This window comes from Papio anubis, chromosome 16 (genome assembly GCF_008728515.1).
Source record: "Papio anubis isolate 15944 chromosome 16, Panubis1.0, whole genome shotgun sequence".
In the NCBI taxonomy this organism is placed as follows: domain Eukaryota; kingdom Metazoa; phylum Chordata; class Mammalia; order Primates; family Cercopithecidae; genus Papio; species Papio anubis.
The window spans coordinates 85283334-85344281 of NC_044991.1; the positions used below are offsets into that span (position 1 = coordinate 85283334).

Consider the following 60948-nt stretch of genomic DNA (forward strand, 5'->3'; position numbering starts at 1 on the left):
CTCCCTTGCAAAGTCCTGAGGGCTGCTCTTTCCAAGACGGTGTGGACCTGGATAGATGTTGGCTAAGGGCTGGCTTGAATGCTCTATGCTGAGGGGATCCAGCTGTCTTCCTCTGGGCCTCCATATCCTGCTTGTCGCAGTGGAAACGAGATCATTGTCCCTAAGACAAAACAATAGTAAGTAGCATTCATATTGCATCTTATATTTTTAAAAACACTTTCATTTCCTTTGCTTCACTTCTGAGTCAGGTACTGTTCGATCCCCATTTTACAGAGGAGGAAACCCAGGCCCACAGAGCTGATGGATCTCAGAGCATCATCTGGAAAGTACTGAAGTATTGCTATCCAGCCCTTGAAGAACATGTGCATGTTGTAATTGCACAAATTCATTGGAAAACAATAGTAATAATAAAGGTAAAATTAAGCACTCGCCACCAATGGTGCAAATCCCATAACTGCTATTTTCTCTGTTTCAGTGGTCATTTCCTTTTAAGGCTGTGTAGTTATTCATTTAACTAATCCTCTGTTGTTGGCTATCGAGGTTGTTTTCACCTTTCCAATTCAGGCTTTCTGAGGCAGATCCTCAGTCCTTTCCAATGTACTAGGTGGCTCTGCCATACAGGAAGGGACGGTTTAAAAGTCAGATTGACTTAGAAATCCTTTGCAACTAAGTGGAAAATCATAATTAAAATGACCACCTGCCTGACACGTTTACTGCACTGTCGCACCCCCAAAAGCACAAGAGAAAATGGATGGGATGATACAGTGATGACTCTGAAGACATGGCTGCCCACATTCCCACAGCCTCTTCATTTTCCTGCAGCCAGTGCTGCCCTGCCAGGGCACGGGTAGGCCAGGGATTCCCAGTGGCACGCTGGGAACACTTAACAACAGGGTATCTACAGGGAGGGGAGTCCTGATTTTAGCATTTGCCAGTTTCCATGGTGTAAATACTCCCACCATATCAAGCTCCCAGTGTGCGTCACTGGACACAGGTTGCTGAGTGTAATGGGATCCCATGAGCTAACAGGAGCTGGAAGTACCCATGGGTTGGAATGATACCTTACACACCGAGAGCTCCCCAGCCAAGCTAAGTTCCAGTTCCCACAGCGATGAGATTGCTTGGTAACACTTTGCTTCCTTCCCGCGCCTGTCTTACGTCCTGCCTTGCTTACACCCCTGCTGGAGTTGCCTGGGATCAGCTTCAAAATAAACTCTACACTCAGAGCTTGCATCTGGGGGAGACTCACCCTAAGGTGCTCTATAATACAAACTTCACAGCAATGGCAATTTTGAACTTCAAGTCCCAATAAGAAGGCAGGAGTTCAAGGTACGCGTGGGAGTTGTTTCCCACAAACATTCAGCGTCAAGAAAACGCCACTGGAGTAGGCTGCTGCAAGGAGGCGCCTGTGACATTTGGGGTTGGCTGCAGGCTGAGCAAAGAAGCGAATACATCTCAGCTGAAGCATAGAGGAGCACTTCCCATGGTTTAGAACCCAGGGAAGAAGAAAGGATTGCCCGGCCCTGTCCCTTCCTCTGCATCTGCCCAGCTCAAGCCTCCACTGCCTCTCACTTGGACCAGCAGCAGGGCCACAGTGGGTTGGCCCCCTCCACCTTCCACCCTTGTCACCCCATCTCCCACCCTGAGCCCGGGTGTCTCCTACTGAAACATATGGCCATGCTCACCTCTTTCTTTCTCTGCTTACAACCCTTCAAAAGCCCCTAAAGATCTCGTCTTCCACACCATGGCCTGTGGAACCTCCCACGATCTGGCCCTGCCTTCCCTCCAGACCAGCCCCAACCCACCCCTGCATTGCTCCCACCTGCTTACCTCTCTTTGTGCTGTGTCCATTGCCTGGAATTCTCTTCCTTCTCCTCTTTGTCCAAATCCTGCTCATCGTCTTAAACTCAGCAAGGACAGTCTCGTCCTCCAGGAAGCCCTCCCTGACTTCCCCTATCCTGGATTAACTAACATTCACTCCCAGGAGTCCCCGGCATAGCGCTGTCACTTCACTCATCCACTGTATTGTGATGACATGTTCATGCCTGTTTCCCCTAGGAGACTGTGACTTCCCTAAAGAATCCTTGTCTGAATCATCTCTGCATTCCTGTAGCTTTGGCATCTTGTTTGGGAAATGGTGGGTGCTTTGTAAGAATGTTAAGGCAATTCATTCATGCATTCATTCATTCGTACACTGCTTCTGGCTGCAGAAATGCCTGCATTCTCTCTGCTATTGATGGCTAAGTTGTGAGGAGTGGTTGGGGGGCAGCAGTTAACCAAATTGATTAGGTATGTATACTAAATAAAGTACTGGTAGGGCTCTGGGTCTTAAGAAGTGGGGTCCCTGACCTCAAGGCACCTACCAGGAGGCAGGAGTGCACATCTAATGCGCTGGACCAGGGCACTTCAAATGTTAACCGGCCCACAAACCACCTAGGGACCATGTTAAAGTGCAGGTTCCGACTCTGCTGGGCTGGGCTGGGGCCCCAGGGTCTTTATTCGCTTAGTTAGTTAGTTATTTTTGAGACAAAGTCTCACTCTGTCGCCCAGGCTGGAGTGCAGTGGTGCGTTCTCAGTTCACTGCAATCTCTGTCTCCCAGGTTCAAGTAATGTTCCTGCCTCAGCCTCCTGAGTAGCTGGGATTACAGGCATGTACCACCACGCCTGGCTAATTTTTGTATTTTTAGTGGAGACAGGGTTTCATCATGTTGGTCAGGCTGGTCTTGAACTCCTGACCTCGTGATCTGCCCGCCTTGGCCTCCCAAGATGCTGGGATTACAGGCGTGAGCCGCCGTGCCTGGCCCAGAGGATCTTCATTTCTAACCAGCTCCCAGGTGACGGTGCCCTGCTGGTCCTGCACCACAATGGGTGCTTACCGGTGACGTGTCGCACTCTGCAACCAAAGGCAAGGCTGCATGGTGCACATCCTTCCTTCTCACCCCACACACTAGCATGTTCCTTCAATCAACTCTCACTTTGTTTCCTAAATGTATTTAAAGGTAAATTTTAAATTCTTATCTTAAATGAAAAAGAAATATCACTTTTGATACACAGAAAATACCCATGAGGTAGAGTAAAATGTTCTACACACGGTGGCACATCCTCACCTGAAGGTTCTGAGCCACGTCCAACTCCCTCTTTGTTAAAATCAACTTCAAAATAAACTCCATACTCAGAACTTTCATAGTGAATGGTCAATGTTAGCGGGGGTTAAAGGCATATTAGCACTAAGCTGGGACTTTCTCTTTGAGATCACTAGAGAGATTCAGAAGAATGGAAAAAGGGACCAGGCATTGTGGCTCACACCTGTAATCTCAGCACTTTGGGAGGTCAAGGCTGGCGGATCACCTGAGGCCAGGAGTTCAAGACCAGCCTGGCCAATATGGTGAAACCCCATCTCTACTGAAAATACAAAAATTAGCCAGGCATGGTGGTGGGTGCCTGTAGTCCCAGCTACTCGGGAGGCTGAGGCAGGAGAGTCGCTGGAACCCAGGAGGCAGAGGTTGCAGGAGCCAAGATCGCACCACTGCTCTCCAGACTGGGCGACAGAGCAAGGCTCCATCTCAAAAAAAAAAAGAAGAAGAAGAAGATGACGACGAATGGAGAAAGGGATGAGCTTCTCAGTTTGTGGTTCTCTGTTACTTGGCACCACACTGTGTGCTGCAGGCAGTGTTTTGGGAGAGCCTGGATTGAGAACTCCAGAGGCCACTCTGTCCAGCCCAGGCATGCTCCAAGTGCCTGAGGTCACTGGCAAATGACCACAGCTGGGCTCTCTTTGGCTCAAGAATCTCAAGATTCCATGCATTTTCAAGGCCTGGAAAATGCCTCCAGTATTTGAACCCCTTGACAGCTGGCCTCACTATGGCACCATTCCATGGGAGAAGAATCTCACCGCCCTCCACCCCATTATAATCACTTTAGATAAACCCTGCTCACAGGCGGCAAGAAATTTAAAAAAAAAAAAAAATGTGGGAATAGATGTTATTTCACAGGCAGCAGAGATTTAGCTGTGTGGCTTTCTCTTCCTAATTGTGGTTCTGTACAGGGAGCCCACAGCAGTGGATAAATCACGGTGATGGTTGGCAAGCCACTGTTTCCACACAGCTACCCGAAGAGTTACAATATTATCTGATACTGAAAGGTGGGGACCGGGGAAAAGGGTGAATGGATGACTCAATCACAGATGGAGACGCAGAGATGAAGCCATTCATTCCCACCCACCACCACCACCACAAAAAAGAACATCTGAGCCCCCACCATGAGTCAGGGATGAGCTGGTGCACCTGCCCTCAGGGGCTCAGCCAATAGAAGTTGCACCCCCTACTGATCTGAAGAAACTTGAAATCACAGAGTCATCCTACCCAAAATGCAAACTCAATGGTTTCCTCGCCTACTCAAAACCCTTTAAGGATGCAAAGGACATCTGGTTTTGCTTGCTCCATTCCCATTTTCCCGCTGGTAACAACTTCCTGGGCTTCTTAGGGGAGACCCTCTCCTCCCCATCTTTGGTCTACATGGTCTGGCTGACGTGTGCTCCTCTGTCCCTCCACCTCACTCAGTGGTGGGCAAGCTCCCAGAACCCTGACTACCTAGGGGTGGCATGTGACCAAGAGAGAGTCCAGGACAATCCTGGTCTTCAGTTGACACATCCTGAAAAGCAAATCTGCTTCTGCCCTGGGCTTGCCAGGAGTGTCAGTGGGGACTCTGGACCTGCCTGCAGAAAGGAAACAGGATTCGTGATGGTTCACTGGATGGGTCCACCCAAGTGCGCAGGGCTGCCCCAATCAAATGTTGTTCTGGGTGTGTCTGTGAGAGTGTTTCCGGATAAGCTGAGCGTTTCAATTGGCAGACTCGGTAAAGTAGATGGCTCGTCCCCTTGCGGCTGAGCATCTTTCAAACCACTGAGGGGCTGAATAGAACAAAAAATGCAGGAATGAGAAAGTCACCCTGTTTTCTTCCTGCCCTCCTGTTTGAGCTGGGACATTGGGCTCCTTCTGCCCTGGGGCTGAGGTTTACACCACCGCCTCCCTTGCTGGTCAGGCCTTCGGACTCAGGCTGGAGTCACTCACGGCAGATGGCCGGACTTCTCAGCCTTTATCATCGCATGATCCAAACCCTCCTAATAGATCTTCCTTTACGTAAATATATATAGCGACGATGAAGGTGGTGATGTTGGTAAGAGGATGAAGCTTCCCACCTCCCAGAGCAGAGGAGGAGGCTCTTCGGTGACCAGGCACTCAGAGAGACTCAGTACCTCTGTTCGTTTCTGGCACTTCCGGAATGAGCTTTTAGGATTCATGATGAATCAGACCTCAGCTGGTCATGGGACAAAGCCTTATAAAATGTCCTCAGCGGCTCCTTCCAACCTTCCAGTTCAATCTCACGACGCGTGAGATTCCCACCACTTGCAGATGCGTCACCTGTGGGGAGCCGTTCTGAGAGGCCACATGGCACGGTGGTTGGGAACACACGCACCGGAGCCAGACCGCCAGGTTTGAATCCTGGTTCAAATCCCAGTTCTGGCACTTCTCTTTCCAGGTCTCTGTTCAGCTCTGATTCCCATCTATGAAAAAGGATACTGATAACCCCTCTGTCATAGGGCATCTCTAAGGGCTAATGAGGTAATACACGCAAAGTGTGTAAAACGTGAGAAGCTGCTATCATGACTTTCACGTGTGCATTTCTTATGGCGTTCAGCTCATCCACTCCTCACAACCAAAGAGTAGAAGTAAAGGAGCACGTGTCTTTGGGGAGAGCAAAGCCAGAAATTCGAGGCTTTAAACAGTGATTCCTCTTAACTGGAGACACACACAAGATGTTGATCCAGTGCTAATATTTATGATAGCAAAAATTGAAAACATCTTAAGAGTCCAACAATAAAGGCTTATCTTTATATACTTGGGTACATCCACATAACAGAATTTCAGAAATCATGTTATAAAATCATGTTACTAACGTTTATGTATAGAGAAAGGTATTTATAACTGGATGTTAAATGAAAGAAAATATAGGCCTGAGCTGCAGGCAGAGTATGATGCGAACTTTACAAAATACATAGGAAAAAAATGTAAAATACAGCAAAATGTTTACAGAGGTTGTCTTTAGGAGGTGAGATTAATTTGCTTTTCTCTATTTTTCTAGCGGACCTATATTACTCTTAGAATAATAGAAAACCCATGATAAATGTTATCAAAATGTTGAGTGTCAGTTGGAGGAGAACCGTGTTTAAAAGAGAGAGGGAAAGATGAGTTTCCTCAGCCAATGCCCTTGAAAAAATTAAAAACAGCACTTTCTTCATCCGATTACTTCCAATAATTTATTTTAACAAATCAAATTGCCCCCAAATTCAACTTTATTACTCATTTTTTTGTTGTTGTAAAAGGAAATCCTCAAGAAGCAACAATCTTCCGCCCTCTGCCTGACTAAGCCATTTGAATCCTGCCCTCCTTGCTCCTTTTATGCCTGCCATGTTAGTTTGAGGAGGTGGGAGCCCCAGCACCACTGCATGGCTTCTCTGAAACATGTAGTTCAGGGATTTGTGCAAGCCACCATTATGCTCCAAGTTCAAGCAGTTAGAAGATTCTTCTCTGCACATGCTCTTCCTGAGACCTTCCCTCTTCTTGGTAATTTCAAATGAGAGAGTAGCCAAGACCATAATGTGAGATGGAGAGCAAAGGATAGCACAAGTTGGCAAGGTGGCACTCTCACCCCAAGTGAGGCTGTCATTCTTTGATATCATGCAAACATATTTACAGGACCATCAAGGAGGGTAACATTTTAACAAAGTTGACTTAAGCCTCAAAGACTTTGGGGATATTTGTTACTGCAATATACCCCAACCTCTCTGACTGACACACTACTGGCTCCCCTTCTGCTTCACCTCACCTTGCCCCTGCCAACAAAACCCACTCCTTTAAAAGCAGCATGTTATTTAAATTCATATGTGACACTGAATCAGGACACATTTCTTACAATAGTGAGGTGAAAGAAATAGAGAGATTAGGATTAGGAACATGGACAGAAAATCACAGTTTGAGATCTCACTTATCAAAACATTCAAGAAAATAAGAATGAAGCCAAATACACATGGGTAAAGCTAATCAAGCTAGAGGCAACACAGGAGACTGAGACAAGCCAAGAGAAATGGAGAGCTGGGGGAAAACCACAGAATCCCTGTAGATTTATATGCAATGTGATTAGGCGTCATTTGCTGCCAGGCACAGAGCCTGGAGTCCACAGGGCAAAGGAAAGAAGTGCCCCTCTGGAGGGCTTCTCTGCCACTCAGATTATTCCCTCACTTGGCAGATGTGCTAACTTGTTAGGGCTGCCACAACCAAGTACCAAACTGGGTGGCTTAAACTCTGGAAATGGATTGTCTCGTGGTTCTAGAGGCCAGAAGTCTGAAATTAAGGTGTCAGCAGGGCCGCTTCCTGCTGTTCCCAGCCTCTCTCCATGGTTTGTCGACTGCCATCTTCATATTCACATGGCTTTCTCCCTGTGTACCTGTCTGTGTTCAAGCTTCCCCTTTTAATCGGGACAGCAATCATCCTGAATTGCGACCCACCCTAGTAACCTCATCTTAACTAGTTACATCTGTACAACTTTATTTCCAAATAAGGGCACATCCCGAGGTAGTGGGGGTTAGGACTTCAACATACGAATTTAGAAAGACATAATTCAACCCATAATGGAGGGTCTCACTCTCTGGGTACTGAAGATACGCAAGGGTCCCAGGAGCTGCCAGGGGCATGATTAAGAGGCCAAGGAAGGAAAACAGAAGAGCACAAAACGTGAGTGATGGTGTACACAGGCAACAGACGCCAGGGCCAAACAGAAGCCATGCACATCCTAAACAGGAAGCTTCTTAAAATTTGGGGCTCTGCAAAATGCCAAAGTAGAAGCTAAAAAACTAACATCAAGCTCATTTGTGGTCCTCCGATTGCTAATTATGATGGTAGCAATCCCAGTTGTGGGAGCCACCAGGGCTGCTCATGAGTGTCCTGCCTCACTCTCCTTCCAGGTACAGGCTTTCAGCTAGGTGTGGACACATGACTTGCCTTCCCAAGGTGAACAGAAGTGACAGATGTCTCCTCTGGGTGGAAGCTATAAAAGCCAGTCCTATTTTCTGTCTTCTTCTGCCACGGTGAGAGGCTGCTCTGTTCATCTGGGCCACAGAGAGAGGAGGACCATGGCATGAGTTAAAGTCCCTGCCAGTGGATGGTCCCTTTTGAGGAACAAATCAATCACCATTGTCTTAAGCTTCGGAGACTTCAGAGCCATTTGTTACTGCAGCATACCCCAGCCTCCCTGACTGATACACTTCCATCTCTCCCACTGTTCCCACCCCACCTTGTCCCTACCAACAGTACCTGAATTTATCTCAGAAGGGTGGACCCAGAGATGAATTAAAACCATTTCTTCCTTTATGTGTAAGTGGGTTTTCTCCCTTGGTTTTCTGACAATCATGTCACTTTCCCCAAACCAGAAACTTCCCCTCTTCTTGTCAGCTTGGTCCTGGCTGTGAAGAGGCCCCTCATCCCTTCTCCAGTCCCTTCCAATTCAATCTCCCCAGAACCATCTCTGAAAATGGCCTTGGAGTCCCTCCATTTGGAATCATCCAGTGGCTTCCCTAATACAGCCCGAGAGCCTGGCCTGCCTGGCCACTGCTGATCCCTTAGCCTCCTGGCCTGGTCTCCCTGCCCAGCTCCATGCACACAGCCTCTGGTGAGCTTCAACTGAGCCCCCTCCCTCCACACGGTGGTAGCACACACTCTTCCCTGCATCTGGGAGGTTCTTTACCCTGCCGTCTCTTCTCAAGTCCTTAACTCAACTCTTGCTCAATTTTCTGTCTCTGGTAAACTCCACTCTCCTCAAAAAATAGCTTTCCTATCCCTCTGTCCTCTACAGAGCATCTACCTGCCCCTGCTACCTGGCAAGTCTGATCAGGCAAGGGCTGCAATGGATGGAATGCTTGTGTCCCTTCCAATTTATCCTGTCCCCTAATGTGATGGTTTTAGGAGGCAAGAGGTGATTAGGTCATGAAGGTAGAACCCTTATGAATGGAATTATGTTCTTATTAAAGGAACCCCAGAGAGCTGCTTTGTGCTTTCTTCCACCATGTTAGAGTACAGTGAGAATATGGTCAACAGGAAGAGGGCCCTCACCAGATACTGAATCTGCTGACACCTCGGTTTCAGACTTCCCAGCCTCCTGAACTATGAGAAATAAATTTATGTTGCTTAAGCCACCCAGTTATAGCAGCCCAAACTCATTAGAACAGAAAAATACCAAAAAACAATGTGTTACTGTAACAAATATCTGAAAATACAGACAGCTTTGCAACTGGGTAATGGGTAGAGGCTGGAAGAGTTTTGAGGTGCATGCTAGAAAAAGCCTAGAATTCCATGAAGGGAATTTTGAAGGTGATTCTGATGGGAGCTCAGAAAGATAAGAGGAGTGTCCATCTTCTTCGAGAATACCTAAGTAATCATGAGTAAAACTTTGAGAGAAACATGGATGGCAAAGGCTATTCTGGTGAAGTCTCAGATGGAAATGAGAACCATGTTATTGGAAACTGGAGGAGAGACCATTCTTGTTATAAAACAGGAAAGAATGTGGCTGAATTTTGTTCATGTTCTAGCGTTTTATGGAAGGTAGAACTTGTGAACAATGAAATTGGATATTTAGCTAAGAAAACTTCTAAGCAAATTGTTAAAGAAGTGTCTTGATTCCTCCTGACTGCTTATAATAAAATGTGTGAAGGAAGAAATAATTTGAAGATGGAATTATTAGGCAAAAAGGAACCAGAATTTAAAGCGTTGGGAAATTGTCAACCTATCCCTACTGCAAAAAAAATGAGAAAGCTTGTTTGGAGGAGAATGTTAAGGATGTGGCTCAGTGACTACTTGATAAGAAGATTAGTATGGATATGAACCATGGGCTTGATCAACCATCTCAGTAAAAGCCAGGAGCAAAGATGGAATTGTACCAGCAGAAGCACTGCTATCTAGGACTAAAGGAAAAGAGGTAACAGGACAAAATGAAGATTATAGGACTTCTTAGACCCTACAGGACCAGATCATAGAATTCTTCAGATGTGAACATGCAGCTTTCTTCAACATAAGGAAAGAAGGACCCCAAAGGTGATTCAGCGGTCACCAGAGCGGCCACTCCCACTACAGCCCCAGAGTGCATGGCCTCCACCTCGACTGCAAAGGTGGAGAGGGCTGCCTTCATCTTGATTGCAAAGGATAGAACCAACACCCATTGAAGCCATAGTGGCCCAGCAGGATCCCCCAATCCCAACAGACAGCTGAATCAGGAGGGGGCCCCTCCTGAGAGCCACAGCATGGGAAGCACCCTGCTAAGCTGGTAGGGACAGTGCTGTTACCACCCCAGTGGGTCTAGAAGGCAAAGCATTGAGCTAAAGAAGATTATTCTTGATCTTAAGATCTCATGGAGCTTGCCTTACTAGATTTTGAACTTGCTGAGGACCCATCTGACCCCTTCCTTCTTTGCTATTTCTTTCTCTCTTTTTTTGAATGTGAATGTCTGTCCTATGCCTCACTCACCATTGTATTTTGGAAGTACATAACTTGTTTGGCTTCACAGGCTCACATCTGGTGAGGAATTTTGTCTCGCCATGAGTCATACCTTGAGTCTCACACATATGTGGTTTAGATGCTATTTAGGGAAGACTTTGGACTTTAGACTTGAGTTGATATTGGGACTCTTGGGGCTACTGAGATGTGGTAAATGTATTTTGCATGTGAGAAGGACATGAATTTGGGGGATCCAGGGTGGAATGCTATATATAGACTGAATGTGTGTGTCCCCCTAAAATTCATTATGTTGGGATCTTAACCCCCAGTGTGATGCTATTAGGAGGTGGGCTTTGGGGAGGTGATTAGGCCTCATCAGTGGGATTAGTGCCCTTATAAAGAGACCCTGGAGTGTTCTCTCTCTCTCACTCTTTTCTGTCATGGGAGAAGACAGCCAACTGGAAGGAGGACGTGGGCCCTCATCAGCCATAAAATCTGCCACCTCCCTTATCTCAGACTTCCCAGCCTCCTGCACTGTGGGGAATATGTGTCTGTTGTTTCAGCTGCCCCATCTGTTATTGCAACAGAAGTGACTAGGACAGGGGCCATGGCTGTTTTCACTTGTACTTGCTGGGGATGCACGGGTACCCCCACGCAGTCACCTCCAGATCTCTTTCTCACCTCTGTGTGCCCACCCCTCACATCCCGAGCTTTGCCAAGGAGACCCAAACTTCAGAGGAGTACCCTGTGGGCAACCTGCATGCTGCCCCACCATGCCCACGGTCAGTGACTGACTTGTGAGGTGAGACCAGCAGCACCCACGCTGATTAGGCCAACTCTGGAGGGGGGTAATTTATATGCCAGGGCTCTCCCCAGGATCAGGCAGGAGAATGGGAGTCACTGAAGTCACCCCCTGCTTGGCTTCCTCTCCATCCCTGTTCTGGTTCCCCTCCCTGAGTGGCATCTCCTGGGACATGTCCTAATCCTCACCTCAGAGTCTGTTGGGACAGCACCTGCCCCAAATGCCACTGTAACCCTGGGCCTTGCATGGTGCCAGCACCTGGAAGATGCTGAGCAAACATCTGTTCAGTCAGTAAACATTTCCCAATACCACTTTATTTTTATTTATTTATTTATTTATTTATTTTTTGAGATGGAGTCTCGCTCTGTTGTCCAGGCTGGAGTGCAATGGCACCATCTTAGCTCACTCCAACCTCCGCCTCCCTGGTTCAAGCAGTTCTCCTGCCTCTGCCTCCTGAGTAGCTGGGATTACAGGCGTGCACCACCACACCCAGCTAATTTTTTTATTTTTAGTACATACAAGGTTTCACCATGTTGGCCAGGCTGATCTTGAACTTCTGACCTCATGTGATCTGCCTGCCTTGGCCTCCCAAAGTGCTGGGATTACAGGCGTGAGCCACCACGCCCCAACCCCAAAACCACTTTTGTCCCTACTGGCTGAGAGCCCCTGTTGCTACACACTCTGCCCTTCCCTATGTGAAATAGTACTATGTCAAAGCTGTGCTTGGGGCCCTCCCTGGACTGTCAGTGTCCCCTGAGGGTTAACTGGAGTCAGGGAAACTTACAGCCTCTTTTTGAGCACTACCAGAAAGGCACATCCTTTAGAAATAAACTAGGACAATATTTTCTCAGTGTTTCTCCAGTTTGTTTTTTTTTAACCACAATCTTCCCTTTTTCCCTCTTGCTTTTGATTTGGGGTGAAAGGCGTGCATACTGTGGGGCCTAGAACAAAATCCAAACCCCAGTCCCCGGCTGCAAAGCATCAACCCTTCAGCCTTGGTTGGCTGATAAATAGAAACTTCTGCCTCTCAAGACAAGCTCGAAATGAAGCGGAACCCTTGTTGCTAAGAAAAATGACACGTGAACGGCTCCCGTTTGAGCTTCCAGAAATGCCCTGGCTTCCCAGGGCTGGCTGCACCTCACGATGCTGGCGGAAGGAGACCGTGGTCTTGGTTGACCCCACAGCGCTAGCGGGAAATGGTTTCTAAACTTCTGCCCAGCTAGCGGCCTCTTTCCTGACCTCTTTCTCCCCTTGAAAGCAAAATAGATCCTAGGAACTGAGATGGAGCTGAAGTTTATGAGTTAGTGTTTCTAGAGAGACAATCAAGACTGGGATTCCTCCTTCCAAGGTTGATTGGGTCACAGTTAAGAAAACTCCATCCATTGCAAACTCAATGGCTTCAGCGGTCAGGTTGGTGACGTCACGGTCAGTGGGCTAGACATGAGAGAAAACAGCAAATGGTGGTAAGCGGTGCAGCGGGGAAGCTCAGGCCCCATCTAAAGTGGAAACTTCTGCCCAGCTCCAGATAACTGTTGCCACATGGAAATACAGCCCAGCACTGTCAGCTCTCTTGATTTTTCAATAGAAGTTAGATGGTTGTCTTCTGGGTTGAAATTGCTCAATGAGGAGACCTATTCGCATTTTTTAAAAAGCACTAGGCAGGTGCCTGGCCCAGTGAGTCTCAGACTCTTCTAAACAAAAGAGTTTGACCAGTGAGATTTGGAAAGCAGGCATTTGTCATCAGAATAGCAGGTGTGGTTGTGCCTAGAGCTCCTTCTGCTTCCCCTTAATTCCAGGGTGGTGAATCAGAGTTATCTCAGTTATTGAAAATATGTATTTCAACAAACAGTGGCTTGACCAACTCATCCTGGCTTGCCTGGGACTGTCCCAATTTTAAAACTTAAAATTCTGCCTCTTGGAGTCCTCCTCAGTCTCAGGAAAACCAGAATAGCTGGTCACCCTCAAGAAGGGATATTTGGTGAGTCATTTAGTTGTGCCCCCTTGGGAGCTCATTAGCTGGAAGAGGAAATGAGCCCTTTGTGAAATAACTGAAAGTAGCAATGGGGACTGTGCCCCTCAGAGTCAAGATCAAACATCCGTTCTCAAGACCTTATCTTGTGAAATCCAAGCTGAGCACAGCCGTGCTTTCAGACAAAGCCTGTCCAAATTCCCAGTTTACTACAGACAGTTGCTCTGAGGGCCTGGATCCCTGAATGGCTGCGTGAAGCAGCACCCCTGCCACCACATACTGGGCTGTGATTGTGTTCAGCTCTGAGATTTGGGGGTTGTCTGTCACAGCATTTGGACTCCCCTGACTGGCACACTATTGGACCCTTAACTTTTTGGCCAGCATTGTCTAGCATGAGGCTGGTCTCCTTGTCCTCTCCTAGGAATATGGATGTGGTGTTCAGGGCCTAGATGGTCTCTGTTGGCTGCTTGAAGGTATGTACAAAAGGCACCAGGTTCTCAGAGGAGAGGACAGAACTAGTGTGAGGGGTCAAATTGTGCCCCCCAAATTCTTATGTTGGAGCCCTAACCCCCACTACCCTAGAATGTGACTGTATTAAGGGATAGGGTTTTACAGAGGTAATTAAGTTAAAATGAGTGCATATGTGTGGGCCCAAATTCAATACGACTGGTGGTCCACACAAGAAGAGGAAATCTGGACACAGACACACACACAGAGGGGCAACTATGACAGGCACAGCGAGAAGACAGCCACCTACAAGCCAAGGAAAGAAGCCTCAGAAGAAGGCAATCCTGCCGACAGCAAAAAGCAAGGTAATGAATTCTCCCCTGGAGCCCCCAGAAGGAGCACAGCCCTGCTGACACCAGAACTGTAAGACAATACATTTATGTTGTTTTCAGCCACTCAGTTTGTCGTCATTCATCATAACAGAAATAGGAAACTTAACACAACTTTGAATAGTGTATTCTTCATGAACCCCAGCCCTAAATTTGTTTAAATGTCTGCTTTCTTTTCCTCTCAACTATTAATACTGAAGCTGGGTCAGTGAAGGAATGCACCTGAGTTCTGAACTCTGGTTGAGTTCCAAACAATAAGCAATTGATGGAAAGAGCAATTGCACATAGAGCCAAAGTAGTTAAAACCCTCGTGGACGTGTGAATTTTCAAAAGCAAATTGCCAGCCCTCCCTCTGCTGCTTCGTGGTTTATTTGATGGAGTGTGTATTTAGCCAGGCAGGGGTAGTGGGGAAAAGCAAGGCTCCGTCCTGATGCTCCCACCTGAGTCATGGACTGCTTAGGGACACCCACTTCAGCAGGGGTAGGGCACGTGCAAGGGACTCCAACCCCAATGCCGGTGAAACAGCGAGAAAACTGTCAGCTTTGCCAATTGCCTATCCTCTGGGGTGTTTCTCATTTCTCGTCTCGCAGCAGGTCTCATACCCTCCTTCCTTTAAGTGACATGGTGGGTTAGGAGTGTGGTGCTGCAGGAGAGACGCTGTGCTGGAGAGACAAGTGCTGCCGACACGGTGCTATGGTTGCAGTCACACGCCCCTCAGGCTGGAGAAAGCAGACAGCTGCACCCACGGGCTCACATGTGCCGGCTCCATCTGCGAGATCATTAAAACCGAGCCTTGGCAGAGTCTGCAGAAAAACACATTTGTTTTCTTCGTAAAGAGGAAGAGTAAACTTTCCTGTCGTCCTCATAAGTTTCTGAAATTACTTTAATGTGCAAAGCGCCTTGTACAAAAGCAGGAAGCTGTTACCCAGACGAAGGCGCCAGGATGCATGCTTCCCTTAAATTATACGTGAAACTACACGTTCTCCAGCACTGGTGGCTTACTCGCCATTTAACAGTAATAAGACACACGATTCCAATGCTCACAATGGTGTTCAGGGGCTCGGCAATTTGCTTCTCATGCTGTCACGCATCTAACCAAACCAGGTAGGCTCCAAGATGATCATTCAGAGAAAACAGACTGTCTTGAAGATGAGGAGAGGTGTGGTCCTCACAATCCTGGAGTCACCACGGAGAGACTGAGCCCAGGAAATCTGCAAAACAGGAGTGCCCCAGCTTCCGAGTTCAGAGAAGAGCTTTTATGTTCATCCTTTTCATATATGATAGAGATGCTGTCCTAGATTCACACCCCATTACATTCCCAACCCACCTGCACCCACTCCGCAAAATGAAACCCACTGGAGCCATTCAGACAGCCTGAATCTCTGCTCTGTCACTTCATATGTGACTCGCTGAGCCTCAGATTTCTCATCTGTTAAATGGGCATTTGATTACATCTTCTTCTAAAGACCATGCAGATAATTGAGACAGATAATATCTATAAAGTACTTGGCACAGTGTTTGTCTTATAATTGTTTATTACTGCCAATCATTATTTCTCTGCAACTATTCTATTAAATACTTTCAAAGATTTAGTCACCCCTCCAGTGCAGCCCTTAGCCCTCATCCTAAACCTAGCACTGAGTTCTGTGAGGTTTTGAGCAAGGGATGGCCCAGCTGCAGCTTGCGGACCAAATTCTGCAAGCCACCTGTGCTTGTGCACTTTTTAAGCTAATACCAGTTTAATGATCAAGGAAAAATCAAAAGAAGCATCAGACGCAGTGGCTCATGCCTGTAATCCCAGCACTTTGGGAGGCCAAGGAGGGCAGATTACTTGAGGCCAGGAGTTCGAGACCAGCCTGGCCAACATGGTGAAACTGCATCTCTACTAAAAATACAAAAATTAATCAGGCATGGTGGTGGGTTCCTATAATCTCAGCTACTCAGAAGGCTGAGGGAGGAGGTTCACTTGAATGGGGGAGGCGGAGGTTGCAGTGAGCAGAGATCGCACCAAGGCACTCCAGCCTGGACAACAGAGCAAGACTCTGTCTCAAAAAAAAAGAAAGAAAGAAATCAAAAGAAGCATATTATTTTGTGATGTGTGGAAATTAAAAGAAATATAAATGTCAGTGTCCATAAATGGTTTTATTGAGTCATAGTCATGCCTATTCATTTACATATTGTCTATGCTTTTGTACCCAACTATGGAGATCAGTTGCCACAGAGACCATGTGACCCACAACACTGAGGATATTTACTATATATCCTTTACAGAAGTTTGCAGATCTCCACGCCAGGGAATAAAACCAATATCTTTGGAAGCCTTGGCCCAGTCTCACAGTTGATATTGAAAAACCCCAAGATATGACCTGCTAGGCTGGATGTGAGGAGCACCTAGAAAGGTGGTCATTTTTATTCGTTCAGTGGCATCTCAACCAAAGACAATAGTGAGAGCAGCTAGTGGCTTAGATTCATTGGGATGGCCGTGACATTTGAGCCAAGAAAGCCATGTTTAAATCCCAGATTTGTCACTCACGGGCGGTGTGATTTTGGATTTTGAGCTGATGACCCAACCTCGCTGAGCCTCACTGGTCTCTACTATTGGCTGGGGACATCAGTTTCTCTGGCAGAGAATTGTTAGGACAAATGAAATAAATGTCAGCCCCACCACAGAGGATCAGACACTCCACTGCTGAATAATGTTTGTTCCCTCCCTGAAAATTTGTCTTTGTGGTCTGTAAAAAAAAGAGAGAGAGAGAACACATCAAAAGAGAAAAATCATTCTATGATATGAAAAATACATAAACTTCCAGTTTCAGTTCTGTCACGTAAACAGCTTGGAAGTTGTCACTCCCGTCCATACAACAACAACAAAAAGCTGGACAAACTGAAAATCAATGACTTTTCATGGACCCATCAGAGAACTGAGTTTTCAAGGTAAATTACCACCCCAAATCTGGAGAGACAGATGAACCCAGAGAGTAACAGCCAAGCTCCACTTACCCAGAGCAGAAGCTGCTGGAGCCATAACTAGTAGAACAGTTACACGGCAATTTTGACAAATTGCTAACTGGTGAATATAGACCAGCTCTCAGTGAGAAACTCCCAGGGCTGCAATCTTAGGGGGACTCCACAATTTCATGGGCTTTGCCTCCAGGAATCCCCAAGTTCTCATTGAGAAGATTCTAGAAAGAGCCTCTCCTGGCTCTAACAAGGAGAGGAAGAGTAATTCTTATAACAACAACAACAACAACAACAAAAAACCACCAGAGCCTTCTCCATAATGAAGGCCCATTCCCCAGGGGAAAGACTGCCCAGCCTTATCCCAGCTTGGGGAAGGGCATTCTCTCACTGCAGCCCCCTCTAGCTTTCCTGTCTCACCTACAGGTCAGAGAAACAGTTGTGAAGGTCACAGGCCAGACACAGGACCCCCTGGAAGACTGAGATTTAATCTGAAGACTACATAGAACACTCCCCTTTTCCCACAATTTACCACCTCACCAACAGGGCTCCAGCATAACAGCAGTGAATTCTTAGAATTCTATATCCAGCTAAAGTATCCTTCAAAAGTGAAGGAAAAATAAAGATTCTAATAAACAAAAACTGACGGAATGTGCTGCTCTTGGACCTGCTCTGTGAGAAATTTTCTTCAGTCAGAAGAAAAATGACAGATGTCAGAAAGCTGGATCTATATTTTTTAAAAAATCATCAGAGAAGACAAATGAAAATAAAATATTTTATTTTTCTTATTCTTCATTAATCTAAATGATAACAGATTGTTTAAAGTAATAATAACATCTTAGTCTGCCTAGGCTACCATGATAAAATACCACAAACTGGGTGTCTTAAACAACAGAAATTTATTTTCCTGTAGTTCTGGAGACTTGAAAGCCCAGCATCAAGGTTCCAGCTGACTCATTTTCTGGTAAGGACTCTTCTTGTTCTTACCAGGAAATGCCAGAGGCAGGAAGTTTCTTGTCCTCACATGACTGGACCTTGGTGCATTCATGTGGGGAAAGAGAAAGGAGAGGAGCTTTCTGGAATTTCTTCTTGTAAGGACACCAGTCCCATCAGATCACAGACCCATCTTTATGACCTTATTTAAGCTGAATCGCCTCCTTCTAGGCCCTACCTACAAACACAATCACAATGGCGGTTAGGGTTCCAACATATGAATTTGAGGAGACACAATTTAATAGCAAATAATAACATTGTGTTGGGGGATCATAAGTGAAATGAATGAAAACAATGTCACAAGAGATAGGGGGGAGGACTTAGGAATATTCTGCTGTGAAATAGCTGCATTACACATGAAGTGTAAAGGTATTATTTTAAGGTGAACTTAAATTAGTTAAAAGTGTATATAGCAAACTCTAGGGCAACCACTGAAAACTTTTTTTAAAGAAGCATAATTAATACACTAAGTGAGGAGATAAAATGGAATCATATGAAATGCTAAATTAAAACCAGAGAGGCAGAAAAAATTGTTTCTGGCAACAAATAGAAAGCAGTTACAAACATGGTTGATATTAATCAATGTATATATCAATAAGCACTTTAAATGTGAATGGTCTAATAATACCAATTAAAAGGCAGAGATTATCAGAATGAATAAAAAACAAGACTCAACTACACACTGTCTATTGGAAACAAAGTTTAAATGTAAAGACTCTGATAGGTTAAGAGTAAGGAAGTAGAGAAAAATACACCATGCAAACCAAGAAAGCTGGAGTAGCTGTAATAATTTTAGACAAAGTAGACTTCAGAAGATGGAAAATTATCAGGGATTAAAAATGGATATTGTATAATCATAAAGGGGTCAATTCCTCAAGAAGATATGACAATCCTGAATATGTAGCTAGCAACAGAGCTTCAAAATACATGAGTCAAAAACAGATAGAAGTGAAAGTAATCACAGACAAATCCAATATTATACCTAGAGATTTCAACACTGTCATGTCAGTCATTGATAGCTCAAGCAGGAGGAAAATCAATAATGATGTAGTTGACAAAAATAGCACTATCAGTCAACTTGATCTGATTGACATATACATATACAGAATACTCCATCCAATAAAAGCCAAATACAGATTCTTCTCAAGCTTACATGGAACATGTACCAAGATAAAAAATATTCTTGCCCATAACACACCTTAAAAAACTTAAAAGAACATAAATCATACAAAATATGCTTCCACAATGGATTTAAACTGAAAATCCATACTAGAAAGATAGCTTGAAATTTCCACAAATGTTTGGAACACATGTTGAAGAAGTCTCAAGATAAATTAAGAAATATTTTGAGCTAAGTGAAAATGAAAAGTACAACCTATCTAAATTTGTGAGATGCAGCAAAGGTAGTGCTTAAAGGAAAATTTATAGCATTACATGTATATTTTAGAAAAGAAAAAGGATTTGAAATTGATAGCCCAAACTTACACTATAGGAAATTATAGGAAGAATTTAAGCAATTTAGGCCTAAAGCAAGCAGAAGAAAAGAAGTAACATAAATTAGGATCAAAGTCAACGAAAATTTAAATGGAAAAGCAATAGAGAAAAGCAGTGAAACCAAAAGCTGGTTCTTTGAAAAGATGAACAAAATTGATAAATTTCTAACCTAGCTAATCAAGAAAAAAGAGAGAGACATGCACACATAAATTGCCAACATTAGAAATGAAACAAGGGTCATCCCTACTGACCCCACAGACATTGAAAAGATATTAAAGGAATACTACAAACAACTCTATGTCAATGCAACTCATTTTAATCATTTAGATGAAATAAGCAATTTATGGAAAGACATGGGCTACCAAAATTCCCACAAGTAGAAGTAGACAAGCTAAAAGCCCAATATCTATACAATTAATTGAATCAACAGTTAATAACCTTCTTAAAATGTAATCACCAGGAGCAGATGACTTTACTGATGAATCTTACTAAACATTTAAGGAAGAAAAAATACAAATTGTCTCTGCTGTCATTTAGAAAACAGAATCATCATGCCCATAATCACAGTGCTTTGGAAAGCCAAGGTGAGGACTGCTTGAGGCCAGGAGTTTAAGACAGCCTGAGTAACAGAGGGAGACCCCATCTCTACAAAAAAAAAAAAAAAAAAAAAAAAATTCAATTTAAAAAAATAGAGTAGAAATCAGAGAAAACACTTCTTAACTCATTCTATGAGTCCAGAATTACCCTGACACCAAAACCATAGAAAGATATTAATAAAAGGAAAGATGCAGACCAATCTGTCTGATGAATACAGATTAAAATCTTCAATAAAAGCATCTTTGCTCACAAATGACATAATTATCGATGTATAAAAATTCCAAAAATTGTCCACAAACATTAGAAAATTGAATCCAACAATGTATTTTTAAAATTATGCACCAGGTCCAAGTGGAATTTATTCCAGATATTCAAGGCTGGTTCAACCCTCAAATATCAATTAATGATAATTGATAAAAAATCCACCACCATGACTGGCAAAAGGGGAACAACTATGTAATAATATCAAATGACCCAGAAAAGCATTTGACAATATCCAATGTCCATGATAAAGTTTCTCAGCAACCTAAGAATAGAGGAAAACTTTGTCAACTTAATAAAAAACAGGTGGGCATGGTGGCTCATGCCTGTAGTCCCACCGCTTTGGGAGGCTGAGGCAAGAGGATCCCTTGAGGCAAGGAGTTCAAGACCACCTTCAGCAACATAGCAAGACCCCATCCCTACAAAAAGTAAAAAAACAATTAGCAGGGTGTGGTAGCACAGGCCTATAGTCCTAGCTACTCAGAAGGCTGAGGCAGGAGGGTCACTTTGAGCCCAGAAGCTTGAGGTTACAGTGAGCTATGATCTTGCCACTATACTCCAGGCTGGGCAATAGAGTCAGACCCTAGCTCAGAAAAGAAGAAGAAAGAATAGGAAGAAGAAGGAGAAGGAGAAGAAAAAAGAAGAGCATTTACAAAAACCTACACCTAATATTATACTTAATGATGAGAAGCAGATGCTTTTCCCTTTAGATTGGCAATATGACTGAGATGTCCCTTCTCACCACTCTTATTCACCTCTGTGCCAGAAGTCCTAGGTAGTGCAATAAGACAAGAAAGGGGAATAAAAGATATACCAATTGGGAAGGAAGAAATAAAACTGACTTTGTTCATGGATGACATGATTGTCTATGTAGAAAATACAAAAACATGGTTGGGTACTGTGGCTCACGCCTGTAATCCTAGCACTTTGGGAGGCTGATGCACGTGGATCACGAGGTCAGGAGATTGAGACCATCCTGGCCAACATGGTGAAACCCCGTCTCTTCTAAAAATACAAAAATTAGCTGGGTGTGGTGGCATGTGCCTGCAATCCCAGTACACTCAGAAGGCTGAGGCAGGAGAATCGCTTGAACCAGGGAGTCAGAGGTTGCAGTGAGCTGAAATCATGCCACTGCACTCCAGCCTGGTGACAGAGCAAGATTCCGTCTCAAAAAAAAAAAAAAAAAAAAGATGTTTACCAAAAAATGTATAGAATTAATTAGTGATATCAGGTTTGCATGATACAACATAAATATATAAAAGTTGTTTTCCTATATGCCAATCATAAAGAGTTGGACTTTGGTAATTAAAAGCACACTACCATCTACAATAGCATCAAAAAAATCTTTAAAAAATTAAAACTCATGGAGAGTGGAATGATGGCTACCAGAGTCTGGGAGGTGAGGAGGGAGGGAATGGGGAGTTATTAATCAAAGGGTACAAAGTTTTGACTAGACAGAAGGAATAAGTTTTGAGATCTACTGCATAGCAGAATGACTATAGTCAATAATAATGTATATCTTATAATAACTTAGGGAGTAAACTTCAAATGTCTTACCTTAAAAGTGATAGGTAAGTGAGGTGATGAATATGTTAATTAGCTTGATTTAATCATTCCACATTGTATTGTATAAATGTATACAATTATAATTTGTCAATTAAAAATAAAATATATAAATAAAAATGAAAAGATCAGAAGAATTTTTTTAAATAGCACCAAAAAAGTGGGATACTTAGGTATAAGTCAAATAAAATATATACAGGTCCCGTATGTGGAACTAAAAATCAAACTCCTAAGTAAATGGACAGATAGTCCATACTCATGCATTGAAAGACTCAATATTGTTAAGATGTCAATTCTTCTGAATTTTTTCCTACAGATTCATTGTAACACTAATATAAAAAGCAGGAAGCTATTTTCTGAATATCAACAAACTGACTCTAAAGTTTATGTAGAAGCACAAAAGATCCAAAATAGCCAACATGACACTAAAGAAGAAGAGCAGACTTCAAACTTAAAGCTACAGTAATCAAGACAGCATGATATTGGCAAAAGAATAGGGACACAACTCATTCGAACAGAATAGAGAGACCAGAAATAGAGTCACACAAATATAGTCAACTGATCTTCAGCAAAGAAACAAAAGGCAATTTTAAGGAGAAAGTATAGTCTCTTCAGCAAATGGTGCTGGAACAATTGGACATCCATATGCAAAAAAAAAAAAAATCTAGACACAAACCTTACATCCTTCACAAAAATTAACTCAAAATGAATCACAGACCTAAGTATAAAATGCAGCACTATAAAACTTCTAGAAGATAACATGGAAGAAAATCTAAGTGACCTTGGGTTTAGCAAAGAGTTTTTAGATACACCAAAAACATAATTCATGAAAGAAAAAAATAATAAATTAGACTCTTTGGTCTAATAATAAATTAACCTCATGCCTGTAATGCCAGCACTTTGGGAGACCGAGGTGGGCGAATCACAAGGTCAGGAGTTCAAGACCAGCCTGACCAACATGGTGAAACCCTGTCTCTACTAAAAATACAAAAATTAGCTGGGCATGGTGGCACACACCAGTTACTCAGGAGGCTGAGGCAGGAGAATCGTTTGAACCCAGGAGGCAGAGGTTGCAGTGAGCTGAGATCGTACCACTGCACTCCAGCCTGGGCGACAGAGTGAGACTCAGTCCCAAAAAGAAAAGAAAAGAAAATTAAAAACCTCTGCTCGGTGAAAGACATTGTTAAAAGAATCAAAGGCAAGCCACAGACAGGGGGAAATATTATAAAACACTTAGCTGATAAAGGACTTGTATCCAAAACATAGAGTTCTTAAAACAATAAGGAGACAAACCAAATGGACGAAAGATCTGAAAAGACATCTCATTAACAAAGATATACAGATGGCAAATAAGTATATGAAAAAATGCTCAACATCATATGTCAACAAAGAATTACAAATTAAAACAACGAGATACCACTATGCACTATTAGAACAACTAACATCCAAAACATACTGATAATATTAAATGTTGCTGAGGACGTGGGACAACAGGACTCTCATACATTGCTGATGAGCATGCATAATGGTGCAACCATTTTGGAAAATAATTTAGCAGTTTCTCATAAAGGTAAACATAGTCTTGCCATATTATTCAGCAGTCATGCTCCTAGGTATTCACCCATTTGATTTTAAAACATCCACAAATAAAAAAAAACCTGCACACAAATGTTTACAGCATTCAAATGTTTATATCATTTATATTTATAACTGCCAAAAATCAGAAGTAACCAAGATGTCCTTTGATTGGTGAATGAATAAACAAACTATGAACATTTGTAAAATGGAATATTATTCACTGATTTAAAACATGAACTATTAAGCCATAAAAAGACATAGAGGAACCATTGGTGTATTTAATAAACAAAAAAAGCAAGTCTTTAAAGGCTACATACTGTTTTATTCCAATTATATGACATTCTGGAAAATGCAAAAGTGTGAGACAGTAAAATGATTAGTGGTTGCCCAAGAGTTTGGCACTGAAGAGAGGAATGAACAGGTAAAGCACAGGGAATTTGGGGGTGAGTAAAATTATCCTGTATGATAATATAATGAAGGGTAAATAGTATACATTTGTCAAAACCACAGAGCTTTTCAGCACAAAGAGTAAACCTTAATGTGTAGGAATTTTTAAAAATAACTCATTTAGGATTTCAGAAGATTTTTGGAATGAATGTAGGTTGTGACAAGGGAAACTACCTGTATTACAAATGAAACTACCTCACTGAAGGGAGTAGGGAAATAAGGTGCTGACCTATGTAACGCTGGAAGTAAGTGGAATCTGTAAGACTAAATGAAACTGTACATAATCAGTGTATTCTACTTGATAAAGTTGTTTCCCACTGAGGTACAGGTTAGCAATTCTGATGCTGATATACATGTATTTGTAATTGAACAATTAAGTAAATGAAGGGTGAATAGTGAGATCTTGGTTTCCCATTGTTGGTGTGAGAGGTTACAATTAAACAAGAAGAGTAAACTAGAATCATCAATGTGGAAACAACAAGAGTAAATTAGAATGATCAATGCAGTAATGGATTAAATGTGGAGGCATCAACGTGAACTCGTGTTTAGTTTAGTATGGATACAGATGGTTACACACAGAAATATTTATAGATAAGTGTATACACACACATATATCTCCTTGCTCCATCAGCTGAGATGGCCTAGAAGCAATGACAACTCAGTAACAATAAGCAGTAATAAGGGAAGGGTGGAGAGAAAATAAACAAGTAAATACACAAAAAGCAATTAATGACATAATTTTTGCATAGACGTGTGGTAAGGTAATAAAGTGCTGTGCTAAAAGCAACCAGGGATGAAAGAAGTAGGCTGCACTGACAAGGTGGTCGAGGAAGGCCTCCTTAGGGAGATGATATTTGAACAGAGCTCTGCATAAGACGTAGCCAGATGTGGGAAAATCTGGGCAAGGGGAGGGTAGAACATTCTAGGAAGAGAGAATAAGACATGCAAAGGCCCTGAAGCAAGTTCCAGTGCTTTCAGTTGAGGATTCAGGGTCAAGTGATTTATTGAAGCTGTGTTGTCAGGAGTTACCAGGAGCAATGGCAGCAACAGAGAAAAGAGGGAGAGCCATCCTGAGGAGTGATTCCAAGTGAAATCCCAGCATAGCCTGGACCCTCAGGGAGCTCTGGGACATAAATTACAACCTAGAGTTTGTTCTGTCTCGAGGTAAAGGAGTTGGATGTTTGTAGTCATACATCAGTCAGTCATTGGCTATGGGACAGAGTTGAAAACAGAGTTCGAGGCAAGTGAAGCAACTACAACCTATGGATCTGGGCATCAGATATATGACAGCTGTGCAGATAGAGGCCCCAGTGCATGCAGTGATGTCTCCTTAGTTGAGGGATAGGCAGTAGGCCATCTGAGGTCTGCCAGGTAGTAGATGTTATGTGGTTGAGAGTGGAGATCTGTAAGAGGTTGAACAGTACTGGAGATGTAGTTCTGGGCCTCACCAAAGTGGAGAAATCTTATTAACATCTCGTTAACACACTTGGCATCCAGTTGAGAGATGTTACTTTTTTTTTTTTTTAAATGGAAGGGCTCACGTATTTATTACTGAACCCAGCCAACCAACGCATTCACAATAGATTCAGAGAGGAAAACACGTCGAACTCTCCAGAGAGTGGTGACATTTTCAGTTTGATATGGTAATGTGATCGTGACCTTCATACAGCACAAATATGTGTGCCATCTCATGTGCAATTCGTTATAGACCCAGCTTGGTTCTTCTCCAATGTCTCCTTTTGGAGTTGTACCTGATTTTATTTCCAGTTTTCATCTGAATCCACTGGGGAATGGGACAATTTTGCTTTTGTTTCTTGGCCAGGAATCGCTTAATCCTGAAAGTCTTGTGAGAGGACATGGTGAGAAGCGGAGGCAAGAACACACCACGATGGCGGAGAAACGAAAAGAGGGTGGAGGTGGAGAGGAAGGGGGAGGGGAAAGGGGGAAGGGGGTAGGGGAGGGAGGAGGGGAGGGGAGAGCGGGGCTCGGACATGGCAGGCTGCAGGTCCCGAGCCCTGCCCCCCCGGGAGGCAGCTGAGGCCTGGCGAGAACTCGAGCGCAGTGCCATCCCGCCAACACCCTCTGCAGCTGCTGGCCTGGGTGCTAAGCCCCTCACTGCCCTGGGCCGGTGGTGCTGGCCGGCTGCTCTGTGCGCAGGGCCCACCGAGCCCACTACCGCGCCCGCCGGAACTCCCGCCGGCCCGCAGAGCGCCCGCACACAGCCCCGGTTGTCCCCCACGCCTCTCCCTTCACATCTCCCCGTGAGCAGAGGGAGGCGGCTCCGGCCTTGGCCAGCCCAGAGAGGGGCTCCCACAGTGTCGTGGCGGGCTGAAGGGCTCCTCAAGCACTGCCAGAGTGGATGCCAAGGCCCAGGAGGTGCCGAGAGTGAGGGCTGCTAGCACATTGTAACCTCTCAGTAAGGTGAGTCAAAATGTTCATGGAATCTATGGCAGGGCTAGCTGAAATTATAGGAGAAGCAGGGTTGGGACTACTATCAGCCCTACTTTGCAAAGGTGAAAATGAATACAAAGAGTGGTTAAGTCATACGCCAAGACCCCACAGCTGATAAATGCTAGAGCTGAGTTTAAACTCAATCTGTCTGGCATTTAAGCTCTCAGACATACCCCCACACTGCCTCCTAAGATGCACCGTACACAGTCATTGTCTCACAGGTATACATGGCATGCTCAGAGCTCTGCATATACATCCAAGGCCACTGTGTTCACACACACACAGATGTTTCACTGCATGTGCACTGCCATTTTTTTTTTTTTTTTTTTTTGAGACAGAGTCTTGCTCTGTCTCACAGGCTGGAGTGTACTGGTGCAATCTCAGGTCACTGCAACCTCCACCTCCCAGGTTCAAGAGATTCTCCTGCCTCAGCCTCCTGAGTAGCTGGGATTACAGGTGCCTGCCACAACGTCCAGCTAATTTTTGTATTTTTAGTAGAGATAGGGTTTTGCCATATTGGCCAGGCTGGTCTTTAGCTCCTGACCTCAGGTGATCTGCCCACCTTGGCCTCCCAAAGTGCTGGGATTATAGGTGTGCGCCACCGCACCGGCCTGCCACACTGTTTCTACAGACACACATTCGTGTACACACACACAAAGCCAGGGACATGTGCATGTCCATATTCAAGTCATGCATTAAAATAACAAAAGCATATTCATTAGGGAACCATTCCAGCTTTTTTCTGGCTCTGAAGACAATGTAATTGGGCTTGCCACAGGTGGAAGATGGGAGCTACTCTGCCCGCAGGCAGAAGGCCTCCCCACTCCCTCTTCCTCCCAGCTTGATGTGGTTAGCTAATCACTGCCAAGGATGTTATTCACTTCCCTCGGGGCGGCCCTTCACACAGACCTCTTCTTTGTCTCGCTTACCCCTGGAAATCTGCCCACCTCCACTCTCAGCCTCACATGTGCTTTCCTGAGATCTCCAGCTCTGTCTGTCACCAGCACAATGGGGATGAAATTCATTATTCTAAACTCTCGAGTCTCAGCCACGCTCTGGCAGCTGGACGGGTGGGGAGGGAAATGCCTTATTGCTGGCTTCATTGTTCACAGAGCTTGGTCATGGCCTCAGAGGTGTGGCCTCTTTTTTCCTGTTGGTTCCACCAAAGAAGGAGCTTCCGCGGGCAGTCTATGTGAGATGGACAAGTGATTGCTCCCAAAATTCCAAAACCCTCCTTTTTCCAATTCTTTGTGAGCTATAGCATGAAGATGGGGATTTTGTCATGCATTTATTCAATGAACACATGTGAGCATCTACTGTGTAGCAGGCACTGGGGTTCTAGCAGGGTCCATTTATGTTCTTTCATTCCCAGTACCAAGCCCAGTGCTTGGCATATGGTAGGTGCTTAATTTACATTTGTTGGATGGATGGATGGATTGATGACAGACAGATGAATGTATGAATGTGCAGATGGATGGATGGATGGGTAGGTGGGGAGGTGGGTGGATGGATGTGTGGAATAAGCTCTACACAGAAGGGTGTAGGCTTATAAAGAAGATATAGTTGCCATCTCAAAGGTGTTCATTCTCTAGGAAGACTTTGCTTATGCCACCCTAGTTACACAAGCGGTAGAAGCAAGGGATGGGGGTAGGAAGAGAGAGTCAGGGAGGCGGGTGTCACATCTGGCTGGGGCATTTCAGGCAGAACATTGGGGGAAACCCTTCCCAACCACTTCAAGCCCAGTAGGAGGAGGAGTGCCCATCCCGACACTTCATGAAAATAACCAGCCCAAGCGGCCTTATTAGGGGTGACCACAGGGCCTCAGGGGTCCCTGGGGTGGGAATTGTCATCATCTGGTTAGGCCAAGGTGCCCTCAGAACAGCAGTCCTTCAAGGTGTCCACCGAGGCTGTGGGTCCACTGTGCTTTAGCAAGTCACGGCAGGTGGACACACTTTAGAGTGCCCACTTCATCAGGCCACCCCACTGCAGCATCCTCAGCCCACTGGGCTTCAGCCTCCACACGCCGCCTTTCAGCTCATGCACCCTTCTTCCATGTGTTCCCCTCCTTCCCCACCCGCACCCATCCTCAGCAGGGGCACACCAAATCAGGTGCTGTCAGTGCCTAGACCTGCCCAAACCAGATCCAGTTCCAGGCCACCCTGGACACAGAAATCCAGTCTGATTTTTAGTAACAGGAACACCGAGGCAGGTGGGTGCCTCCAGGGTGTCCGAGTGTCCCGGTAGAATGGTTAGAGACCGAGTGTCCCCATACATGGACGGCACAGCCACATTCAGCTGAGGATTGGAACCTGCTCAAAATGTTTGTTTCCTGTTTAATCGGTGGGAGTAAAAAGTCATGGATTCCAACCAAAATACATTCCACTCCTTCAGCCCTGGTTTGTCAAAATTGCTTCTCTCCGAAGCTCAAATCTCAGGGTTGTGGGAGCCTGTGGGTGACTGGCAGGCTGATAGCCCACAATACCAGGTCTGAATCACCCCATTGGCCTCCACCTGCCAACCTTGGAAAGAAATTCAGGGTAAGGACAAGTGAGTCTAAAAATGCAGCTGTTTCTCCCAATCCCTCTCAAAACTCAAGTTTTGACTTCTGAGCTGTGAATAAGGATCTCATTCAGCCAAAGTTCCTTAAGGTTTTTTGCTGCACCCACAGGGGATCGTGTGCCGGCTTAGAAGGTTGCCATGGAACTTCAGCAGCCAACCACGAGGAAGGGAGGGGGAGCTGCCGCCCACGCAGAGGCCCCCACTTCTGGCTGGGGGCCTGCCTGGCCCTCCTCAGCCGTCTCCAGCGCTCTCCTCTCATCTGGCCCATTTCAGGCCTGTGCCACCAGCTGCAGACAGCCTGGCCTCCCGGGGTCCCTCTCACCACTCACTCACCTCCATCTCAGAACAGCCCGTCTTGGCGCCGCCCCACCCTGTCCCCTGCTCCCATGTTGCCTCCATGGCCACATCTTTCCTTTCCTACAACACACAGAGCACCGCTAGGGCAGGGACTAAGATCTTTCTCCTCTCCCATTGGGGGTAACTGACAAATGTACCTTGGATTTCTAAGCCGATTCCCTGAGGGCTTGTGTCGCGTGTATAAATCTGCAGCCAAAATGCCAGTGCCCCCAAACTGTCCGTTTCTTTTTTTTTTTTTTTTTTTTCTTTAAAGCAAACTAATCTCCCTCTGAGCTCCTGTCTTCGGGAAATCAGACTGCCACCCTTGTCAGAAGTGTCCTGGGATCGGCGGGAGTAAGGAGCCAGGAAAGCTGGCATCTGAGGTGCAGTTCAACCAGCTAGCTGTGGGTCCTCAGGCAAGTCAGTTCACTTCTCTGAGCCTGAGTGTATAAAGTGGGAATTGGTGTGCAAGTATACACACACATGCCCGAGATAATGGGTTACAGTGCTTTGTAGTTTGAGGCAGAGGGTAAGTATGAACTATTGTGCTAATAATTGCAACAGAAAACTGAAGGGTATTTCCACATTTCTGCTTTGGGTTGTGTCTCCTCTGTATTCCCTCCCCCTCCATACGTTTTCTTCTGAAGGTCAGTTCCATGATCAGTTACCAGAAGTGGCTGGCTGCAGGAGCTGTAATCCCAGCTAAGAAGTGGTGGCCCACGGCTCTGAGTGGCGGCTTCACAAACCTCACCGCAATCCATTCTGTAACAGTCTTTGAGCTGCGAGCCAGGGCTCTCACCATCCCCATTTCACAGCTGAGCATACTGAGGTTCAGAAGGATGAAAGGACGCGCTCAGGATGCGCCACTGCTAAGCCGCAGATGAAATCGACACTCAGGTCCAGGAAGCAGGAGGGAGGAGCCGCACAGAAAGAAACATGAGCTGCCTTCAGGTTCAAAGCACAATTGTTTTGCTTTTGTTTTTAGACCTTCTGCGAAATGAGCAAAACTCATCCAGAACAATGTCCACAGGCCCGTGATGGCTTCCCAGGCCTCACTGAAGCAGGGAAGGGTGTGCATCTCAGTCCACTTCCCCTGAGAATCCAAATTCCTCACTGTTTCTTTTCTTTCTTTTTTCTTTGTCTTTACTTATTCCAAATATGTTCAAAATGGAACTATAAAATACCATTATTTTATCCAAATAAGTAATTTTTTAAATTCCATCTTAGAAGAGCTTCTAAACATTTCCAAAGGCCTTTCAAACTTTCTCCCTGTAAGGCTTTGTACCAGGCAACCAAATCCTTCCGGACTTGTTGAATGCAGACAGTGAGAGAGCCAGTGAGTGGATGCTGGCGTTGTCTCTTCGCTTCCTCCTTCCTCCTCCCCGCACTGGCCCCCACCAATCTGTCTGGTGGATGCTGAGTGATCATTTTGCGGATGGCTTTGAACTTGGCTTCTCGAGGGGAAGCTGGTATGAGAAAATGAGAATCTCATTCAGATGGGCTTGCAGTTTTTCTTCCCCTAGCGAATTCTTGTCTTATTTCCATCCCCCTTGATTCCTTTGCAAAAAACTGCAGCCGTCTTTTCTCCCTTCTTTGCCTTAGTTGAATTAACTTAATTAGGGCACTTGCTTTTGACAATGCTGGGAGATTTTTAGATACTGAACTGTCCTCAGGAGACCACAGGAAGGCTGACGCACTGTCTGCAATTATCAGGCTAATCACTCAGAACACACTCGTTTGTTTTATGTATTTATATCTTGGGATATAAACCTTCGTTTCCATTTTTCTTTCATTCTGCTGTGTGTGCCAGGCAGAGTGAGGCACTGTGGGCAAGAGAAGAGCCCTGCCCTTATGGAGAGCAGCTGGCCAGACAGACCTTAAACACATGATAACACACAGAAACATGTAATTACAGGGAGTGAAGAATGCAACAAAGAAATGATACTTTGAAATATTGCCCTCTCTTTCTGGAGTTATTTGGAATACAGCCAATCAGAGCATAGCTCTAAGACCAAGAGTAAGTGATGCCTTTTGAAATATTCTGTTTGAAATCAGAGCCCTTCCCCACTGCAGTCAATTGCGGGCACAAATATTCCTTTTGTTCACAGACCGCATCTTGTGTTCCCCAAGGCCCCACCCTGAGCTGATCCCAGGGTGACCTAGAAGAGGCATGTTTTACTGAAATCGTTTCTAAAACTTGCACTAAAGCTACACTCTCTGAACACACGGTAAGGACACACATTTTCAAGTTTCTCTTTGGGTCACAGGTGTGCTGCTTTCTACATCAGTTTGTCAGGGAGACAAATCTTTTAGTGTCGGGAAGAAAAGCAGCAAGATGAAAAAGAAAAAAAAAAAAGATATTTCAAGATCAGATTCTTCATCCTACTTTTCTGACTTGCCAGAAACTAACGACATTTTTCCTAGCAGTGACTGGCAACCACTCCGAAAGCTTCACCAAATTATTACTCCTTCCTTTATTTTTTCGAAAAAACAGGCAAGTGTATTTAGTTGTCATTGGTTACAACCAAATTTCTCTAAATATTTCAGTGCATCTCAAAATACTATATTGATAAGTTCAAGTCATAAAAAACTGCATTGGGAGTTTTGGAAAATTTAGTGGTAGGATTATGCATGTTTTTCTTCCATGTGAGTTCTCCTCTGAAGGCATGTTTATTTAAAGAAAAGTTGTGGTATTTGGAAGATTGAAGACTGACTTCTAAACTGTGCTGACTTCAAAAAGACCGACTTGCGGCCAGGCACAGTGGCTCATGCCTGTAATCCCAGCACCTTGGGAGGCTGAGGAGGGAGGATTGCTTGAGCCCAGGAGTTCAAGAGCAGCCTGGGTAATACAGCAAGAAAAATTTTAAATTAACTGAGTATGGTGGGTCACTCCTGTAGTCCCAGCTACTTGGAAGGCTGAGACAGGAGAATGGCTTGAGCCAGGGAGGTTGAGGCTGCAGTCAGCTATGATCATGCCCCTGCACTCCAGACTGGGTAGCAGAGTGAGACCCCATCTCAAAAAAAAAGAAGACCTGCTTTTTTCTCCTTCTATGCAGTGCCATCGAATTAGCTGTTCTTGGAAGGGAGGGCACATCCCAAACTGGGGGTCACAAGGTGATTTGGGAGGTACATGTGGCATCAAAACCACAGATACACACACTGACAGAGCCATTCATTTTTAGTCCTTTGCTTGGCCCAGGAGAGTCCCCAGTGGGGACTAGTCAGTTTTCAGCACCTCCACAGTGCTGCCACCACCCTTTTTAATAGAGAGAGTGTATAGCTACGGCATCAAACTGGAATTTCATAACATCAGCTTTCATTGTTTTTATGACCATTGCCTTCCACATAGGTCGAATGGCACTGGTTTTTCACTGATGGTCATGACTTGACACTTCCTTTTGAAAATAACTGTATGCTTTCAAAAGTGCGTAAATGTAAAAGAAAGGATTAAGTAAATAATGGCACAGATATGGCAGGTGAGATGCAAATGGCAGGTTTGGGGAAAAGGGCAATCAATAAAAATAAAAGTCAGCTTGGCTCTCCCGCTCTCCCAACGCTGCAGCTCAGAGGAAAACTAAAATTAATTCCTTTTGCAGCATGATGGAGAAAAAAAGCATCCAGAAGGAAATTCATCAAACCATTAAAAGTGATCTCCCCCAGGGAAGGGGCTTGCAGTCAGGGGGAACACATTCACGTTTCGCTTTAAACACATCTGGATTATTTGAATTTTTGTATTGCATAGAAGTTAACCCTTTGTCTGACATCTTGGTTATAAATGTTCTTGGAATGCCTTTTGTTTATTGCCTTTGTGATCTCTTGGGCAGGCAAAACTTCTCAACTTCATAAAATTTAAAAAAAAAAGAAAATCCATCTTTTCTTTATAGCGTCTGGGTTTCTAGTCTCAGAGAGGAAGGCCCCTAGATTGGCCCCTAGATTGTAACTACAGTATCACACATTTCTTGCAATTCTATTATGGTTATTGTGTTACTTGTAAGTATTTAATTCTTCTAGAATTGATTTCTGTATCCATGGACCATTGGTTCCATTTTCATGTTCTCCCATTTGTCTTGAACATCAGCTCTCTCCATATATACCTTCTGAGTTCTAAGGGCAGTTACGTATCACTTCCTGCTTCACTAATCTAGTTGCCTGTCACGACACCAATACTGACTTGGTTACAGGACCTTTAGAGCCTGTACTACCTGGATAGGTAAATCCTCCATCACTCTTCTTATTTTTCACATTTCCTAGCTATTCTGAAGGCATCTCTTCTTCCATATGAACTCTAAGATTATATTTTTGAGTATGCATTATCTCAATAATTTTTAAAAAATAAAATATTTTATTATTAAAAAGGGGGCCGGGTGTGGTGGCTCATGCTTGTAACCCCAGCACTTTGGGAGGCCGAGGCGGATGGATCTCTTGAAGTCAGGAGTTCGAGACCAGCCTGGCCAACATGGCGAAACTCTGTCTCTACTAAAAATACAAAAATTAGCTGGACATGGTGGCGAGCACCTGTAATTCCAGCTACTCAGGAGGCTGAGGCAAGAGAATCGCTTGAACCTGGGAGGTGGAGGTTGCAGTGAGCCGAGATCGCGCCACTGCACTCCAGCCTGGGTGACAAGAGCAAAACTCCATCTCAAAAAAAAAAAAAAAAAAAAAGTTGGAGGAGGCGGCACCACCAGATACTGATGAGGACAGGAGCACCGGAGCTCTCACTCATGGTTGGTGGGAATGCAAAATGGTGCAGCCACTTTGGAAGACAGTTTCACAGCTTCTCGCAAAGCTACACATATTCTTTCCATACCACACAGCAATGGTGCTCCCTGATACTTACCCAGAGGATTTGTTTAGAGCAGCTTTCATCATAATTGCCAAAACTTAGAATTCACCAAGATGTCCTCGGGTTGGTGAATGGATGAACTGTAGTGCGTCCAGGCACTGGAGTATTATTCAGTACTAAGAAAGGAATGAGCTATCAAGATAGGAAAAGATGTGGAGGAAACTGACGGCATATTACTAAGTGAAAGAAGTCAGTCTGAAAAGCACACGCGCTGTATGATTCCAGCTCTATGACCACAGTAAGGAGGCACAAAGAGAAGAAAGAAAAGATGCTCAAAAGACACAAACACACACAACTAGGCAGGCGAGTGTCCCGCTGTGGTGGGGGATGTTGATAGTGGGGGAGGCTGTGCCTTTGTGCAGGCAGGGGTTATGGAAAATCCCTGTGCCTTCTACTCAGTGTTGCTGTGAACTTGAAACTGCTCTTAAAAAAATAAGGTCTTTTTTTTTTTTTAAAGGGAGGGAGGGATCTTTTAAATGATCTCTTTCTTTTATATCAAAAGCTAAGCTATGCCAGCCTCTGAAACAGAAAGTGGCTGAGGGTACATCTGTCACTTGGACCTCTTCTGCTCACAACCTCCCTGAACTGGTGGCCAGGGAAGGCAGTGGGAGGGGAGGACCAAGTCTCAAACTCCAGAAGCCCCACCTCCCTGAGGCCAGCTCCTCTGCCAAGCCCCCTCAGGTAAGCCAGCAGGGAGGCGGTGGGGGGTTCTATAGAGTGAGCACTTCTCAGCCAGTTTCCTGGCTAGGAGCCCAGCAATTCTTGCTAGAACCCTGTGGATGTGGTGCCAGTTTGAATAAGAGTCAGCTCTGGCTGATTCTTGCAGACAAAGTGAGGTGGAGCTCTCTCTCTGAGGGCTCTACGGCGCACAGGACTGCAGGTGGGAAATCGCTCTCAGGAAGGACAGAGGGAGGAAAATGTTGACAGTACAGATAAAAGGGGTCAAGTTCACGGGACTTTGACCATGTCCCAGGCATTGTGCTGTGCCTGTGCTCCTGTCATCCCCCCATTCTACAGACAGCTATTCAGAGAGATTAATTCTTTCACCCATGACCACCCAGCTTACGGGGGCACTTGGAGCTCACCTGTCCGCTCCAACCCCTTATCACTGCTCAGTGCAAGAGTAAGGCAGTACACCGCCGGCCCCACCCTGGAGGAAAATACTCGGCTGTGAATCTGCACCTCTCCCATGTGGATATTTACAAACAAAAGAACTCAGTGCTTCCAGCCATGAGTGTTGCAAATACATACACAAAAATGACTGAGCATGATTCATCATTTGAGAAGCAAAGGGGATAATGCTGCATTAACTATGAGAGTTTGCATCTTCCAGCAGACAAAACAAAAAATGACAGACACTCTTTCTAAGTGTTTTTGCATCCAACCCAGTTCCGTCCAGCTCTTTGCCATTGTTTAAAAGATGTTGAAGCTTCCAAGTGCACAGCTCAGGAAAGTTTTCATCCCGTCCCATCCCGTGTGTTGCAGCGCAAAGTCCTCGTCCAGAGAAGACAATGGCGAGAAACAAATCCAACATCCTGGGCTGCTTTTCCTTTCCCCACTTTTTAAAAGTTTGGTGTCCAAGTCGCTTGACAAACCCAGACCCTAGCAATGATATTTTGTGCAGAATTCTGGGATCAAAATATAATTTCAAAAATAATATATTTTCTGACATCCCCCACGAAAAAAATTACTGGTTTCTTCCCCCTAAAAGGATTTAGATGGAATAACATCTGTGCTGAGAATATTGTGAATATGTTCAACTGACAGGCAGTCTCTAAGGCACTCCACTCATTAATGTGCTGTGCATAAAATTAAAACTTGAAATATATTTTTAAATCCATTTTGAATCATTTAAGCAATTCTCCTGCAAAGAAACTATTGTGCTGAAATAATATATTTGGAGCAAGGAATATGAAAGCTATTAAAATGTCTTAGACCCCCCCTGCCTTTCATGGGAGAGGAAGAAGGGGGGAAATGCTCTCTCTGATTTGAAACAGGCTCTGCATAAAATATACCCACCCCACCTCACCACCTCCCAAAAGAAAACTCTACTCTGAAGTAACACTAAGAGTTTGACTTAAATCCACAGGAGCCAAGGAACAGGAAGTTGGGTCTTTATATTTCTGCTGCTTCCACTGTGCATGGCTGAGCTGGGGAGAAGCTCAGTGAGGGCTGTGAGGGCCCAGATGTGGTGGGCACCTTCCCTGGGTCTGCAGCACTCACAGCTGTGAGCAAGAAACCCTAAAAGAGGGAGGAAGGGAAGACAAAGATTCAAAGATAGGGTCTTGTTTTGCTCCTGCCTTGTCCTGATTTCTGCAAACACTTTCAACACTCAGGACGCCAGTCAACTCGTGGGTTCTTTGGAGCCCGCTGGCATGTGTGTGTGCTGGGAACAGCAGCCTGACACTTCCCCAACAACCCCCATTCTCTCACTCATTGTCTCATTCATCTGTCTGTCAAATATTTGTTGAGTGCCAACCAAGAGCCATCACTGTCCTGGACTCTGAGAGTTCCGTGTTGTGAAAACTCAGCTGTGAAAACCCGCTAGGAAGGCACACTGTCAGAAGAGGACAGGGTGGCACAGAAGTGGGGTGAGCGTCTGGCCTGGTCTGGGAAGGCTTCCTGGAGGAAGTGACAGCAGAGTTGTATTCTAAGGGAAGAAGAAGAAACGGAGAGTGTATGCCAGGCATAGGGGTGGCAAGTGCAAAGGCGCTGAGGTGGGAGTTTGTCTGAAGTGTTTCCTAGATGGGAACGAGGCCAGTGTGGCAGGAGTACAGATTGTGAGGAGGGGCTGAGAGAGTGGAAGGAAGAGGCAAGGTAAATGGGTCAGCCCAGGCAAGGCCTGTGTCCACCGTGAGAAACTCCACCTTACCCTAAGAGCAAACACGTCGCCCTCAGCAAGCACAGGCAGCTCACGACTGTCCAGCCCTCCCTGCCGGGTGGAGGGCAGTGGAAGGGGTTGTGCAGCCATGCAGGGCCAGGTGGAAGCTGAGCAGGTTGGGGAGGGGGTATGAACTCTCTACTTCCCACCCCAGTGCCTGTGACCATGGTTCCCTCTGCCAGGGCCACCATCCTCCTAGTCGCCATCCTTTGTGTCTCAGATACAGCAGCACGTCCCCTTGACCACTCAGCTGTGCCAGGATAGGGCACATCCTCAAGGAAGCTGTGGGCCCCTCCTTCAATGTCCATGTGGAACTGGACACCACCATCCACCCCACAGGCCAGGAGCCCCTGGAGTCTCAGGCTAGGGCATATGTACCACCATTCCCTCATCACCCCCTGTACCCCATGGGGCCCACCACCCACTGGGGCTGGCAGAAAGAAAGTTTCATAACAATGGGACAATGCTAACTTGCTTGCTGCTGTACATGCACGAGTGACACTCACAAATATTTGTGAATGAATGCATGAATAAATGAAAGGATGAATGAATGAATTTTACTGTGAACTGAACTGGACAAAGCACAGAATTGTGCACCTTTAAAGCTTCCAGAACTGATGACAGCAAGGGTGTCTGACACTTCTCTGGTTAGGAAGCTGAGGTTCTAGGAGGCTGCCAAGTTGCCAGAGCCACCTGTGATCACCTGACCATACCTGCAACCACAAGCACCGAGCGTTCCCTCTCTGTGGCCCAATTCCTCATGCACCTGCTATCACCATCCTCCAATCTCCAGCACCTCCCACAGGGTCTTGTCCTCTATCATCCCCACTCCCCTGCCACTAAGACCCTGAAACTCACTGTCACCACTAGCAGCCCATTGAGAAAGAGATTCAGTCACAACCCAGGAGGGTGCCCAGAAATTCACTGAGAGGTTGCAATAACATGATCTGGCAGAAGAGCAAGGAGTGGGAGAGATGGGAGGTGCCCTCCTGGGCCAGTGAGGCAACTGGCCAGGGTGGGTGCCTTTATAATTTAGAGACAGGCCGCCTGTCTCACCAGACCTGGGGTGAACTCTTTATTTCACTAATTTTAAAACACACATTATTTCACAATTTAACTTCTCTGAGATTGAGATGCAACTCATGATTGATGGATGGATATTGGGTTTAAAGGCCCGAGTGATGACAGACACCTGGATAGCCTGGGAGGTTCACTTTCTCTCTCTTTTGCGAGGTTAGCAAGGAGGTAGCTCCACAAGACTGAGTTGTCTCCAGGGAGAACAGACTGACACCAGCTGCTGGGCACGAGGCCGCTGCTCTACAAGGTCACTAATAGTGGATTAGACATCCCTTGGCCTCCATCCCTATGCATAGGTAGAGCATTACAGAGTAGGATCCTCTGCCTGAGCCCTTTCTGAGGTGCTCCGCATCCAGCTGTGCCCAGCCCTGCACACCTCCCATGCAGCTGCAAGAGCCTAGGGATCATGTGTGCCTGGCTACTTCTCCACCAAGTCTTCCTGCAGCAAAGTCAACTTTAAGTGTACTGATATGCAAGCCCCCTTTCCATGCCATGGTATTTTTATGGTACATAAGACAATAGTATCTAATAACCAAAGACATTTTAGATTTCATTATAGGCAGTGATCAGCTGTCCTGGGCCAGTAGCACAGCCATCTTGGGCCTCAGTTTCCTCATCTGCTTTATGGGATAATGTCCACCTTGGATCCATTTTAAAACTCCAGAATATTGCAGGTGCACGATGCTGGCACACAGTAAGTGCCCAACCAATATTGACGATCCTGGATGAAGAACCCTTGGCTCTACTTTAACTTGGGCTGCAGCAACTAAAATTTGCAATCCTGTATAGAAAAGGCCAATGCTTTTTTCTAGTCTTTCCCAGACTAGAATTTTTTTCTGAAATCCCTGTATCCTGGGGAAGCTCTACAGAGAAATAATGTCTGCCATTTTACAAGTAAAATGAATTGCATAAGAGAGCCCAGTGAAAATTGAGATGCTTTCTGCACCAGGCTGGGCAGGTTCCTAGGAAGAGTCGCAACGTTCCAGGCAGATATTTCTGGGAAGATCCCCAAGGCAGGTGAAATCTCACAGTCCTGCTTAATTTCCCCTTGGAAATTAAAGTGGTGCCAGCATTGTGATAATCCCCAAACATCTTCCTACCCAGCATTTCTGAAATTCTCCCCAAACCTGTTGAGCAAACAGTCATGCATTTCTCCCCTAACATCTCTATCTTTCAGTCTTTCTATCCTTCCTGTTTCCAATATTTGTACCTTCAGGGAAGACCTATTCGTGAAACAGAACCCGTGCACTTCACACACATGAGGCTTGCTGGGGATGTGGCCCTCTCTGCTTGAGAAGATGCTACCACCCTCCCATAGCACAGGTTGGTCTCTGTCCTAAGATATTTCATGCACCAAGTCGCTGGCTCCTCCCTGAGCCCTGAAGTGGGTACCATTATCATGCCCATGTTATGGGGAAAGCCAAGGTTGAAAGAGGCTAGGGGGCTGGCCTGAGTGCTCGCAGCCAGGGACTGGCAGGGCTGGGGTGTGGAGCCAGGTTCGTGAGGCTGAAGGACCCCCCAGTGGAGCCATCAAACCACATTCAGCCCCTCCTCCACGCTGCACCCTCAGCTCCTGGGGGAGGTCAGAGCGTATTGAGCCAGGACCGTTCCAGTCTCAGAGTTTGTCTAACCATTCACAGGCTGGTCACATCCCTCCCAGAGCCTGTTACACTGAGCATTTGGTTTGTGTGTTTTGTTTGAGGTCTCCTGCCTCAAGGAAGATTTCCTGGATTTAGAAACCTGGACCAGGGGCACCTTCTCACTGTGCCCATGAGATTCTGTCCAGGCACTCAGCAGTCTGTAGTGTGGGTGTTAGTATCCATGTGTGTGCCCCTGAATTGGTTTGCTAGGGCTGCCCTAACAAATTAACACAAACTGGATGGCTCAACACAATTAGCATTGTGATAATCCCCAAACATCTTCCTACCCAGCATTTCTTCCCTCACATTCCTGGGGCTGGAAGTACAAAATCCAGGCATCAGCAGGGCTATGCTCCCTCCAGAGGCTCCAGTGGAGGATCCTTCCCAGCCTCTTCCAGCATCTGGGGGTTGCCAGCAATCCTTGGCTTGTGGCAGACTCACTCCAATCTCTGCTTCCATCTGTACATAGCCTTCTTCCCTGTGTGTTTGTGTCTCTGTGTCTGCACATGGTCTCCTCATAAAGACGTGTTACTGGGTTAGGACCCTGATAATCCAGTGTGACCTCATTTTAATTTAGCTAATTACATCAGCAAAGATCCTGTTTCCAAATAAGATCACACTCACAAGTTCCAGGCGGGAGGAGTTGGGGGAGGGAGCGCCATTCAACCCAGTCCGCCCACTTATAATTGCCTTTTGAGAGCAGAGCCGGTGCTGATTGATCTATGTCGGCTGTCACCAAGTGTTTGATAAATAATTGGATGCATGCGTGCATTGGGCTTAGAAGTGCTGATTCTTACTAGCAAGTGTCACAAGACTCTAAACCTGCCCAGCCTGTGAGTGCCTTTAACACCAAGAGAGAATCTTTGCTCCCCTCTTAGGTCTCTTTTTAAGCTGGCAGCAGAAATATCCACCCCCACTCCGGGACTGCTGTGAGTGTTGAATATAACGTGCAAGGGTTCTCAACAGGTTTGGGGAAGAATTTTAGAAATGTTGGGTAGGAAGATGTTTGGGGATTATCACAATGCTAGCACCACTTGGTGTGCAAGGGAAAAGGCTTTCCGACAACATACAAGTCAGTCAGGACCCCAAAGCAACGTCCCCACCCCAAGGACTTGGGAATAACCCACTGGATGTGCCTGTCAGTGAAAATCCTGCTTCAAATTATCTAAGCCTGGAACCACCTTCCCTTTCACATATAAGTACAAGGTCTTCTCACACATAAAAATACACAGTGTTTCCTGTGCCACTTTATTTGGCTTTAGTTTCTCTGAAATAAAACTGCTGGATGCATTCAGTGAAAACCAAGAGTTGTTTCACAAAATCACATCACCAACAGCAATGTCACTGTGGTAGCTGAGTGGCCAATATGCTCTACTCTGAGTCAACGGCGTCTGGGGTGGCACAGTGTCAGGGTGGCACAGTCACGAGGTGGCACAGTCTGGGGATGGCACAGTCAGGGGAATCCCACCCACAGGCCTGGCCACCTGCCCACCCCCCTTGTCTCTTAATGTAGCAAAGCCTGGAGGATTCCATGCCCATCATTCTATTTTCTTAGTTTATATTACTTCCCTCTTACTTCTCTTTGATTTCCTAGCTAGGGCATTATATTATCTCTGAATGTTATCACAGGACAATGAAGGGGATGATACAGAACATCTGTTCTAAAGCAGGAGTGCCAGCATGGCCAGGGCAGAGAGCCACCTGGACAATGAGTGACAACTGGCAGTCCCCGCCTGGCTCGGCCACAGGGCTCCCGCGGGGGCATCCTGTTTATTTGGGCATCCTGATGAGAGACCAGAGCCAGGAGCAGTGGGACCCAAGGGTCCTCTGAGCCCAGGTTCTTCACTGGGGCCAAAGCAGAACCAAGAAGGTGGAGCTGCCTTCCCTGAGCACACAGTCACATAGAGACAGGAGTGGGGCTCAGGCGGGGCTGCCCCTCCCTTCAAGCAGAGGCCTCAAGGACAACAGGGGACCCTGTGAACTCCAGGAACTCAAGGTCAGTCTTGAAGAGTGAGGACCATGTGGATGTAAAATGGGTTTTGGGAAGAACCAGCAAAGGGCCAGAGGCGGGCCGAGCCTCCCACACTGGATCGGGAGTGGGCTGGACGACTGAGCTGAATGGCCAGGTTGTCTCAGTGCCACCAAGGACAGCCCTGAGCCCAGGTTTCCACAGGCCCCCAGCACAGTGGACTCACCAACAAAACATCTTCTGCATTCAACTCAAAAGAAAAAGATATATATTTTCCTGTAAAACCTGTTCTGATTATGGCCAGCGTGATAAAGCCGATTGTCCCAGGAGATAAAAGCAAAATTGCACTGGGTCACCCTTTTTCCCTGAACAAGGAGCAGTGAACGCATCGTGCTGTGACAGGGTCTTAAATACGAGATAAAGTGGAAGTGACAGCTGAGTTAGAGGCAAACGAGAGTCAGATCATTGCGCATCTATAAATCAGGGAAACCCACCTCAGGCAGAGCCACGGAGCCATCCTGCTTTAATCCAGTCCAAATGTTGTGCTGTCTGCCCCGATCTTCGGGAGGCTCCACTCATGGCATCCAGCCCCAGCCCCTGGTCCCACCTCAGAGCCACCCATGACATAGATTCCACCCCCTCACCCCCGGCCAACGTCCCCAGGCCTCCACACCCCAGCAACACAGGTTTGCCTGCTGCACCTTGGTCGTCTCTTCAGGAACCAACGTGCCTCACTCTGGATCCATGTGGCTGGAGTGGCCGCGGGGCCCCAGTCTGTCCGTCAGCTTCTGTCCTCTGACCATGGTGACCGTGGTGGCACAAGACCCACAACAGTGCAGTCAGAGCAAACCCTGAGACGTGCAGAGGAGCAATGGGGAGGACAGCAAACTCCATCCAACTTGGAGACTGGAGCGGCCAGCGGCCACCCCAGAGGGACCTGCCTGAGATGGGCCAGTGCGGGGGAGCACAGAGTCAAGAAGACCTGGTTCTGATGGCATCCCTTGAACCCCTGGATGCAGCCTTACCTGAAGCTTCTGGACTCTTCAAACATGAGAGCTAAATGATTCCCTGTCTTCATGCAAAACTGATTTGAGCTGACTATCTAACCCTTTCAAGTAAGACAGTCCTGGCTGACACATTCTCCTCATTTCTCCCATATCCCCTGTATCTTTCTCTCCAACCCAAATGCTGCTTCTCTGGCCTGGGCCTCATCAGCCACGCATCTAGACATCAGCAAACCCCCATCTAGGCCCCGACCTCCAGTGTTGCTTCCCAGCCCATTCTCCAGGCCAGAGGCACCTATATAGAACAGGTCACAGTGTGCCCCTCCCAGACCAAAGCCATTCAAAGGCACCCAGCTAGGACAAAGGCCCAGCTGATTAGCAGGACAAATGTAGGGTTCTTATATTCATCAGGGGGTCTTTGGGAGACTAGCAGCTGGCTTCCTTTCTTCTTGGAGGTTCCAAATTTCCTCTGATCCAGGAGGACTTGCAACTTCCTTGGGTGAGTCTAGGTAACCCCAAGAGCTTGGAGCTCTGGACCTCTCTTCTATCATGGACAGTGTCAAGGCATCACAAAAATTTCATAAACCCAAGAATCTCAACTTGCTCACTCTCTTTTTCTCTCTCTCTCCCAATCACAGAGGGAAAAAAACCCCACAGGTCAGCGAGGCTGACTGTAGATCACAGCCCTTCAAATCTGTACCTGCTGAAGTCCCCCCAGATTCCCATCCCAGCGCCCCCGCTAATCCTCTGCAATGATTAGACGGTCAGGAACTGGGAGCCATGGCAGCTGTGATTCTCATTAACTGTGTTTAAAAGACCTGGCACGTACGGAGCTGCTGTATAATCACAGTGCCAGCAAATCTCTGAAATAATAGATATTTCCAACTTAGCCTTCTGGATTTCATAGAGCCCCCAAGCTTTCATTTAAAATCCATTTTATATGAAGTTATCTGAAAATGAACAATAGGAGTCTCAAAGAGATGTCTCCCCAGACACAGGTGTGAAGGCTGCTGAAAGAGATCAATCCACAAATCCGTTTGCCTTTTAGATGAAACACACAGTGTCTCAGTGGGTCTCGTCTCCACGTCCGTGATAGGAAAAGAGCTCTCCTTGCCATGAAGATGGAGACCACAGTTCTTAACCACTCATGCCATTTCATGTCCTGGGTGAAGTGTCCGTCCTCAGAATGGATAGAACAGCCTTCACTGGACAAAGCAGGTACCCACCAAGGGCCCACTATGTGCTGAGCACTCTCCAGGTGGTAGGGCCTGGAGTGAGACTTTGACCCCAGACCACCCACTCGGGGACAGCCTTGCCCATTGTTCACTCTGTGTTCTGACCTACACCACACAGGGAGCTAGGCACACAGTAGGCCCTTAACAAATACCCACAAATTTTCATTTGAAATACCTTTCACTCAAGTCTCAGAGAGAGAGAGTGGGAAAACACAGAAAATAGCAATGCCATTCACTCTCTCTATAATCATTCAAATTGTTGAGACTGTTATTTGGGAAATGACACATTCCTGTCCACTATCCATCTAAGGGGCCTAGACGGATATATTCCAGGCATACCTGAAATTAGTCTTATTGATGACTAAGGGCATCTGGACCTTGGTTTCCATCTTTATAGCTGTGTGACCATGACCAAGTGGCTCAACTTCTCTGATTCCACATCCCCCTCTGCAAAATAAGAATGATCATAGTCTACGTCATTGGGCTATGATGGGGATGAAATGCAATGACGCTTGGGAATTACTTGTTATTGAAAGTGCTTAATAAATTTCAGCTATTACTTCTGCTACTGTGATCATCAGATTGACAGCTCAACCACGTACACAGGAGTACAAATTTCGCTAGTGCCACCCAGTTGAGTAAACGAATGAATGGATTTTGTAATTTTATGGAAAAGAACCTCCTTCCTCCCACTTCTACCCAATGATCCAGTTTTCTTTCCAAACCTTCTGTCTGACCCTCCATGGGCCACAGAGTCCTCCCCATTGCCATCCCAGTTAAGTAAAATGGTCTGGAATCCTAGAAAATTACTGCACTTAAATTCCCAGTCAAGTTCAGTATTTGTGACTGAAACCTACATCTAACCCTTCAGAGGCAAAAGCTCCATTCCCCGACTGTCCACATTTCCAGCCAGGCTCCTTCCCAGGCATGGAAACTTCAGGGCAGATGGAAACGGGCTGCCCATTGCCAAAGCTCAGAATACCCTCTCCGCCTTCACCACTAATGGCACCTGAAGAGGGCTCCCGGGCATTTCCCACCTTCAATGGCCAGGACCACAGAGTGGGATTCACACTTGGAAATCTAAGTTGGTTCTTTTCCCCTGGCACCAGCTGACTATCTCTTCACACAGGGGTTGGGCTTTTCTCACCTCCTAAGAGCTGGCTTCAGAGATGTCAGGAGGAGGGAGCAGGATGAAATCCACCCTCAGCTTGGTGCGCAGCCTCTCATTGGGGCAGCATTGGATAATTAGGCCAAATAGAGGGCAGGCTTACGAGGGAACTTCCTGGGTGCAGCAGGAGGGGTGCAGCTTTGTTCTTCTTCAATAAGACCCAGAGAGTGATGCTAATTGTTACTTTAGGTGTGTGAAGTGGAGACTATTTGTGAAGCAGGCGGGGAGTTCGTGGGCTGTGACTAAAGAGGGCATAATGAGTGTGAAAAGAGAAGAAACTCTGGGTCCCTTAAGCTGAAGCTCAGTTAAGCCATCAAATACATTCCCTGCAAATTGGCACTTTCAGCTCCAGCCTCCATGCTTTTGTTGTGCAGTCGAGGTAATGATCACCCGTGCTGTGAGAAAGGCACGCAGGCTGGCAGAAACCACTCACGGCACAAAGCATTCTTTGGTTTAAAAAAAAAAATCATGAAATAAAAAAGAAAGCTGTTTAAGCTTAAAAACTAAAAAAGAAGCGGTTGGCTCCAGTTGTCGACATGTTTTATAAAGCAACAGCAAAATGAAAAAAATAAAAAATAAACTGTCCCAGAGAACTGAGAGAGGGCCAAAAATATTAATACATGGGAACATGGCGAACCTTCTGCAAGCTGTAAATATTTTCTTAGTTTCCCACGTGTAGTCAGCAAGTAAGGCAGTTCTTTTTCTCTCTCCGCTCTTCCTGTTGGAAATCTATGTGGAATAACAATTTTGCCAGAAAAAAAAATATTAGGTTGAAGAAATTGTGTCTGCCAGGGGCTCATGAATTGGTTTCATGTATCAGAGGGAGGGGGTTTCAACCCCCAGAGTGAGGAAAATGGAGGAGGTTATACAAAACAAAGAAAAAGACCACCAGAGCTTAAAACTAAAAGTAGACTTTGATGTATGTGAATGTCTCAACTTGCTGAGCATGGGGCATGGACCAGTGAAGAAATTCACTGAGGGTGGGGTGGCACCAAAGGTTCAAGATGCCCAGCTCAATTTGAATTTCAGACAAGTGAGTGATTTCTTAGTAGAAGTATAGTAGAGCCCCATGCAAACTCGAGTTTAACTGGGCATCTTGTATTTTTATTTGCTGAATCCGACCCTACCGCCAAGTGGGAGACGTATTTCAGTGGTTGGAAGAGGGGCTCCCGGTGGTTCTGCTAACGAAGGATTGATAACGCACATCCTGATTGGACAGAGCGAGCTTGTGGCTCTGTTCATAGTTGGTTGAAACAAAGGAGTCTCAGGGGAGACCCAGAAGGTGGGCGTCTCAGGGTGTCTAGGTCTGTGTGTCAGCTGCAGTGACGTATGGCAGGTTCCAATATGGCCCCACCAGTGCTGCCATAAGGCGAAACTTTGCCTTTTACATAGACACCACCTCAGAAAAAGCTTGAGCTGCACTGCTTCCTCAACCCTCACTTACTGCCGAAATTGATAGTCATGCTTCAGCCTTGAAAGTCATCTCGGAAGATAAAGACCTCTTCCCTAGTTACCAGAGCGAGGAAGACCCGGAAATGTTGGCTCCCCATGTTCCTCAGGAGTTCTGCCCCTAGGAAGGAAGGAAGAAGGGCTGCCCTCCGAGGCCAGGGTTCCTCACCGAGCCTGTTTTCCCTTCTGCAAAATAGTCACAAAGCCCTCTGCAAGGGGTTGCTGTGACCATCTGTATGAGGTCCTTCTCACATTGCTACAAAGAAATCCCTGAGACTGGGTAATTTATAAAGAAAAGAGGTTTCATTGGCTCACAGTTCTGCAGGCTGTACAAGAAGCAGAACGCTGGCATCTGCTTGGCTTCTGGGGAGGCCTCAGGAAGCTGCAATTGAGGCAAAAGAAAAGGGGAGGTAGGTACATCACAGACCGGATCAGGAGCAAGGGCCGGGGGAGGGGCCACACACTTTTAAACATCCAGATCTCGCAAGAACTCACTCACAATAGCAATGACAGTACCCAGGGGATGGTGCTAAACCATTCATGAGAAATTCACCCCTATGATCCAATTACCTCCCATCAGGCCCCACCTCCAACACTGGGGATTAGAATTCAACATGAGATTTGCTGGGAACACAGATCCAGATCCTCTCACCATCAAATCAGAGCAGGCAGGGAAGTGCCCCGCAGGAGCTGGGGAACGCTGGTGCCCTGAGGGTGACCAGGACAGCTCTGGGTCCTCTCTCACCTCTTGAAAAAGAGGGAACCCAGCCTTTGCTGGGGACAGCCTCCAGCCACCAGTCATCCACAGCCTCTTCTTCAACACTGACATGCTCAAGAAGCAAACCCCACTTCCACCCAAAGCCACATTTCCATCTCCCCACATCTTCCCCCAAATCTTAGTGTCTTAGATTGAGGGACCTGCCTGCACCCTGGTGACAAATGTGGTAAACCAGGAGTGAAGCCCTCCATTATTTGGGAGCCCTACTGTCAGGCTCCTGCAGAGCTCTCTGCCTTTGCTCCTCTCAGCCTCCGCAGATCCCTACAAGTGGGAGGTGTAGTCAGGATCCCCTTTTCCAGATGAGGAAATGGGGGTTCAGAGTTGTTAAGCAATGTGTACAAGGTCATTGAGATGGCACATGGCAAACCCGAGACCTGAGCTCTGTCGGATCCCAAAACCTGGCCATTTATCCAGTACTCTACCCATTTCTAGTCCTGGACTCAGGCTACCCTGTGCAGATATTGCCAAGGAGAATGGAGAAGACTAGCAAACTCTTACTCATCCTTGAAAACCCAACTCATTCATCACCTCCTCTGTCCTCTTCTGTCTCATCTGGGGCTGGCTCTGAATCACATATACCCTACAACATTTCATATATAAGGCTGCGTTATCATTTAGTTGCATTCACATCTGCTTACCTGCTAGATCACACTCCTGGATCGCAGAGTGCTTGCTTCTCCATTTCTGCACCCATTTCATTTCCGTGGAACCCTCCAGCTGCACTGGCCTCGTTTGCATTTTTCCAACACCCCATGCTGGTTCTGCCTGGAGAACTATGCCCTGCACCACCCGCTCTGTGGGAAATTCTTCTGATCTTCCACACCAGATGTGTACCCACATGTCTCCTCCTCAGAGAAACCTTCCCTGACCGCCTGTTCAACACAGCCCCGCAGCCCCTGGCCTGTCCCTGCCCCCGCTGGCCTCATGCCCTGGTGCGACTCTCTTCCTAGCGCATCATGCCTCTCTCCCTGGCACCAGGTCACACGTGCATTTGTTTCCTGGCTTCATTATCTGTCTTCCCACTCGATGTGCCAGCTCCAGGGAAGCAGAGACCTTGCAGGTCTGACTCCCTCCTGGCACCAGACACATCAAAAGCTCTCAACACACATCCATAGGATGAAGGAACCCTCAGTGTCTGGCGCTGTTAATGAATTTAGTCTTAATTAATCATCTTAACAGAAATGTCTCAAAACCTCCCAAGGAGGAAAGCAGAATTTGTTCTTACTACATAATGGATCATTCTTCCTAGCCATCCACTTATTTCCTCCCAGAATATCTTCCCCTCTGTTGTAAGAATGGTGACCTTGGAGAATAGTCCAGGAAGAAAACCCCAGCTTCCTGCCTAGAGATCTGTCCACCCTCTTGCTAGCCCACTAGCTTGCAGTTGGCTCAGCCGTGGGTCTGGGATGTTATATATTCATTAATTAATCAATTCAGCTCCAATGCCAGCCTCTGCTTGCCCACTCACTAATCCAGCTGAGGGACAGTTGGGACCACCCCAATACTGGGCGTAGGCCAGGCATTTCCAACAACCAAGAAAAGCAACATGTGCTACGAGGGAAAACACACCAGCTGAGCCCCCCTCTAAACACCGCACAAAAGTACAAATCTGTTGATAAGGGAAGAGGCCATGGAGATGAACCAGGGAGAGTCTCAGATACCTAAGTGGTGGATACACACACTGGCGTCCTCCCAGACCAGTGCCCTGGTAATTATCTAGGAGGTAACATGTAGCTCAACTGAATCATGCTTCCTCCTCTCTCAGTTCCCCAAGGCAGGCTCTGGATATCTGCTCATCTCATGGCTGCTAAGCCAGAAAAATGTCCCCCTACCTCGTGTAGATGATTCCCCTTGCTGTTGTCTCAGAGCCATTTTCCAGCTCTAGGTCCACAACAATGGGGTATGGCGGAAACCTAGGGGATCAATGAGTCAATCAACAAACACTGGCTGAGCACCCCAACGATAGAGTGATTACTGCTTATAGGCAGGGAAAAAGAGTGTGGGGTGGTGGAGTCCGGAGGTAACATTATCCGTGAATTTCATTTAGGGATTGTTACAAAGAGTGGACGCCAACTAAAATGCATATTTTCTCCAAACACATGTGCTGTAATATTTATAGCAGCACTTTTGTGGTGGCCAAAAACTCAATGCAACGTCCATTAGCAAATACTGTTCAGGAGCAGAAATGAACGCTAGGGCCACTCACAGCAATGGGGATGCTCTGTCAATCATGACATTGGGCAAAGGTAGCCAGGCACAAAGGAGAACATCTGGATGTTTCCACGTACACAAAGTTCAAATCATGGCAAAGCTAATCTTTGCAGAGGGAAATCAATGAGAGCCAGGGAGGACGATGACTCTGGGGGCCGCTGGGTGAGGCTGGCAGTGATTTGTTTTCTAATCTCCAGGTGGTGTTTACAGGCGAGCCTTCTCTTTGACATACTTAATTAAGCTCTGTACACTTGAAAGTTTGTCCACTTGTAGGTGTGCATACTTCCACTGCGGATTTAAATTTTCAAAGAAGGTTAGGGTGTTAGGTCTGAAGGTTTCCCCGAGGTTTTCCGCAGAGGAGCAAACGGGCTGAGAGGTGGACGAAGGGCCCAAACGTGAGCAAAGGATGGCAGCAAGCCCGCACCCAAGCGAGGCAGCGAAAGCACAGCGACCCCACCCTCGCCAGGTGCTGCGCCATCTCCGCCTCCGAGTCCTGCGTTGCCTGGCAACCGGTCTTCCAGAAGACGCGAGACGCTGAGCCCAGGGCCAGAGCTAGCGGGGCGGGGCGCACGGAGCCCCCAGGCCTCATGGCGCAGAAACCGCTCAGCACAGCGGCGGCTGAACGCATGAACCTTGTGGCTCAGGATGAGATCTGGTAACGCCTGGGATCCGGTAATGCGGCGGGCTCTTGTTCCCACCTGAAGTGTCCACACCTGGGGTCTCAGTTTCCCCACCAAGTCCAGGAGGTGGTCAACCACTAAACTCGAGGGGTGTGCGCTGAGGATGGTCAGGGGCCTTGAGGAAAGGGGTCAGTGTTAGGGACATGAGAGCGACAGGAGTGCCTTTCTCCCTTTCCTTCTCCCTCTCCTGCTGGGCCCACCAGGAAGACGTGAGAGATTGGCTTTCAACAATCAGCACAGATTTGCTTGTTGAAATCCAACTAAAGTGTTCATGTTTTTTGTTTTCTTTTTTTTTTTTTCTTCAAACCTCAGCATCCAACCAGAATGTGTTCATGTTTTTAGAACTGATTTTTTTTTTTTTTTTTTTTTTTTTTTTTTGAGATGGAGTCTTGCTCTGCGGCCCAGGCTGGAGTGCAGCGGCACCATCTCGTCTCGCTGCAAACTCTGCCTTCTGGGTTGAAGCAGTTCTCTGCCTTTGCTTCCCGAGTAGCTGGGATTATAGGCGCCCGCCACCACGCCCTGATAATTTTTTTGTATTTTTATTAGAGACGGGCTTTCACCATCTTGGCCAGGCATGTCTTGAACTCCTGATGTCGTGATCCACCCGCGTTAGCCTCCCAAAGTGCTGGGATTATAGACGGGAGTCACCGTGCCTGGCCAAATTTAAAAAAAAAAAAAAAAAAAAAAAAAAAGAAAGCAAAAATCCTAATATTTGTTCAATTTGAATGAAATACATGAAAATTCCCTGATTTTCCTGGGTTTTTAAGTAATATATTTTAACTTTAAAGTACATCCATTTTCTAAAAGATGTATGTCTAGCAGACATTTGTCATGGATATTTTAATTGGCATGTTTTCTGCTACGTATCATTGCATCTCTTTGAAGATTTAACTCATATGGGAAGTTACTGATTTAGATGCAAGTGAGTAAGTTGCAGTAACAACAATATATACGTGTTTACCTTCTAAACTTCAGTTATCCTATTTACCCTCTCTATAATTTTTACCATTTCCTTGTAAAACCTATATTAGTCACTTCGTATGTGTCTTTCAATTGCTTTCACTTCATAAATTTATTTTATGGAAAACTTTATATCATTATCATAAATAGAAAAACTTTATCATTTGGCATAAAATGCACACCTATTTTTTACAAAATCTTTATCCAAGCGTCCCAATAGGAGATGCTACCACAGCGAATCTGTTTCCTCTGTCTGAAATGCCCCTTCCTCTCTTCTTCACCAGACAAACTTCCACTCATCCTCCAAGACCCAAATCTAAATGGCCCTTCCCCTTTCAACAGGGCCCGTGGTTATTGAACACTTAAATTGTAACTGGTCCAAATGGGATTAAACTGTAAGTGTAAATTGCACAACAAATTACAAATATTTATTTTTAAGAAAAAGATTATTTGAATGACTGTCAGTCGGGTGCCGTGGCTCACACCTATAATCCCAGCACTTTGGGAGGCCGAGGCAGGGGGATCACCTGAGGTCAGGAGTTGAAGACCAGCCTGGCCAACATGGCAAAAGCCCATCTCTACTAAAAATACAAAATTATGCAGGCATGGTGGTACACGCCTGTAATCCCAGCTACTCAGGAGGCTGAGGCAGGAGAATTGCTTGAACCTGGGAGGCGGAGGGTGCAGTGAGCTGATCACGCCATTGCACTCCAGCCTGGGCAAAAAAAGGCGAAACTCCATCAAAAAAAAAAAGACTGTCACCTGTTTATTCTTATGTTCTTTTTAATGTAGTTAATAGAACATTTAAAATTGTTTATGCAGCTCATATTTGTGGCTTATGTTACATCTTGATCGAAATAGACTCTGCCTTAGATGCTGATGCCCAGGGCAAAGAGTTGACCAGGGCCTCCAAAACTGGGGGGTGGGGATATGCTGATATTGAATAGAAGAATATCGAATATTCTATTTCTTCCAGAATAGAAGAAACTAGAAAACTCAAAATGACTCAGTGTTTAATTCAATGTTCGCAAAATGTGGCACGTAAGCTCGTCAACTGCAATGCCACTCAGCTCGTGGGTAGTTAGATATAAACGACATTAGCATGGAGCAAAAGCAAGGCCAGATCAGGATGGGAAAGTGAGGCACTTGGGCTGCAATATTTAGGGAATGCTCCATGTCAAGGTTATGCAGATGCTGTCTCTGCACTTGCAGGAAGCAGAGAGTGAGCGCCTCCTTTACTTTTGCACCTCCTTAAATTTCAGGTCATAAGGGCCTCCAAGATAAGAGGTCTGGTACCTAGAAACCTCCTCAGGCAGAATCGGCCCCAGACCGGCCCTTACCCGGCATACCCTCCCAGCCGTAACAGCCAACCAGCATCTCTCTCTCGTCAGCCGCGTGTCTCCCTTGCTGGCGGGAGGTGCTCAGTGTCAGAGGTTCTCACACTCTCTGGTTCCTCGCTCCATTCCTGGTGCAGAACCACTGTCCAGTCAATGTCCGTAGAGAGTGGAAATGTCCCCCACAGAACCCTTGAACCTTTTTCCATGTTGCCCAGCACTCAGCAACTTTCTTTTTCAGGAAATACCGTCTGAAGGCTGAATCGGAAGCACGGCAGAACTGGCCCCAGAACTGGGGGTTTTTAACAACCCCTTTTGAGGAGGTAAACATTTTATGAGCCCCGAGGTTATAGAATCAATCATTTAAAAGAATGAATGATTACAAAGTCTATAATTTGCAAGAATAAAATTAAAGAGCATGTTGTAGGCAAAGATCACGAACTCCGAAACCAGAAGGCTCCTGCCTTTCACAGATTCCTGGGCACTGACCACAGGCCAGGCATGTTCTAGGTGCTTCGGCAGAACCAGCTGATCAAATCTGGACAAGAACCTTGGTGCAGAGACAGGTGCTGTCTTATGCCCATTTACAAATTAGGAAATTGAGCTCCAAGACCTGCAAAGTCACACAACCGATAAGGACCACACTCAGGTGAGAAGCGGCTGGGTCTGACGCCACGGCCACCTGACCTCAGACTTCCCATCTGTAAAGTGGGATGAGAGTCCTCACCTGCCTAACTGAGCGACTGCGAGGTGCAGATACAAGAAGGCCATGGACACCTTGCCCGGCCTCGAAGCCAAGTGACATACGAAGGATTCTTGGGAAAATGCTGTCAGTATTCCCTAAAAATCACAAGTCCAGAAGTCTACAGGGACCAGCTAGGTGACAGAAACAGGAGACAAGGCCAAGCATAATTAATCAGAAGGGAGGGAGACTCAGGCAAAGAGGCCACTGGTCCTGTCCAAAGAGGCAGCCAGCATGAGCCCAGACAAGTGCAACCATATGGGAAGGCCAACTGCATATTCCCATCACTCAAGAGAGTCCAGAAAGCCAGATGTTTACATGAAATCTTCTGAGTCTAGAAATGAAATGCTGCTGTGGGTTCTGGTGGAGTGGTGGCCACCAATCTGCAACCTCTCAAACTTCAGGACAGAACACAAGAGATGCAGAATTAATTAAAATACCGCATCATTCAAAGCATCCATGATTCACATCAGCGTTAACCCCATTTGTAATTTATCCCACCCGACTAGCTTTGCAATTATGCTGTTCTTAATGAGGTTGTTTTTAATTCTTGGAAGGTACCACAATTTGAAATTTTATGCATAGAATGAGTTCTTATTAATATAATATGCATAAAGAGTCTATATTAATATTCTTTATATGTAATTAAATTGGGTTTTCAAAAACTTGACATTGCTTTAAAAATTAAAAGGGGGAGTGGAGGCTCTCCTCTAATATGTTAAAGTTTGGCCCTGAAAACTTTTTGGCATTTTTTGTTTGTTTGTTGTTGTTTGAGACAGTCTGGATCTGTCACCCAGGCTGGAGTGCAGTGGTGTGATCTCAGCTCACTGCAGCATCCACCTCCAGGCTCAAGCCAATCTGCCACCTTGGTCTCCCAAATAGCTGGGACCACAGGCACACGCCACCATGCCCAGCTAATTTTTGTATTTTTTGTAGAGATGGGGTCTTGCTAAGTTGATCAGGCTGGTCTTGAACTCCTGACCTCAAGCAATCCTCCCACCTCTGCCTCCCAAAGTGTTGGGATTACAGGCATTAGCCACTACACTCAACCCTTTTCGGCATTTAAAAATTTGAGTCCATAAATGGTAACATTTTCTCAAATTCCCCCACAGGGGATGTAAATCAGGAGGCTGCAGTGAGCAGCAGGAGGGGACGGAGATGGGTCTCGGCTTTGGGTGCAGCAGGCCTGCACTGAGGTTCCCACCCTACTTTACTAACGGTGTAACTAAGACAAGCCTCTGCCTCCTGTTTCCATGCCCCACTTCTGTGTCTGTAACATGTGCTTTCTAGGGGAAGCAATGGGGAGGACACTTCCCCCAGCTTCATCTGAGGCTTCCTGTCTCTGGGGATTCTGTTTCAGTTGATCAAGTGTGAAGAAGATCTCCCCACCCCAAAGCCCAAAATCGAGCTTCCTGAGCGTTTCCGCATCCGGCCGGTGACCCCAGTGGAGAAGTACATCAAGGTTCGAAACGTTGTTTTTAAATACTCATTTTCCTAAGTAAGAAATAAGCCCCAAGGGAAACCGATGGCTCCAGATGTGCAAAGCCAGTGCTGAAGGTAAGAGCACAGCGGTGCCAGGTGCAGAGTCCAGGTCCATGCCCTTCCCAAACCCAGCCATGGGAAATATTCCAGGCTAAAGTCTACACATGCGAGTGCCATGACCTCCTGCTCTGCAGAAGCAGAGAGAGGGCAGGAAAACGGGGTCTTCATGCATTATTTCAGCAAACATTTCCGGGGGGTGGGCAGGAAGGCAGGGCAGGTCCAGGTGGGGGCTCTGGAATCAGACCGCCCGATCCCTGTGCTGTTAGGCTGCTCACCTCCTGTGTGGTCTTGGGCAAGTGACTTGACCTCTCTGTGTCTCCCCTGCCTCTCTTCTACAATGGAGGTTAATGAAGTACCTACTTCAGGGACTGCCGCCAGAGTTCAGTGGGGTGCCCAGCATGTTTAGAGAGTGCCGATGACAGTCAGCTATTACTAAGGTGCAATAGCTTGACTGGGAAAACAATAATGAACAAGAAGAGAAGACCCCAGCCCACATGTCTGGGTCTAGAGAACCAACATTAACCAAGAAAATCAACACCATTTGGACATGCTGTGCTAGCACCGTGGAGGAAACAGGTCGGTGGTACGTCACAGGATAGAGAGGGCAAGGTTGTCAGGGAAGGTACCCTTTGAGCTGAGGACTGACGGATGACCAGGCACCCGCCCTAGGAAAAGTATTCTAGGCACAGGGAACAGCATGTACGAAAGCCCTGAGGCAGAACACAGGCTGCTGTGTTTCAGAAACAGCAAGGCAAGGTGATGTGGTGGGAGCTTGGGTGGAGGGTGGGGGCAGGAGGAGAAGGTGCGGGCAGAGAAAGGATATGAAGGGATAGGAAGAAATATGAAGGGAGAAGTGGGCAGGCTAGAAGAAGGATTGCAATTGGAGTCCAATTTAGAGCAGAAGCCACTGGAGGGTTGTAAGCAGGACCGTGGAAGGGTGAGACCTGCCTATTGGAAAGATGGCTCCGGTTGCTAAGTGGAGAAAAGATTGTGGGGAGAGGGACAGGAGTGACCAGGCAAACCCAGAGAAGAGAGGTCTTAGACGATGCTCTCACCTGAAGCCTGCACCGTGGCGGACATGGCTCAGATCCCTCTAGAAACTGTTGAGCTCCATATGTCTCATGGGTCTGTCATTTTGGTCAGGGGTTCTACCCTCTGCCCAGCTATGGAGAAGGTGGTTCTGCGTGCTGACGGGGAGAGCAGATGAAAACCCAAGATGAAGGCAGCAGGGCAAGGGGAGTTCAGCTGCAGCCCTTTGCCTGGCATGCTCGTGGTCTGATGGGGTAGCTGGCAAGCAGTGAGCGTTTGGTGGGCAAGCATCTGTGAGCGCCAACGAATGAATGAATGAATGAACGAATGAATGAATGAACGAATGAATGTGCTCCACTGAGTCATGCTGACAGTTTTTCCCCCAAATATAAAGCAATATAGAGCCACTGCTAAAAACTATTTAGAAATACAGCAAAATATAAGATAATTAAACCTCCCATATAGATTCTTACCCATGATTAACGTTTTGGGGGTGCTCCTTCCAGAGGTTTTCCTACACATCCCTCGACCTGTAAGAGTAACCACCTCACCAGCTCAAGCTCTTGTTATTATCTCTTAGCCGCTCACCGTGCTGACCGCTTCACATGGGCTGTCTCATCTTATTTCCGCTGCAGCCCCTGATACTATCATCCTCAAACCCATTGTGCAGATGGGAAAACTGAAGCTAAAAAAAAGCTGAATTCCTTTCCCCGGCCACACAGCAAGTGTGTCTGATTCCAGAGCCCTGCTTTTAAATGTTACCCTCAAATATTCCTCAAATGTATGTCCATGTATATGTATGTACACACACTTGTGCACACACACACATATACTTCTTAGGTATATGTTTACAAATCAAACTACACAGGCTGCTTTGTAATCTCATTTTTCCACTTAACAACATACCCTGGACATCTTTCCATGCAGTTAAAAAAAGCACTCTAAAACACTATTATATTAACGGCTGCGTTTTTCTCCACTGTGTGGATCTGTCATCATTGATTTAACCACCCCCCTGTCCCTGGCCATCGAGGTTGTATCCAGCGTGAGATTTGGGAGAATAATCCTGCAAAGAACACCCTTGTAGACACAGCAATTTGCTCTGGGTCTGTCATTTGCTTGGAATTAGTGCCTGCAAAGGTGACTGTTCAGATGAAATGCACCCATTTAGGGAGCTCGCTCTCCTGTGGCCTAGAGCACTGGGCTGGCCGGAGAACAGAGGAAGAGGGACTGGGATGTAGGTCGGACATTTTTCCAGAGCTGGGCTTTAATTCTGCCAACTCCCTGCCTCCACCTCCATCCCAAGAATACGGTGGGATCTGCTTAGTATCTATAGTGTCCCTCAGCCACACGCTGTCCCCACAGATCCCTTGCCTGCCCATGAGGCTGGACTTTCCCTGGGCCTGCTCTGCACAACCACAGTTATTCTCTTTCCAAAGAAAGTGCCACCACCTAGATACCAGAGAGGTGCCCCTCCTAGAGAATGGGAAGCAGGGAGGAACCATTCAGGCACCAAAACAAACCGAAACATGGTTTTTTCCTGTGAGAGACTCCTGTCTAGGAGCAAGGGCCAGCTGTTAAAGCCACACTCACCAGACAGAGCCTGTGGGGTGGCAGCGGTAAGGAAAAGAACTTTGATTCAGGTGAGAAAGGTCCCCAGCCTCTGCTTCCCTCCAAACTTCCTTTCTTGCCCAAGAAATGGTAATGGTGGCCGGACGCAGTGGCTCACGCCTGTAATCCCAGCACTTGGGGAGGCCGAGGCGGGCGGATCACGAGGTCAGGAGATCGAGACCATCCTGGCTAACACGGTGAAACTCCGTCTCTACTAAAAATACAAAAAATTAGCCTGGCGTGGTGGTGGGCGCCTGTCGTCCCAGCTACTTGGGAGGCTGAGGCAGGAGAATGGCATGAACCCAGGAGGCGGAGCTTGCAGTGAGCTGAGATCACGCCACTGCACTCCAGCCTGGGTGACAGAGCAAGACTCCATCTCAAAAAAAAAAAAAAAAGGTAACTGGTTTCTTTCTTCCACCTTTCTTCCACCTTCCCATCCTCTCATTGGTGACCAGAGTCTTTAAAAACATATTTATTTTTAATAGGTAACCTTGATACCTAAAAGGCCATTCGATGAGATGCCTCCTTCCCTCTGGACCCCTGGAGCCGCTGTCACCCATTTGGCATGCACTCTTGCATAGACAAGGACATCCATGGGCCTCTGGCCTCATTTTCTTATTACATAGCTTGTCCCATACTTTGAATAGTTTCGTGCACCTCTTTTCTCTTAGAAGTTTATCTCATCCTTCTAAACCATTGCATGACACATCACGGTGTGGATGGGCCATAGTGAATGAGCCTCCATGGGTGGATATGCAGCTTATGTCCAATCGTTTGCTATTACAAACAGCTCCACAAGGCATCCCTTGTGCCACCATGGGTGTGTACGTGTGTAGCTATCAGGATATTTTAGAATGAATGCCTCAGGATAGATTTTGGGTCAAAGGGTGTTTGCATCTGCACTTTCAAAAGATAATTGCCAGGCTGGGCGTGGTGGCTCACACCTATAATCCCAACACTTTGGGAGGCCGATGCAGGTGGATCACCTGAGGTCAGGAGTTCGAGACCAACCTGGCCAACATGGTGAAACCCCGTCTCTACTAAAAATATAAAAATTACCTGGGCACGATGACACATGCCTGTAATCACAGCTACTCAGGAGGCTGAGGCAGGAGAATCACTTGAACCCAGGAGGCAGAGGTTGCAGTGAACTGAGATCGTGCCATTGCACTCTAGCCTGGGTGACAGAGCCAGACTCCGCCTCAAAAAAGGAAAAAAAAGATAATTGCCATATCGCCCTTACTCCTCTAATGCCCTTGTTAACAGTGGTGTTTTCATCTTTTTGCCCCTCTGCTGGGTGAAACATGATGTCTCACAGTGAATTTCAACTGCATTTCTTTTACAAGTTAGATAAAGACTTGGAAGTTAGTCTGTGTGCTCCCAAAGGCCTGGCTGGACAAACAGAATTGAGAGCTGCTTCCCTTCTGAACAATTCTGCTCGTAGCTGGTTCAAAGAAGCTTCTGGCATTCATTGATGACCCACCCTACATGTAGCCTTGCAGGAGACTAATTTTAGGAGTTCATCAAGAGCATATGTTAAGGGTCTTCATCCACAGCAGCAGCCAGCCCACTTGGGACCATCCCTTCCTGCCACTGCCTCACCGGCAGGTTCCATTAGTAAAAGTGAACTCATAACCCCAAGCATAGTAAACCTCTTTATCTCAGTTATTCTGCTAGAACAAATGTCCCGCACGGTTGCCTTTGTTCAAATCCCCTTATAAGAGCAGAACAGATTATTTCAAAAGAAGGGGAAAACCTGCCTAAACATTTACCCTCATTTTCCAAAAATGTCAAATCTGTCCAAGGAATTGATAAATGAAGTTGTGTTTTTCATTCCAGATAGAAGCCCATTTTACTTTTGGTTTTTAAAATTAAATTCAATTGCTTTTCATTCCTGTGATCCCTATGGTTTGGAGTGTGTGTGTTTATACAGACGCATATCGTAGAGCCTTCTCATCGAAACAGAGTGATGTACGCCTGCCACAATGCCATCTGACAATAGTGCCATATATTTTATAAAAGGCAGTGAGAACTGTTGTACTTGATATTTCTGCATATTTTTTTTTTGCTTTCTTACCAAATAAAAATTATTTTGCTGGAGGTCATGAATTAAATATGTTAGACATTACACGATAAAGAAACGTGTTTGATGTTCATCACTTCCAGGAAAGATGGGAGCCTCTGAGTCCAGCCGATTGGAATGTGCTTGTTTTCCGTACACATCAGGGAGGCTGGCTTTTCTTTTTGTCTTTTCCACCCCTGCCTCACATGCCAATGCTGGATGCCTCGTGTCTCTGTGGCCCAAAGTCACTAAATCCCCTGCATTTCCATTCCAGGTCCTTCCATCCCCGCCAGTCCCACAGACCACCCAGGGCTTCATCGGCTGGAGATCTGCAGTGCCAGGCCTGAACAAGTGCCTAGAGCTCGACGATGAAATCAGAAGCTGCAAAGGTGCTTTTGCGCGAGAGCTGTGCTGGCCCAAGCAGGGCGTGCACTGAATCCAGGCGGAGCTTCTGCCCAGGGGTGGTGCATGTCGGTCGCCAGGCACCCAGGGCCATGCCAGGCAAAGGAAGAGCTCCCCTGAATCCCGAGGACACAGTCCCCTGCGTACTTGCCCATGGGATGTTGCAAAGAACACAAAGTGTGCCTTAGACATTCTTAACTCATCAGCGTCTCCCTTCCAGAATGTTCACGTCCACACCCATTCTTGGCTGATACAAGAATAAGGCTTCTCTCATTTGTTTTTGATACCTTGGGAATTTCTGCGCAGGGCTTTTAAAAAAAAAAAAAGTGATTCAACTTTAAAAATATTTGTTTAGGTCCTTCAATGTAGCTTTCCATTGCACCTATCACCATCCTTATTTGTGACAAACTTGTTGATCAGGTGTTTCTCTATCCAGATATCCCTGGGCTTGTTTTTCAGGAAGAATAAAACACTTAGAGAATCTCTTGGCTCTCCTTGCTCAAGAGATCTGCAGTTATTTAACAGTTTTAAAGGCAGGAATGAGCCCAAGGTTTGCCACTGGGCCTAGATTCACAGGAGAAAATGGGCTTCCCAATCCCTCTAAGAAAACCGCTCCTGCTGACCTGTCCCGGCCGCCCCCAGTCCAGCACAGAAAGCTCCAGGCTGCCCAATTGGGCCATTTTCCTGCCCCGAGTACATCAACCCCACAGTTACCATTTTCTTTCTAAACACTGCCTAGCTGTCTCTCTTCTCCTCCTCCTACAAATGGGGGCTGGGGACATGCAGCGTCCACCTGGCCAGAAGGAAAAGCCAGTATGTCCTCAGGCCTCATGAACTGGGCCCCAAAAAGTAGGAGAGCAGAGTTTGCAGCAGCCTGTGGGAGCTGGTTTGTGTTTCATTTCCAAGGAGTAGGGGGTTGGCGCACTCTTCAGACCCGGCGCAGACA

General features: G+C 46.3%; 1 protein-coding gene, 1 long non-coding RNA gene and 1 pseudogene across 3 annotated transcripts; 1 reads left to right on the forward strand and 2 right to left on the reverse strand.

Annotated features, from left to right (window-relative positions):
• Positions 1-25564: 25564 nt before the first annotated feature.
• Positions 25565-25967, reverse strand: LOC116270704 (annotated as a pseudogene). Its single transcript, XR_004178868.1, has one exon. The product of XR_004178868.1 is annotated as a 60S ribosomal protein L39 pseudogene (transcript).
• Positions 25968-43412: 17445 nt separating this feature from the next.
• On the reverse strand, positions 43413-46999 carry LOC116270830. Its single transcript, XR_004179127.1, has 3 exons — positions 46967-46999; positions 45182-46772; positions 43413-44481 (listed from the first exon to the last, which is right to left on the reverse strand). It is a non-coding gene; the product is annotated as an uncharacterized LOC116270830 (long non-coding RNA).
• A 3153-nt stretch (positions 47000-50152) lies between these two features.
• C16H20orf85 (chromosome 16 C20orf85 homolog) lies at positions 50153-60483 on the forward strand. The gene is made up of 4 exons (XM_003904567.4): positions 50153-50295; positions 52856-52937; positions 54717-54818; positions 59875-60483. The coding sequence occupies exons 1-4, from the start codon at positions 50228-50230 to the stop codon at positions 60034-60036; spliced, it is 414 nt and encodes a 137-aa protein (XP_003904616.1). The 5' UTR covers positions 50153-50227; the 3' UTR covers positions 60037-60483.
• The last annotated feature ends 465 nt before the right edge of the window (positions 60484-60948 follow it).

Bases quoted from the DNA above. Each gene is read 5' to 3' on its own strand.
- C16H20orf85 (XM_003904567.4), top strand. From the start codon at position 50,228: ATGGCGCAGAAACCGCTCAGCACAGCGGCGGCTGAACGCATGAACCTT. The intron at 50,296-52,855 runs GTAACGCCTGGG...TTTCTTTTTCAG, and splicing joins GTGGCTCAGGATGAGATCTG to GAAATACCGTCTGAAGGCTG. The intron at 54,819-59,874 runs GTTCGAAACGTT...TTTCCATTCCAG, and splicing joins CAGTGGAGAAGTACATCAAG to GTCCTTCCATCCCCGCCAGT.